This window comes from Humulus lupulus, chromosome X (genome assembly GCF_963169125.1).
Source record: "Humulus lupulus chromosome X, drHumLupu1.1, whole genome shotgun sequence".
NCBI lineage: Eukaryota > Viridiplantae > Streptophyta > Magnoliopsida > Rosales > Cannabaceae > Humulus > Humulus lupulus.
The window spans coordinates 207,052,370-207,124,458 of record NC_084802.1 but is presented as its reverse complement, the minus strand read 5'-3'; the positions used below and the strand labels follow the sequence as shown (position 1 = coordinate 207,124,458).

Sequence of the window (72,089 nt, the reverse complement as noted above, 5' to 3'; positions counted from 1 at the left end):
TTGAAAATATTGAGTATTTTAGCCCATATTTACTCAAAAAAATCAAATAAAAAATTCTAATGTTACCAAACCAGTGCGCTGTCACTACTTGTTAATTTTTGTTAAGTAACACATGTTATGTCTTGATTGCTCCACTCATAATTTTTTATATAAAAATAATATAATTTGATTTTAAAAGTGTTGACCCTGATTTTGGCCAACTGACACGGAGTCAAATTTGCTTGATGTGGACAAACACGTTGGAAAGAATGTGATGACGAAATAATAAAGAACACAAGAGTTTATAGTGGTTCGGCCCCAGAATCTGGTAATAACCTACGTCCACTTAAATTGATATTGATATAGGATTCAAAGGAGTGATCAAAGAACTAGGGTTCAATGAGTTTCACCAACCTCTGAAGAACAATACAATATATCAAATAAGATAACTCTAATCTCTCGTGATCAGAAAGCAAAAAAGAAGAAGAAGATCCCCTTCCCTTGAGCCCTCCTTCTCTATTTATAGGCTCAAGGAGGATTTACATTAATTTGCTACAGATATTATTTCCTAAATAATCGGATCCTCAGGAAATCATGGGAGATAATTTCGGATACTATCATAACTGCATAGGATATTTTCCGCGTATAGCATGCATACGACCAGGCTGGTCGTATGAAGAGATTGAACGTCGTGACACTAGATGTCTTCCTGGTCGATAGTCGAGCACGAATTTTGCCGGATGTTAGCCACATGTACTAAATATTTGCCATGTCATCCATGCTTGTTTTTTGGATAACATTTGCCCCCCAAGTTTGTTTAGTGCGACCAGCAATAAAGAAACTTTAAGGAAACAACCGTTCATATCCCCACGATCTGTCAGAATCCCTGTGCGTTTTTTAAAACCGTGACATGATTATGTCTAATCAAACCTTTTCAGTTTTCAAGAAACAAATTGACGGCTTATACACTTCCTCATGTTTCGAGAATTAAAAAATAATGATTACTACTTTTTAGCCATACCTCGGCCCCCATAAATACCTTATTTTTCTTCTCAAAAAAGTTTTTCTTATCGTCTTTGTCAAGAACTTCAAGAACCTTGCCTTCAGAGCTTCGAAACCAGATAGTCGCCTAGCCAAGGATCTTCCCGACTCGAACTTTTTCATTCTCTTTCGAACCTCCATCTTCGCCCAAGTAATCACTCTGTCTTTCTAAATTTTTCATTATGCCATGCACGCCGTTTCTATGCTCTGTGATTTCTGCGTTCTAGAGTAGGGTTTTATGAGGATCTTTTTGTATGAACCTTCCATTGCTTGGTAAGAGGGCGTCTTTATGCCTTGTATAGGTTGGGACCTAGTTTGATAGTTAGGATCATAGGTTTAGGGCGTAAGATCGACGTAAAAATTCAATCTTTAAGCTAGGTGAAAAAACTGAGTTTTTTCCCACCCTTTAGGAGTCGAAACAGTTCTCTTTCAGAAAACGGTTTATTTCCTCTTTGATCCGTTTTTCAAACCATTAGTGCCGAATCTTAGTGTAGGAGTAGGATGCTGCTGGTTTTAACTGCTAGCTGGCGCCGTGCTGGGGCGTTGGTTTCTCGGGGACAAAACTTCGACTCCAAGCTTGCCCAGGCTAAGCAAGCTCTTGAGGATGAGAACAACAAGCTGCTTGAGGAGAACAAGGAGCTGTCCAAGCTGAATGAGCAGTTGTGCGAGGACCAAGCCACTCTCACCAAGGAGCTTCAGGACAGCCAAGGGGCCTTGAAGAAAGCCAACGAGGAGCGGCAGAAATGGAGGGAAAGTTCTGTACTTGTTACCCAAGAGTGCAAGCAGCTTAAACTCGATCTGACCGCCAGCAGGGATGAGGCGAAGAAGCTCGAGGAGCGAGTGCGGGAACTCGAGGGGCGAGTGCAGGAGGTTGAGGAGGAAGGGGCCATGAACTTGAAGAAATATAAGGAGGCCACCCTTCTCTGCTTTTACGACTTCTGGAAGCACAACCGGGAGGCCAACTTCAACTATCTTTCCGAGCGGTAAAAGAGAACTCTGATGGCGCAGTGCGCCACCCGGTTGGAGGCAGAGGAGAAGGCTAAGGCTAAGGCTCCTGCTGCTAATGCTGAAGCTGGTCCTCCTGCCGACCAGGGCACTCCCCCTAATCCTTAAGACCCTCCTGCCCAGTAAGATTTTTCTTTTATTTTGCTTTTATGGCCCACGGGTCTGTTTGTAAAGACAATTTATTTTTATTGCTGCAAGGGCAACTTTTTTACTTATAACTGAACAATTACATCCGAGCGATACTGCTCGAGGTGTAAAAGCTTTTTACTTTTAATTAAACAATTACATTCGAGCAATACTGCTCGTGGTGTAAAAGATTGCCTTATTGATATTATAATTTCTTTTATTATAATATCTGTTTGCATGACCGAACTTAGCATAGTACTTTGGTTTGATTTAACAAAACATAAATTTTGAAAAATACTCTAAGTACCGTAGCATGCTTTCACTTATTTTGTTCATGTGTTTACATACCCTTTGGTATGCTTTGCTATCGATGTACCTTATGTGCCCCCCAAGTGATCGAGGAGCTTTAGGTCCTTGGTCACTTGCCTTGACCACGACCTGTGCAAACATTACTGCTCGATAGGAAACGTAACACTTTTAATACAGCAAAACAACACACGTAATGAACAAATACTTGTAAAAATAAATTTACAAAGGTTGGCAAGAATGACTGGCTGCGCACAGTCCCTTATAATCTCGTAATAAAATGGACTAAACATGTCTGTACGAGTGATCTTTTAAAAAAATATCTTACACTTATAAGCGATTAGCCATACAACGTGGCTAACCCTTTTTCGAAACTTGTAAAAAGTAAAAATTAATACAAGCCAGTCCTTTAAGAAGGACTGTTCACTGATAATACTTGCGCAGGTGTTCTCCATTCTAATAGCGTGGAACGAGATCTCCATTTAAGCGTGCAAGTTTGTAGGTGCCCGGATGAAGGACTTCTTCAATCTGGTAAGGTCCTTCCCAGTTTGGTCCGAGCACTCCAGCAGTGGGGTCGCGCGTATTCAAGAAAACTCGTCGTAGCACTAGGTCACCAACGTTGAATTTCCTTTCTTTTACTTTTGAGTTAAAATACCGGGCAACCTTTTGCTGGTACGCAGCAACTCGGAGTTGGGCTCATTCTCGTATTTCTTCAATTGAGTCTAGGGACTCCATCATTAGTTGGCTATTCTGGCCCTGGTCGTATGTGATGCGTCGATGTGAGGGGGGATCTAATTCGACAGGCAACATAGCTTCATACCCGTATGCTAAGGAAAACGGAGTATGACCTGTTGTTGTTCGATGAGAAGTTCTATATGACCAGAGGACTTCAGGCAGCTGTTCTGGCCATGCTCCTTTAGCGTCTTCAAGTCTTTTTTTCAGGGTGTCTTTAAGCGTTTTATTCACTGCTTCGACCTGCCCGTTTTCTTGTGGATGCGCGACTGAAGAAAAGCTTTTAATAATCTCGTGCCTTTCGCAGAAGTCTGTGAATAAGTCACTATCAAATTGGGTGTCGTTGTCTGAGATAATCTTTCGAGGCAAACCATATCGGCAAACAATGTTCTTGATGACAAAGTCAAGAACTTTTTTGGTCGTTATGGTAGTGAGTGGTTCAGCTTCGGCCCATTTGGTGAAGTAGTCGACTGCTACAACTGCGTATTTTACTCCGCCTTTTCCTGTTGGCAGGGATCCAATTAAGTCTATACCCCATACTGCGAAAGGCCAAGGACTCTGCAACTGCTTTAACTCGTTTGGAGAAACGCGTGGGATTTTGGAAAATCTCTGACACTTATCGCACTTTCGCACAAACTCCATTGAATCTTCGTTCATAGTCGCCCAGAAATAGCCTTGCCTTATAATCTTTTTCGCCAAACTTTGCCCCCCAGCGTGATCCCCGCAGAAGCCTTCATGTACTTCCTTCATTAGCTCCTTAGCTTTCTCTGGTGTAATACATCTGAGCAATGGCATGGAATATCCTCTTCGGTATAGAACACCATCGACCAGTATATACCTTGCAACCTGCCTTTGAAGAGTTTTGGCCTTGATTCTATCTGCTGGTAGCACTCCATTTGTAAGATACTCTAAGTAAGGCGCCATCCATGTATCTTCTATTCGGATTTCCATGCTGGTTTCACTTGCTCGTATGCTTGGCTCGCTCAATCTTTATACTGGCACAATATTCAAAGTGTCAGCATCTTTCGCGCTCGCGAGTTTGGCTAAGGCATCTACGTTCGAATTCTAATCCCGAGGTATTTGGTGGAGGGTATACTTCTCGAACTGGGCCAATAGATCTTTTGTTTTGTTCAAGTAGGCCACCATTTTCAGGCCTCGTGCTTGATATTCCCCTAGAACTTGATTCACTACCAGCTGTGAATCACTGTAAATATCCAGCACCTTTATACTCATGTCTTTTGCCATTCTTAATCCAGCGAGGAGTGCTTCGTATTCGGCTTCATTATTTGACGCGGTGAAGTCGAACCTAATGGCGCAGTGAAATCGATGCCCTTTTGGTGTTATCAAGATCACCTCTGCTCCTGCGTGAGATTCGTTGGACGACCCATCTGTGAATAACTTCCACGAAGGAGCTTCATCTTGAGGCTCAGGCGCACTAGGTTTTTCGCACTGCTCGTTGTCTGGGAGTTCGGTGAACTCTGCAATAAGATCAGCCAAGACTTGTCCTTTTACTGCTGCTCGCGGTGAATATGTAATATCGAACTGCCCCAGTTCGACTGCCCATTTTAATAAATGCCCAGCCACCTCTGGTTTTTGGAGGACTTGCCGAAGGGGCTGGTCAGTTAAAACTGTAATAGGATGGGCTTGGAAGTAAGGACGTGGCTTCCTTGAGGCCAATATTAAACAATACGCTAACCTCTCGATGGGAGGATACCTCAGTAATGCTCCGATTAGCCTCTTGCTTACATAGTAAACCGCTTTTTGTACGCCTTCTTCCTCTCGTACTAGTACCGCACTAGCAGCAACTTCAGTTATCGCCAGGTAAATGAACAAAGTTTCTCCTTCGATAGGCTTTGATAAGATAGGAGGCTGTGCCATATGGGCTTTTAAGGCCTGAAAAGCTTGCTCGCAGCCTCCTATCCATTCGAACTTCTTGTTGCCCCTAAGTAGATTGAAGAAAGGGACGCATTTGTCCGTTGATTTGGAAATGAATCTACTTAGGGCGGCAATTCTCCCAGTTAAACTTTGTACATCCTTGATCTTCCCTGGCGATTTCATGTCGATCAGGGCTTTCATCTGGTCGGGGTTGACCTTGATTCCTCTTGAATTGCCAATAATCCCCAAGAACTTCCCTGATCCAACTCCGAAGGAACATTTGAGAGGATTTAATTTCATTTGGTATTTGTTCAATACATCGAAGCACTCTCGTAAATCCTTCACATGTCCTTCTGCTTTTTTCAACTTTACCAGCATGTCGTCCACGTACACCTCCATGTTTACGCCGATCAATTCTTTAAACATGTGGTTAACCAATTGCTGGTAAGTTGCACCTGCGTTTTTCAGTCCGAAGGGCATTACCTTATAACAGTATAATCCCGTATCGGTTCAAAAGCTGGTGTGATCCTCGTCAGGGGGATGCATGTTGATCTGATTGTAGCCTGAATATGCATCCATGAAGGAGAGGATCTCGTGTCCTGCAGTAGCATCGACCAACTGGTCGATCCTTGGGAGTGGGAAGCAATCCTTCGGGCAGGCTTTATTGAGGTCTGTAAAATCCACACAGGTTCGCCATTTCCCATTAGGCTTGGGAACCAGTACTGGATTAGGGACCCACGATGGATAAAATGCCACCCTGATGAATCCATTCTCCTTTAATCTTTCAACTTCTTCTTTTAAGGTTCTCGAGCGATCCTTATCGAGCAGCCTTTTTTTCTGTTGCATGGGTGGAAAACTCTTGTTTATGTTCAGGACATGGCTGATCACTGCAGGATCTATCCCAGCCATGTCTTTGTGCGACCAGGCAAAGACTTCCTGGTTTTTCCGCAAAAACTCCACCAGTGCATGCTTCGTGGTTGGTTCTAAGTTTTTCCCGACCTTTACGACTGTGGTCGGATCTTTCTTGTCAAGTTGGACCTCTTTTAGGTCCTCGACGGGTCCAACATTTTCTTCAAAATCCCCAAAACGAGGATCTAAATCTCTATCCTCACTTTGGGCAACACCCTATTTGGTGACTTCATCACCAGATTGGGCTTGTGTATCAATTGCCATCTGCAACCTATCTGGGGGAGTGCTCTTTGACGTTCCCTTCTTCGCCTTTGTGACTGAGGCGTTGTAGCACTCCCTGACCTCCCTCTGGTTTCCCAACATGCGTCCTACCCCTGCGTCTGTCGGGAATTTCATGGCCAAGTGCCATATGGAGGTGACGGCCCGTAGATCAACCAGTATAGGCCTCCCAATGTTGGCATTGTACGCTGAAGGACAATCGACTACTATGAAAGTAGCGAGTAATGTCTTGGTAGTAGGCGCTGTACCTGCTGTCACTGGTAGTCTGATTGACCCTGCGGGGGCGAGTCCCTCACCAGAGAAGTCGTATATTGTTTGGTTGCAGGGCTCCAGGTCCTTAACGGACAACTTCATGCGTTCCAGTGAAGACTTATACAGGATGTTCACCGAACTTCCTGTATCAACTAGCACTCTCTTCACCATCATGTTGGCCATTTGGATATCCACGACCAGCGAATCGGAATGTGGAAACCGGACATGCTGGGTGTCGCTATCAGAGAAGGTTATTTTGCCCTCTTCTGACCGAGCCTTTTTCGGCGCGCGGTCATCCACAATCATTATCTCGATGTCCTGGTCGTGGCGTAGAGTCCAAGCATATCATTCTCTGGCCTTTCCACTGTTTCCCGCGAGGTGCGGGCCTCCACAGATGGTTAACAATCCAGTTACGGGGTCAGGCTGCAAAGGTGGCGAGCGTTAGCGTGTAAGCGCTTGCTCGTTGCCACCTGGAGCTTCTCGTTGGGAATTTCCCGAGGCCCGTATATATCTTCTCAAGTGTCCTTGTCTAATAAGGAACTCGATCTCATCCTTCAACTGGTTGCATTCATTGGTATCATGTCCGTAGTCGTTATGATAACGACAGAACTTGGTAGTGTCTCTTCTCGAAATATCTTTTTGAATGGGAGCAGGTTTCTTATAAGGCACGCTGGAACTCGTGGTCTGATAAACCTCTCCCCGAGACTCAATAAGGGCAGTATAGTTAGTGAACCGAGGTTCATAACAGTTACCCTTGGATCGTTTATTGTCAGAGGTGGAAGGCTCGTTGTGTGGCCGTTTCCCCCCATTCTTGCCATTGCCGTTGCCGTTCTCGTTGCCTTTGCCGTTGCCGTTGGGCTTGGACCCATTGGTGGCTTTGGCGGGCTCGGCAGTCCCCTTATCCTTGTCTGGGGGCTTCCCTTCATTGGCAATAGCATCTTCGAGCTTGATGTATCGATCAGCTCGATCCAAGAATTCCTGGGTAGTTCTAACCCCATGTTTTCTGAGGCTGTCCCAGAGAGGCGTGCGGCGTTTAACCCCTGCGGTTATGGCCATCATCTTGCCTTCGTCTCCCACTATTTTTGCTCCAGCAATTGCTCGCATAAAGCGCTGGACGTAGTCCTTCAGTGGTTCTCCGTCTTGCTGGCGTATTTCAACCAGTTGGTTTGCCTCAGTCGGGTGCACACGACCCGCGTAGAACTGTCCGTAAAACTCCTTCACGAACATTTCCCAGGAAACTATACTTGCAGGAGGGGATTTGAAAAACCACTCCTGTGCGGCATCAGAAAGTGTTGCAGGGAAGATCCTGCACCGAGCGTCTTTGGACACTTTCTGAATGTCCATTTGTATCTCAAACTTGTTGACGTGAGATACCGGGTCACCATACCCGTCAAAGTTTGGAAGCGTAGGCATCTTAAACCTGCTAGGAGTTTCTGCCATAGCTATCCTCTGGACGAAAGGAGTGCCTTTTCTCCTATCGTGGTCGAAATAAGATGTTCTTCCCCTAACCAGCTGCTGCACTGCCTGGTTGAGGGCATCTATCTGGGCTTGCACGGCACTAGGAATCGCCGTGGCCTCTGGTGCTGGGGGGACGTACTCGTCGTGCCGCTCGCGGCGATCGTTGAGTACATCTCTCAAATCCTCGTCTCTCCTACGCTGCTCGCTAGCTCCGAGCAGGTTGAAGACGTTATTTTGTCTGGGCTGCCCCCCAGCGTCCCGTCTGTCGGGTTGGTCATCCCTAGGTGGCTGGCTTCTGCCTCCACCTCTTTCTTCATTCCTCCGACCGGCATTTCCTCTGCCTGAGTCGGCCTCGTTATAACCATGGACATCTCTGAATCTCGATTGGCTATGGTGGGATCGACTATTCCCTCTGTTGCCTTCCCAGGCTGGAACCTCTTGAGCGTTAGAGGGTGGCTTGCGTTGGTCGGTAGGTCCCCGTGCATTATCATGCCGTGGGGGGCCTCGGACCGCAGAGCCTAACTCTGAGTTCCTCCTGTTACCAGGTGGACGCTGTCCTCTGCTCGGAGGGTTTGGCTCGTCGCCCCTGTGGCGTCTAGGACTATGAGGCGGCTGCCCGGCCCTATTCTGCCTCTACTGCGGGGGATTGCCGCGTCCAGCTTGGGATAGAGGCTGTGCCTCAGGGTCCATCTGCAGGACATCGTTCTGAGGTGCTGGTGGATGTTCGGGCCTTTGTGGGCTCGAGGGTTGGATAGGCGGGCTAGGATTGGGACCCCTGTGGGGTGGCCCATTCGCAGGTTGATCAGGCAGCGAGGAAGGTGCAACCTAATTCCTAGCTAGTTGTAGGGCTGCCTCAAGGGCTGCCATGGCCTCCCTCTGGCGACGGTCCATGTCCGCCTGTCTTTCACTCAGCTCCAGGCACTGCCGTTCAATTTCTTGTTGCTGCCGCGCCATGATTTCGGCAGCACTTTCCTGGCCGGCCCTCAGATTGGCCAGTTCCTCCTGCAATACCCCTAGGGTATTCTTCAGCGTTTCGGAGTCCATTTCTTCCTCATCAAATTCCAAATGTGGCTCATCCTCTTCCACATTTGGAGGAGAAGGAGGCGGGTTAGATGGTGCAGCACTGGCCGCCTGTCCAGTTTTCTTGGTAGTTTTCGCCATTGATCTTTTAACGATAATGTATCAAGCTCTCAATGAAAGCACCAGAATGTTGACCCTGATTTTGGCCAACTGACACGGAGTCAAATTTGCTTGATGTGGAAAAACACGTTGGAAAGAATGTGATGATGAAATAATAAAGAACACAAGAGTTTATAGTGGTTCGGCCCCAGAATCTGGTAATAATCTACGTCCACTTAAATTGATATTGATATAGGATTCAAAGGAGTGATCAAAGAACTAGGGTTCAATGAGTTTCACCAACCGCTGAAGAACAATACAATATATCAAATAAGATAACTCTAATCTCTCGTGATCAGAAAGCAAAAAAGAAGAAGAAGATCCCCTTCCCTTGAGCCCTCCTTCTCTATTTATAGGCTCAAGGAGGATTTACATTAATTTGTTACAGATATTATTTCCTAAATAATCGGATACTCAAGAAATCATGGGAGATAATTTCGGATACTATCATAACTGCATAGGATATTTTCCGCGTATAGCATGCATACGACCAGGCTGGTCGTATGAAGAGATTGAACGTCGTGACACTAGATGTCTTCCTGGTCGATAGTCGAGCACAAATTCTGCCGGATGTTAGCCACGTATACTAAATATTTGCCATGTCATCCATGCTTGTTTTTTGGATAACAGAAAGAAAAATAATAATTAAAAATAGGATTTTTTTTATTAATATTTAAATTAAAAAATTTATAATTCATTTATATGTTGAATTGAAATTAAGCCCAAACTATATAAGGTAAAGAAAATTAATGCAAAAATACGGTCTCCTCCTCAAAAACCGCCAAAATACAATCGCTAAACCACATTCATACGTGCAAAAAATATGCTCATTATTATTCGAATGATTAGAAGGCTAATCTTGTCTCAGAGGACTCAATGTGTTGCATGAGTGTTTTCTTGCTGAAAGTTAAGTTTGTGACACCTAATAGTGACAAAGCTAATAATTGTAGTCAATGAGGGCTAGGATAAACATTAACTCAAAATCAATAAGTTTAAATACTAAATTGATCCTTACAAATCTTCATGTTCAATAAAATAAAACAAAATATTGTCATAAGAAAAACTTCAATTTGCCTTGATTATTTTTTATGTTTTGAAATCATTGCATGATCACTTCATTGGGAAGGCTATTGAAAATGGAAATTTGAGTTTTTATGCTTAATGAGGGGTCTTAATTTGAAAAAATGCTAAGCATTCTAATCCTTTCAAAATGATGCTAATTCATTTGACAATACCCAAAATACCCCCCTCCATAACTTTTTCCCCAAATTTTGAGTCTCACTATCTCTCTCACTTTCTCTCTCGGTAAAGCTTCCCCCGCCCAACCCCTTCCCTCTCGCCGTCGTCGCCTGGGTTTCCTTTCCCCTCCCCCAATCATTTCTTCCTCTCCCCTTGGTCGGTCTTCTCCCTGTCACTTTCACTCTCATTTTCGCAGCCTTTCCTCTCCTCGCGACAATCCCCATTGCGGCTCCAGCTTCCTTCGATGCCTACGACGCTGATGCTACCTCTCCTCCTCCGATATCTTTGAGTAAAGGTTTGTCTCCACTCCACAAGCTTGAACTATGATTTGGTTTGTTTTTTTTTTTTTTAATTTTCTTGCATTGTTTGTGGTTGATTGAATGTGTATGTGGGTAGATGGGGTTTTTAAGTTTTTGTGGTCATTTTTAAGGTAAATGTGGTTGATTGAGGAAGAAGTTGTGTTTTGTTTGTTGTTTTTGGACTGGGTAAGTCAATTTGAGAGTTGTGGTTGTGTTATGGTTTTTTTATGGTGCTTGATGGTTTGGTGGGTGGTTTGATGCTTGCTCGACGGGTAATGCTCGATGGTTCAATGCATGTCTGGTTCTTGCTCGATGGTGGTAGGGTCGTATTGCTCGATAGGGTTAGGTGACAAAGGGTTCCAGGGTTTTGTTCGATTTGTGCTTGATGCACATTCGATGGTGGGGGGGGGGGGGGGGGGGGGTTGTTCGATGGGCTAGGGTGGAGGGGTATACTTGATGGGGATCGATGATGGTTTGATGGGGTTCGATGAATGCTCAGGCGGGTTCATTAGGTTAGGCCATTATGAGTTCGATACATGCTTGTTTGGGTTTGACGGGGTAGGCCATTAGGGGTTCAAGGTTTAAGCCTGCTGGGGTTCAATACATGCTCGATAGGGGGTTCGATGCAGGCTTGATGACTGGGGTGGATGAATGGTCTGGGATATATACTCGATGGTGGTTCGATGGGGTAGGTCAGATGTTGGAAAATTTCCATATTTTAGGTTCAATGTGGGTTCGATGCATGCATGTATTCTGTTTACTGGTGGATTTTTTTATGTGATTAAAATTAACTGTAACTTTTTTTTTTTTGCAGATGTTGAAGTTCCTTTTACCCTTGTCAGATTACTTTCTCGGTCGGGTCACTTATATGGGTAATGGTTACTTTAGAACAATCAAGGATAATTTTGTGGAACTCGGTTTGATAGAAAGGGTGAAGGAATCCCTTTTCAAATAGTTTTTCTTGGTTGAGAAGTTGGAGTTCTCTGCATCTCTGTTCCGTCAGTTAATGTTGCACAAGATCCAATGTAACAAAGAGGATGAGTTGCATTTCCATTTGGGAACTAGACCATGTGGATTTGGTAGATGCGAGTTTGCTCTGATTACAAGGTTGAACTTCAGTGCTGGGTCATCTGAGATTGATTTGAAGAACCACCTCACTAGTGACCGCTTAATCAAGGAGTACTTTAATGATGAAGAAATCGTGAAGAGTGTTGTAACGACCCAAATTAACTAATAAGGTTTAGGACCTTGTTTAGGAGGTCGGGAGGGTCATACTTGATTTATTGTGCCATTAAATGATTATATGCATGATTATTGTAACGCCCCAACTCCAGGGACAGTTACGGTGTGCCTTGTAAACAGTGCTAAACTCGCTAATCAACTCATTTGGCCAAAATCGTGTTACTAAGTATGATTAGCGGTTTAGGGAAAATTTTTTGGTTAAGATATAACGTTTCATTAGAATGTTTAATATGTACATTGGGATCCCAAAAATATAATTTCAGAGTCTACTACAAGAAAATATTTACAACAAGCCGGTCTAAGCGGCAAAATAGGGTTTAACCCTAGTTCCTCTTCAAACCTCGACCGTGGTGGACGAGTAGCTGCATATGTACACATCATCACCTAAGCTCTCCAACTCAAGGATGGTCCAGCTTTCTTTTGCCTTTACCTGCACCACATAGCACCCGTGAGCCGAAGCTCAGCAAGAAAACTTAATATGCTCATGAATAGTAATAACATGTCATCAAATCATAAGGCACGCCCCTAGCAGATATAGCCCTATTCCAGTAGGCAACAGATCCACGTAATGTTGAGTATAACACATCAACAAATGACCATAATAGTCATCCAGGGCTTTTATCCCAAAATAGAAACGTAATGTTGAGTATAACACATCAACCAATGATCATAATAATCATCCAGGACTTTCAGTCCAAACAAGTAGGTGACAGTTACAAAAGTCACTGAGTTGGGTATAGCTCCCTTTAGCCTTGTGACGATAGGGTCACCGAGGCTTAACAGACAAGTGAACTTTTATTAGTTCAAACAGGATAGGTGCATGGTGACTAGTCACCAACATAACCTTCCTCATGACCATAGAGTCATAACCTTGGAACATCGTTCCCCAGCCATGTGACAAACTGTCACCTGGACCTTAGGCCCTGGCTCTAGTAACTAGTCTTAGACTAGGCAAGCACTTATAAGTTCATCGACCTTAGGGTCGGTCCAGCATTAATGCCTTAAAGCCATTCAATGTTGATATCGATTAGATCTAATCTTCATTTGACCCTGCGTTCATGACGCTATGCCATTTCTGACTCTTAGGTCAGTATCCCTGACTAGTTAGTGCCATATACAAGTAAGCAATGCCACCAAACATATATCACATATCCAATATCTGAATACAAGGCATTCAACATGCTTACTTAACAAATACTAGCACAATTAGGATCATGCATAAACACAGAGGCTCAAGCTCTGAACAATATCACACTCAGTATACAAAGCATGTCCTAATCACATGTTTCTCGTGCATCATATGCATCATATTTAACCACTTGACATGCCTCAACAATAATCATGCATGCCACATTTAATAATCCAACATGCATCAATAATAACCATGCATGTCACATATACACAGGGTGCAGTTTTCTTACCTCAGATTCGAGCTAGATTGAATAAAAGAACGACCCTTGAGAACGATCAACTTTTAGTCCTTTAGCGGCCACCTAGTCATAACCAAATACGGGACACCATCAATAAAATGATAATCAAGGGTTCCCAAACCAAGATCTAGCCTCCAGGACATCAATCCCCACTAATCCGGGTAGTAGGAACGATCCTGAGGCCTAAAACCATGTTCCCGGGGCCAAAACACTCAAATGGGCTCAACCCCGCTCAAGGGCTGCGGTCCTAGCACCTTGGGCCGCGGCCCCCAGCCATTCCAGAAGCAAGGGTTGCGGCGCCCAACATCAAGGGCTGCGGTGCCCAGCAAGCACAAAACTGCTCCACCTGCTTCTTCGAGCTAGGGCCGCGACCCCCAACCCAGAGCCATCCCCAAACATGATTTTCAACATCCCAAAGCCTCAAAAATCATGCCTAAACATTACCAAATCATCAAATCAAAGTTCCCAAGCTTCCCAATGGTCCAAAACCATCAAAACCCAAAGCTCAATCGAACCAAAAACTCAACGATTCACAAAATCCAATTCTAAGCTTAGAAACTCTAAAAACTCAAAACTTAAACTTAGTTTACCTTTGATTGGGTTGTTTTCCATCGAATCCTTTGGTTAAGAAGCTTCTAATCTTTCCTAGGATTGCTATGCCTCGATCCTCACTTGATTCCGACTCCTAGAACTCGAGATTTCTTCAAAAAGGCTTCGAACGGTAAAATGGGCTAACGAAGGAGAGAGGAAATGTTTTCTAACGTACGTTCTATCTGACAAGCTACTTCAGGCTTAAGTAACCTCAAATAAAACCTAGTGCTCGGGGTCCCGAAAACACCCCCGGGGACATTATTGTAACGCCCTGGTTACCCCAGAACAATTACGGTGAACAGTGAACTGGAATTTTGACCCGCTACCCGAGTCCTTTGGTTAAAACGTGATCTAAGTGTTATTATCAGGTTAACGTGAAAAACCAGTAAAAAGGAAATGATACATTTCACTAAGTAAATAAACTGCTCATGAGCCATTAAAAACGTATACAAGTTGTTTATAATTCAAAATGGTCGCTATTGTTTCACATTTACAGTCCCCGCCGACCTAAGCGGCAAAAATAGGGTAAACCCCTAGTCCCTTTGAGAACTCCCTGACCGTGGTGGTCAAGCGGCCAAATATGTACACAGCACCACCTAAGCTCTCCACTCAAGGTTGGGTGAGCTTCTCTTTCCCTTTACCTGCACCACATAGCACCCATGGGCCAAGGCCCAGTAAGAAAACACAATAAAGCATGATATAATATCAACAATGATCATAATAATCATTCAGGACTATCAGTCCAAAACAGGCAGGTGGTAGTAGCTAAAGTCATAAAAGTGGGTACAACTCCCTTTTGCCATGTGACGATAAGGTCACCAAGGCTTAACTGATAAGTTATCCTTTCATAAGTTTGATCAGGATAGGTGTATGGTGAATGGTCACCAACATAACCTTCCTCCCGACTCTAGAGTCGTAACTATGGAACAGCGTTCCCTAGCCATGTGACAAACAGTCACCAGGGCCCTATGCCCTGGCTCTGAGTGCTAGTCTTAGACTAGTTAAGTGCTTATAAGTTCATCGACCTTAGGGTCGATCCAGCATTAATGCCATAGAGCCATTCAATGCTGATATCGATTAGATCTAATCTTCACTTGGCCCAGCATTTAGAGTGCTTATGCCGTTTCTGACCTTTAGGTCAGTGTCCCTGACTAGTCAGTGCCAAACACAAGTAATCAACATTCACTAGCATATAATATGAAATCCGTGTCCACATATATCAACCAACATGCTTCAATAATAAACCACGCATGTCATATACATATACAGGGTGCAACTGTACTCATACATTGTTTTCTTACCTCTGGTTCGAGTGAAAGTTAATATAAGAACGACCCCTGAAAATGATCAATCTTTTAAATTCCTTGAGGGTCACCTGGTCATAACCAAAATATAGGATTCATCAGTGAAAATGATAACAAAGGGTTCCGAAACCAAAACCTAGCCTCTGAGACATCAAGCACTACTCAACCGGGTAATAGATTCGACCCCGAGGCCTAAGGCTTGAATCCCCAAGCTAAAAACACATTTCTGGCCAAAATAACACTAAGGACCGCGACCCTCCCTAGCTACGCCGCGACGCATCCCTCAAACAGAGGCGACCCTCTTTGTCAGACACCATGGGCCGCGGCGCACCACAGCCATGCCGCGGCTCAATACCCAAACCAGCCAAAAATCCAACACACACCAGCTCGACTTCCCCTGCATTTTCCCTTGGAACCAAACCTTCAAACCAGCTCCAAACCTCCTCCAAACACTCAATTCAACCTCTAAACATCACCTATATCAAACCCTCACCAAAACCCAAGTCAAACATCAACCTAACTCCCATTAATCCAACTAACCACCAAGAAACCATAAACTGAAATCTTAAACTAAAACAGAGTAAAAACCAGAAACTTATGGCTGAACTCACCTCAAATCCGTGTTTGAACCTCCTTCAATGGCTGAACCAAGTCTACAAACCCAATCCCTTGATTTCCCAGCTTGAAACCTCACTTTGAGCTCAAAAACTCCAAAGGAGAAATGGTGGAGAATGATGTACGGGAAGGAGAAGTAAAACCCTGTTTTGCTCTGTTTTTTCTACAGCCATCTAAAGTCATATAAATCCAAACCCAAATGACCTAAATACCCCTAGGTCGCTTCAGGTTCCTAAAATCATTCCAAGGGTAAAATTGGTACTTTCCACTCATCCCGTTAATCATAATTAACGCTTCCCAATTCCCACTCATCTCAATATTCTCAAACACCAATAATTCATATCCCGTTACCCTATAATTCCCGGTAACGCTCTAACCATTAAAAACACCCCGAGACTCACCCCGAGCCCCGAGCTTAAACCTGTTATGACCAAACTGATAAATTATACTTAAAGATCGTCTCATGCCGAATAACCCAAACCAATCCACATTATAATGTGGCCTCACAATATATCATTGACATGCAAACAAATATACAATTATGCCCTCAACGGGCCAAATTACCAAAACACCCCTGTAAACAAATGTAGACCCACATGCATGCATTTAACATCATATGATAATATAATTCTCATAAACGTGCATAAACACATTTAATGGCATAATTAAACAGTTATGGCCCTCCCGGCCTACTAATCCAGCCATTAAACCATATTAGGGAATCCGGGGCATTACAATTATAGTCAAAACTTCCAGAATTTCCTCCTGACCTCAAATACTCCCAATTTATCATCAAATAAACATTCTTATTACCCAATAATCGACCACGTTATGACAAAACCGCTAACTCATAATATAAGATCGTCTCATGCCGAATAGCTCGAATATATCTCCATAATAATGAAATCTCATTCACAAATTACAATATGCACCCAAATATACAAATATGCCCTTAACAGGCCAAGTTACCAAAATGCCCTTATAATTATAAATACACCCATATGCATGCATTTATCATCATATTATAATATAATTCACATTAACATGCATATAATCATTTAATATCATAATAAATCAATTATGGCCCTCTCGGCCTCCTAATCAAGGTCCTAACCCTTATTAGGAAATTCAGGGCATTACAATTATGTGGATCATATTATTATATGATGATAAATGCATGGGTAATATTTTGTTATGAGGGCATTTTGGTAATTTGGCCTGTTGATGGTGTAATTGTATATTTGTATGCATATTGGTAAACTATTGTTGAGGCCACATTATAATGTGGATTTGTTCGAGCTGTTCGAAATGAGACGATCTTTGAGTAGAAGTTAGCGGTTTGGTCATAACGGGATTAAGTGCAGGGCTCGGGGTGAGTCCTAGGGTAATTTGGTGATTAGAGCGTTGACGGAAATTAAGGGGTAACGAGATATGAATTATTGGTATTCGAGAATTTTGAGAATAATGGGAATTGGAGGGTGTTAATTATGGTTAAAGGGATAGGTGCGAAAGGATGATTTTGCCCTTGATGGCTGTTAAGGATTTCAATTAGACTTGAGGGCATTTATGTATTTTTACCTTAAGGATGTATATGAATCAAGGAAGGCTGTAGAAAATAGGAAGCAATACAGAGCACCTTACCTCTTCTCCCGTACATCATCTCCTTTCCATTTTTCTTTGGATTTTGAAGCTTTTTTTTTAGGAATCAAGTTTTGAGGATCTAGGGTATTATTCCACCATTGAAGAGGAGTTCATACTGAGCTTGAGGTAAGATTATAACCATTAGAACTCTGGTTTTCTACTCTGTTTTCTTATTATGTTCAGTTGAGATTTTGGGTTTGAAAGTTGAGAATTCAATGGGGTTTTTGGCAAAGCTTGGGTAGGTTATGATGCCTAGGACTTGTGTATATGGTATTTGGGTCCAATTGGGACTTAAAATGATGTTTGTAAGCTTTTGGTTTAGGTTGAAAATGGTGTAGTTGAAGGGGGGAAATTTCTGGGCAAAACTGGCTGAGTGTAGCGCTACAATGCTACTCAGCGATGGATTCTGCTGACTTGAGCGCTGGAGTGCTACCCTGCTCCTTCAGATTTTGGTTTTGAGCATTTTTAAGGGTTTTTGGCTCGGGGGTTTCAATTCCTAAGGCTCGAGATCGAATCTACTCACCGTATGGGTACAATTCGGGGTCCTGGGAGTAAGGTTTAGGTTAAGACCCTTTAATTGTTGTTTCACTAATTGGATTCCATATTTGGTTATGATTAGGTGATCGCTAAGGGATCAAAGGATTGATTATTCTTAAGGGTCGTTCGTAACGTATTTCTCGCTCGAACAAGAGGTAAGAAAATTGCACTCGGTTATGTGGTTAGGTTGGGACTAAGTGTTCCCTATATTTGTATGCATTGTTAGGTGATTATGATGAACCATGTGAATATAATGGGACTAAGAGCTCCCTATATTTGTATATCATGTTGTGAGATGGTATTATGCTATGGGACATGTGATAAACGGCCTAAGAGTGCTGGAATCAATATTTGCGCACAGGGCGCGGCTTAGCCACTGGTAGCTGAGGACAGCTTATTAATCACTGAGCTCGGTTAAGCCGGCCGGAGTCAGTGGGTATAACACTGGAGGCGGCCTAAGTGAGCCGAAGACAATGGGTTAAACAGAGGGTGTGGCCTAAGGGCGCCGACCCTGAATATTGTGTAATGAATGTGATTATTGTTGTTAATTTGATAAATATGAAATGATGATTATTGGGATGACAAATTGTTAATTTGTCGATTGTTATCACTGAATAGGTGAATGTTATGAATTGCTGAATACGTGGTTATGCCTTGTGGAATATTTGGTTATTGATATTGAACATGCTATGTTATTATGTTTTCTTGCTTGGCCTCGGCTCACGGGTGCTACGTTGTGCAGGTAAAGGAAAGGGTATGTAGATTCAACCATGAGTTGGAGAGCTCTAGGGGCGAGGTGTACATTGTCTGCTGCTCGGCCGCCATAGTCGAGGGTTTGTACATGGACGGAAACCTAAAATGTGTATTTTGCCATTAGAGTGGCCTGAGTTGTTTATAACTTCTGGAATTTTTGTAAATATGTCATCTAAACCCTGTTTTGAGATTCCATGTACTAAACTGTCATTTTTAATAAAATACCTAGTTTATGACCAAAATCTTTTATTCCTGACCCATTGATGATGTTAGATTCACATTTTGTTTAAATGACTTGATTAGCAAGTCTTGCACTATTTTAAACACACAGTGTAACGGTCTTGGTTAATCAGGGCGTTACAAGTGCATTTGGAGGCTGCTCTAAAAAACTGCACTGACGTTGAAGATGCATACAAGTTGGGCCTATGTTTCTTTGTTGAGGGGGTTTACTTGCACGAGAGAGCAAGTTAAATGTCTGGATAGATATCTTGAAGATGGTTGAGGACACAGAGTATTTCTTTACTTACCCATGGGGGAAGCTACATTTTAACAAGCTTATGGATGCATGTAAAAAAGACATGCATCATTAGAAGAGGAACTAAAGAAGAAAAATGAAGTTAAGGGGAAACAAAAAGAGGCAAAATACAGTTTGTATGGTTATGTCCTTGCTTTGTAGTATTGGGCATATGTGGCCATCCAATAGTTTGCATGAGAGTATGGCCTTAACCATGGAAACCGATTTCCGAGGATGCTTAGTTGGTTGAGCAATAAGGAGCATCCTATTTCGAAGGCCTGCCTTGCAACCAATGTTCAGGAAGACGAGTGTAAGTTCTTTTTTATTATGTCAACATACAATATTCTTTGGGGGTTTCAAACTAACTTAATGCTTTGTGTTGAATGCAATTGGTTGTGTAGTCTATGTTGAAGCCCCGGGCTTCGGATGTGGACTATTATACTAGTCTGACTGAGGGTGATGCACCACTGTGTCTTGGGTTGGGCCATGACGAAGAGGATAAACGACGACCAATTTTGAGATGGTAGTGGAGATAACTGCAGAGGTTTTCAAGGTAGCAAATATTTTTGGTGATGTTGGCCCTGATGATGAAGATACCCCAGTCCCCACCGGCCCCAGCCTCATCGGAAGTCGCAGCCCCAACTCCTGACCAACCCAATCTACGAGAGATGTTGAAGAGGCTGAAGCGGGTCGAGTTGTCAGGATACCGTCCTACAGAACCAGGCAGTGATCATGGATGTTGTCAAACAGATCTTGACATTTGTACAAGATCTTCGGAGAGACACGACGGAGGATGATTCAGATTTCGACTCACTTGACCTACCCGATGATTATGTCGTACATGACATATTCACTCCTCTGCCGACAATGGATGCAGCAGATCCTGAGACCCCAGGTGTTGCTATTGTAGAACCTGGGTATGTTTCCGGGGTAGAGTTTAAGAGGAAAAGACGTCGGCCTAAGAAATTTGAAGACTACACCGACCCAACCAGGAAGAAACCTCGTGTGGATGCGACCGATGATGAGCCATTAGTCCTCGACCCTCTAAAGAAGCCACTCACTAGACAGTACAGGACGACCTACAAGTGGTTGCCTACGAAGAGGGATGTCCACATCGGGATGCATGGTTCGAGTTGGTTTTTGACGCTAAAGACACCACAGTTCTGGCTTGATGATGGGGTTAGTATTTTTCTTTTAGATCTTTTATCTGTTTTTTCATTTCCAAGATTTGTTTGCGGGTTTGATGGGGTTCGATGGGGAATGATGGGGGTTTGATGAGGTTCGATGGTGGTTCAACGTGGGTTTGATGAGGGTTGAACTGTTGGGTATTTTGTTGGTTTTGATGGGAGTTTGATTGTGGTTCGATAAAGGGTTATGATGTGGGTATGTTGTCGGGTTCTATTAGGATTCGATAGGGGGTTCGATAGGGGGTTGTGATGTGGGTATAGTGTAGGGTTCAATGGCGGTTCGATGATGGTTCGATAGGGAGTTCGAAATTGGGTTTGATGTGGGTATGTTTTTGGGTTATGTTGGGGTTCGATAGGGGGTTGTGATGTGGCTATGTTGTCGGGTTTGATGGTGGTTCGATAGGGGTTCGGTAGAGACTCGATTGATTGCATTTTTGTTGTGCTTTTAACAAAATAATTCCTGCTTTTTTTGGAGCATATTGATGCGGCCCAGCATATGTTATGTAGGTGTCACCAGTTCTATCCAGAGGTGTATCGACAGGATGCCGTTGTGATGAATATTATGTTCTCACAAGTGGTACTGGCCCGTTAGGATGCATATCAGAAGGCCAAAGAAAAGGAAAAGTTTTTGTGGGATTCCGATGTGTTGTCAATGATTATGGGCATTGACAAAAAATTTCTACTGCTTGGAAGGGGATGGACATTGTATATTGGTGCCAGAACTACCTTCAAGCGCATTGGTTTGCAATTGAGGTGTCCATTTCTACTTGGACACTAAATGTTTATGATTCATACGTGACAGTGGTGAGTGACAAACAACTATAGACCTTTATGAAGCCATGGTCTATTCTGTTTCCATCTCTGATATTACAGTCAACTATTTTCAAGGACGACCCTCGATTGACGATTCCACCGAGAGCAAAAAGATGCACAAAGTTCAAGGTAAACCACCTATCGGGTGATCTGGTACCCCAGTCCAAAGTCAGGTAATCAAACTTCTTTTTTTAATGTTTGTATTTTGACTGTTTTATCTGGTTTTCCTGGGGTTCGATGGGGGCTAAATTGGGGCCAAATAGATGTCGTGGTTCGAATAGGTTCGATGGAGTTTTTTTTTTATGTTTTTATTAATGCAGTTTTTGTATATTTTATATTAATTTTGTTATTAATGCAATTTATATTTCATTTATAGTGGAGATTGTGGTGTGTACGCCATCAAGCACATTGAGCACTTATTAGGTAGGCTACCACTTGACACGATCTGCGATGACAACATTGAGTTGTTCAGAAACAAGTGGACGACTGACTTATGGTATCAGAATGTCAGGCCTTGACCATAAAGCAACCAATGAAATTCTATTTTTATTATATATCTTTGATTTTTCCCTTTCTTTCACTCACTATATATAAGAACAAACATAATGGCCCTACCTTTAGGGATCTTTATTGGGAAAAAGTAATGATTTTTTGCTTAAAATTTATGTAATGAAAATCTTAATATGTATCAGGAGTGCATCGAGCAGACGTCGAGCATGCATCGAGTAGCCAGGTGTCTAATGAAAATGTTGCCTCCATCAGGCATGCAGCGAGTCGCCAAAAAAGTAATGAAATTTATTACTAAAAATCCATGCATTGAGCATGCATCGAGCAGCCAAATTAGTAATGAAAATTATGACTTAAAATCCATGCATCGAGTAGTCATCTAGCATGCATCGAGTAGACATCGAGTTTTGTTCATTAATTAGATAGTAACAAAATTAATAGGCATTAGGAAAAACACATGAGCAATCATCGAGCATGCCTTGGTGGCCATCGAGTAGCACTCAAGCAGCCATCGAGCAGATGACCAATAACCCAGAAAAATACAATACAGGAAAAAAAAATCCCTGGCCAGTCTAGTTTAAATAAAATATACTCAGAGTCGGGCTTTGCATAAGGACTTGTTGTGGCCACGACCACCGCATCTACTGCACTTACGCTCTTTCATAGTTTTTTCCCCGCCGCTTGGCCAACAGTTTTTCCTTGGTCTTCCTAACTTTTTCTTCTTTGGATGACTAACTTGTTGTTTCTCTATAGGTACACCAACTTCTATATTGTCCAATCATCTTCGTTCCCAGTTGGGTAAATGATTTATTTGTACGAATCCCTCCATGACTCAAGGTGTAAAACAGGGAACACAAAGAGTAAATATTCACCCCACGCTCTAGAGTTGCTGCAATTGCATGGACACAAGGTATGCCTATAAGCTGGAAAACCCCACATAAGCATGATTTCGTCATCAAATTCACCTCAAAATCACCGTCTGCATCAGTTACATGAAATTCGAACTGGCCAAGGGCATAAACATTCATGAACCTTCCTTTGTCAGCAATTTGTGACAAATCTGCCTCCATCAGGGGGGGGGGGGGATAATTTGGTGGTACTCTTCTCTGACTAATAATGTTGTTCAAAAAACCAAGACTGCAGTGTGGACTGAATGAATTCCAAAACAGTTGCGACTGGAAAGGTTTTTGCATCCCTGGTCTTGTTGTTGAAGCTTTCAGCGTAGTTGCTTGTCATTTTATTGTATCGTTTCCCAGGAAAGAAAGGACGAGACCACTTATCGAAACCAATTCCCTCCAGATAGGCAGCTATGGGAGGATCCATTCACTTAATATTTTCAAAATGCTTTACAAATTGGGTCTTCTTCCATGCATAGGTTGTTGCATACATTTCATTGTGACAGTGATCAATCTTGAACTTAGCTTTTACATTCATACTGATGTGATGGTAGCATGCGTCGTGGTAGGTATCAGGAAAGACAACCTCTAGAGTATGAATAATGCTAGTGTGTCTGTCTGATACGAAAGTCAGGTCATCAACGACCCTAATGGATTCCTTCAACTTCTTCATGAAATATTTCCAAGAGTTGTGGTTTTCACTATCCATCAACCAAAACGCAATTGGATATAAATGATTATTCACATCCAACACAACGACACATAGCATGTGGCCACCGTACTTGTTCTTCAAGAACGTGCCATCCACACATATCACAGGACGACAAGATCTGAATCCCCTTCTGCAAACTCCAAGGGAAAATAAGCAATATAGGAAACGACCATCTTCAGTGACAAAATCAATAGTTGTCATGGATTCCTTTGCTGCAACATGTGCAAGTAGGATGGTAACTTAGAATAGGAATCTTCATGTGTCCCACTAACATACATAAGTGTCTTCTCTCTACATCTCCATGCCTTTTCATAACTCATATCAATATCGAAAATTTTCTTCATATCCTCATTTGTGTTGTTTGCCATGTATTTGGTCCCATCAGCTGCGTATGTGTTCTTTATGAGGTGCCTAATGACCTATTGTGCTGCTTGACGATGATTTTTCTGTCGCACTTCCAGTGAGCATGTATGTACGCTCTTGTACACTGTGATCTCAATTATGGAGGACAGTGATAGTTTTTTCCCTCTTAGTCTCCAACAACAGTCAGGATCCTTGCATGTGATATACCACACGTCAATACTAGACTTTTTCACCACAAAATAAAAGTTATTCTTCATTATTGCAAATAGTGCAACTTTGGTTTTTAAATCAATCTTGTCCTAAAAGTCTTCCCAACGTGTAGTTCTCCCAGTGGTGCACCAGATGATGAGCTATGGGTTTTAACAGATGCCTCAATATCTTCTTTTGTAAACATTGGGGCACTCCATCTGGTGTGATCCTCTCTTGATATGATTATCTCTCTCCACCTAGTGTTATCTTCTATCCTAGCATGACGACTACTGCTTTTGGTAGGTGTTCGGCGTCCTTGAGTTGGGAGGTGTGCTTGTGCAAGAGGAGGTCCTAACTCTTCTTCTACTTGTTGGGCTTAGGAAATGTCTAACCCCTCATTTGACACATTTGCACTATAATATGATTCTGAATCATCCCTGGAACCATCATCATTATCTTCAAAGCAATTACCAACTGGATCATCATTCACATATGGATTGTACTCATATGCTTCAAGCACACCCGTGGGACCTCCATGTGGTATATCAAGTTGAACAGTAGCCATCGAATCAGTAACTGGAACAAAAGAGCCCGCTTCACTAAGATGCTTGTAATTGCTACTTGTAGGAGATGGATCAACATTGGTCGTGTATTTTTTGTTCACACTAGGAGAAAGATCAGATATGACATTCTTCTTAACTGGAGTCACACATAAGGCAATCTGTTCTTTCGATGTTATTCCTAAGAATACACAAACTTGACGACCATTCCTTATTTGAACTAGTAAAAATGGTTGGTCGCTGCATACGTACGACACCTCAAGTTTCAATCTATACACCTCTCTATCATCCTAAAATGTCTCGTGCAGTATGTCAAGTAGTTGCAAGTAAGTGATATCATTCTCTATTGGTATCACTTCACATTGAGTATCCTTAAAATACCATTTCCTACCATCCATCTCCCAAACACCGTTGTAAGAAACAAATACGGAAACATTAGAACCTGAAATAAATAAAAAATAACAAATACAATGAGCTAAAATATTGAAAAAAAACCAACAAGCATACATCGAGCATGCCTTGGTGGCCATCAAGCAATAAATATCACCCATCGAGCATACATAACAAAATGAAAATGCACACTACCATCGAGCCTGCTTCGAGCAGGCATCGAGTAACCATTGAGCATGTATGAAAACCATTCAAAATCACACTACCATCAAGCCTACATCGAGCAACCATCGAGCATGCATGAAACCATGCAAATTTCTATGCCATCAAGCCCGCATCGAGCAGGCATTGAGCACCAATCGAGCAAGCATGGGATCATCAAAATTTCTTTGCCATCGAGCACAACACAAACCATAAAAATTGTAGAAAACACAGATGGAAAAAAAAAATGAAAACACACTAAAAATTTATGCAAATAATGCTCTGTTCGAAATGCCCAAAAAGTTTGAAGGAAACATCACTAATTCAAGTATTTAAGAAAAAATTACTTACCCATAAATTTTTACTCCATGAATCCTCAAATTTATGTTGCCTTGGGTATTGTCTTTATCTTTACAAATACACGAAGTTAGGGAGGATTTTCTGCTGTTGGTGGTGCCAAGGCTGCCGTGGGTGGCGGTCTTAGTGTTGCCGTGAGGTGAGGTGAGAGAGAGTGAACCAAGAGAGAGAGAAAGAAAGGGAAAAGAGGAGATAGAAGAGGAAGCGGGTGGGAAAATTGTGTCAGGGGTATTATGGGTATTGTCAAAAGAATTAACATTTTTTTGACTTAGGACACCTCATTAAGCATAATAACTCAAATTTCTCATTGAAAATGTCTTTTCCAATGTATACCAGTAAAAAAAAAAAATCGTTCATCTATTGATCTCCCATTTGATTTCGCAATTGATTCTTCAAATATTCATGTAAGAAAATACTATCTCTATCGTATTAGTAACAATAGGTAGAATCAATATCAATGTTATAAATCAATACACTAGTGGATATGCAATATTATTTATTATCATAACCATTTTTTGTGCAAGCTCACCAATACCTTGTAATTCCAAAAAAATTTTTTAGGGGATTTTACATCAATCATTAAGTATCATTAGCTCAAAAGTAGAAAATTCATCAAGACACTTAGCGAATCTAATCCTTTTTTTTTTTTTGTCAAAAGTTATAAATGAATGATTGGGCACAAGCAGGCTAAATAAAGAAGAAACCCAAATCTAAAATAAAATATTTTTTCTTCCAACTTGTTCGGGCCAAATATTTGAAGTTGGATGTCTCATTCCTCTAATGATATACCCTCATAAAAGCACTTGGTTTACAACAAAACTAAAACCTAAAACAAAACACTCCTTACCCATAATAAAAACTAGCCAAGACATCCTCGTAAGTCTCACTATCCTTGTAATCCTTATTCATGTTGTCTCAACTATATGCATCATCACAACCTAATTCTACCGTCTGTATCGTCCCATCCATCATTTATCATTCACATCATCCTAGTCGTCCTTTGTTGTTCGTGTTGTTCCCAACAGTTCATGATGTTGTCATTGTCGTCCTCAATCCTTAATCCCTAATCCAAATATCCCTAGTCCATTTAAAGACCCAAAACTTTGTAGGATGATATAAAGGTTGAAGAAAATGATTTTTTAGGAAAAAACTCAACAAAAGGCCTAAGCCCCAATATTAATTTATTTTAATTTTGTTTAGGGTAAATATGAATAATGATATTTCATTTTTATTTTGTTTTTTCTTTTTTGAAACTCATTAATAAGCCAATCGGACAAAGTCCATTACAAGAAGATAATGCTCATAGAGCAAAATCAACCAACATAGACATATCAAGCCAATTACAATAAACAAAGGAAAGAAAACCCTAACAATCACTTCAACTAAAGGTTCAATAAAGCACAAGCATTCAAGCATCCAACGAGTGTGAAGTGAACTAGATTTATTTTCCAAATAAGCATTTGAATATTCAATTCCATCAATGATTATCAGTCAATGATCTTCCAATAAGAATTAGGAAATAACAAACCCATTATTCAAGTAAGAAATAAGTGAAATTGAACAACGACCAACTAAGTTCAAGAAATTTGATCTTAGAGAGTGGGATATAATGAAACAAATGGTAAATAACGATTAGGGTCACCAAGATATCATCCACAATAGAATTGCAAAGAAATTGGCCAAGAACAACCTAAGATGATCACGCCAACCGAGATAATCTTCACCAATAACACCACTAATCCCAACAGTAGAACAATGAAACGACGAAGGGTGAATATCACCATTATTTGGAACATAAAACCAAACAAAATTAAAATAAAACAACAAAATGGCAAACTAGACAAAGCAGAAATCAACAACATAAGGCATAACGACCATAAAGCCCATGCAAACCCACATGGTCCCTCGAGCCCTTGGCCCCAGAAGAAAGCCATGAAGTCTATGACCCATCCTAAGTTGCCCAGTCCCTTTCGTGAATCGTAGACCCCACTGGAGACACAGAACCTCCACCAGAGATCCAAGCTATTCACAAGAGAACCCATAACCGGAGCAACAACCCCACCACAGGAGCCACCAGAATAAGACCAAGACACATAAAGAGTCTCCAGAGAAATGAGGAGGACCATCAGACACTAGGAAGCAGAACGAACACCCACCTGCACATCAACATTACCCCTCGGTTGAAGCCTTATCAAAGCCCGGAGGCAATTACACGAAGCCCCGACCAAGAGGAGAATCAAGCGGCAGATGTAGGGTTATTTCTTAACCCTAAGCAAGGATAGATACAACCAAGTATTTTTTTCATTTTTTATTTTGTTAAAAATTAGTTTTTTTATATGGATAATGTTAAATTTAGTTTAAAAAATTAAATTACATTTTTTCTATATAGGGATTTTATATTTAATAAAATTTTAATATTTTTATGATTTTCATTAATTAATAATTATTTTATATATTTAAAAAATTTTTGTAATTTTTTACGAAGAAAACTAATCAAAAAATGACATTGCCATGTCATCATTTAGTGTCCATGTAGTGGCAGACTTATAATTTTTTATCATCGAGAGTTAAAATTTAAATAATTGTATTAAATATAAAATAATTGAGGACATAATACTAATATATAAATAGGATCAAACTTTAAATATTATATGTAAAAGTTAAATAAAAAAGTAGTAGGGGCATAACAATAAAAAGTTATACAAAAAGGACTAAAGTGCAAAAAAAATTGAGAGGTCAGCTATAACGTCCCAAAATTCTTAATGAGGCTTAGTGCATTGATTAGCGAGCTGAGATGGCACGTGGAGTAATTATGTGTTAATTAATTGAATAAATATGTGATTATGCGGATTATATGAGTTATATTATGATATGACTATTTATGCATGTTTATGTGCATTACATATGCTTTAAGGTCCGCTTTTGTTAAAAATGAGCATTTTCATAATTTTGACACGTTGATGGTATAATTATAATTATATGTGCTATATGGTTGAGACCACATTATTATGTGAATGTATTTGAGATATTCGGCAGGATTCGGTCCTTTTGAGGAAGTTAGCGGAAAAGTCACAACGGAGATTAATACCTTGCTCGGGGTGAGCCTAGGGGTATTTTGGTAATTTGGTGAATTATCGGGGATTATAAGAATATGGGATATACTTGGGGAAAGATATTGGTATATGGAGAATTAGTGGATTTAATTGGAAATTTTAAGTGCAATTTGAGTTTTGGTGGGAATTTAAGCTAATTGGCCTTAACTATTTTAAATGGCAAAAGACCATTTCACCCCTGCCTTATCTAAACCTCAAAGTAAACTCAAGGGGTGTTTTTGACTCAACTCAGGCAAACAGAACCTCACGATTATTTCTCTCCATCTCTCTTCTCTTTGCTCACTTTGAGGAGAAACTCTAGAAGTCCAACCTAAAGGGTGAATTGAGTTGAGAGTTAAGGCTTGTGTTGAGGATTGGGAACTGCCAAGGGCTAGGAATCTAGCTGGGCTCAAGCTTCTAAGAGGTAATCTAGATTTTTTAAGCTTTTGAATTGTTTATTGGAGTGCTCTTGTCAATTTCTGGTTTTGGGATTTTTAGGGGGTTTTAGTGTGTTTTGATGTTGTTGATAAGTTGATTTTGGGTGTTATTACGGATATGTGGTTGGGTTTAGGCTCGAAACTGGTTAGAATTCTGTTTTTGGGGTGAATTGGGTCAGTTTGCAATTTTTGAAATCGTATTTTTTTAGTTTCGTCAAGGTAGCGTTGCAACCTGTTTGAGTTTCTTTGAGGGTGGGTTTGCCTTCGGACTTCTGTGGTGCCGTGACCGAGCGTCGCGGCTCAAAATGCCAACAATGACAAAATGTAATTATGCTCTAAAATTAAATAAAAATAATAATTTTGGTATTTAAGTGAATCTTTAATCACAATTGTAAAATCATTTATTGACATATTTGACAATAATGACAAAATTAATTAAAAGAGTATTTTCGAAATTGGTAATTTCCTGTTTTGTAATATTTTGTGGTAAATTTCGAAAATGGGTAGTTTCCTATTTTGTTGTGATATGTTTTCTATAATCAGATTATTCTATATATGATTATAAAATAAATATATAATTTCCTATAAAAGAATATATTTTCTTTAAATTAGTTTATATGGAAATTATTAGTATTTATTTTTATTTGTTGATCTGATATTGGTTGCCCAGAAATCGTGTACAGCTTGCAGTGATAATGTATACATTGTTTCCTTATTTATTTAAGGAAACTGGGTTGAAAAACTGTCCAGGTTCAATGAATCTGTTTGAACGGATTGCCAGTCTGTTTGAACAGATTCTGACTTTCCTGTTTTGGAAGATTTTCTATTTATTGGCTGTTTGATTTTTGATTTGTTTTCCACGACCTAAATGGATTCTAAAAAGTATATAATCATCCTTAGGTCGCTGGTTTTTGATCATCTCTCTTGGTGTATTATTTTCCAAATATTTTTCAAGTTTTAGAGAGACTTTTTATTATGTGAAGAACTTGGGTCCAGCAAGTTCTTAGTGGTTTATTACAGTGTACTTCTGTATTGTTTTCTTTGTGTTAATTGTGCAGGTTGAACACGCTTGGACATTGGTCATCAAGCTTCGGGAGAAGTCTTGTTCGTGAGTCACTTTTCGAGAGGAAAAGTGCAAGTGTTATGATTTGAAGGGAGTTCAAGATCTTAGCACTTCAGAAATTTGATTAGGAGTTTAGATTACAACAGTTGCGACAAATTCAAGAGGGAGTCTTTATTTGTGTAAGTCAATTTGGTTTTGTAATCGTTTAGATATTCTTCTAATAAATTTCATTCTCTGGGCGTGGCCTCGTGGACTAGTAGCAATCTGCAAAGATTGCTGATACCACGTAAAAATTCGTGTGTTCTTTACTTTATGTTCGTTTTTATCTTCTGGTCACAAACTGTTTAAACATATCTGGTTTATGTTCAAACAGCATTTGTGTCTGTTTAAACATTTCTGTAACAGTTCAACAATTAATTATTTAATTTGAATAATTAAGTTGGTAATCATAAAAAAAAAACAGAATTTCAACAATTTACAAATTTTCACTACAAATATTTTTTTAGCTAATAATACAATGATTTTTTTTCTTTACAAAACAGAAGGTTCGAGATTAATAACCAAAACATAGAAAGTCAATATTATATTAGTCCATTTATATAATAATATAGTGGTATTATAAGTCGTCATGTATCACATACTTTATAAACACAATATTACAATATTTTGTACATAAAAAAAAGTGTCACAACATCATTAATATTACAATAGAGATATTTGTGGTATGAATATTCAAATTATTGTGTTTTTACTAATTTAATACCTAATTTTTTCGGGGCTTAAACCATTTTGCCTCCATCTATTTTATTTTTATACTACTTTGGATCTTTTATTTTAAATAATTACAAATAGAATCTTTTTTTAGTAAAATAGTTAAAAATAGGACTTTGGACTAAATTTTGGTAAACTTATTTTTAATATACCTTAAATACCCCTGGTTTTATTTTAGTTTATAATTTTTTTAATCATTTTGAAATAATTTACAAAATCTAATTTCAATAATAAAAAAAAAAACTAATTTAACATATTAATGGAACAATGTTATAAGAACCCCAAAAAAAATATAAAAATAATAATAATAAAAAAAAATAGAACTCAAATCTTCTTGCGTGTCAAGTCGCATTCTTCTCCCAACTCCTATTCTCCTACTCATCTCTCTAACACGAGTCATGACTCCTCGCTCATATTCTTCTTACAAACTTGCTCTCCTTGCCTCACATCTCACGACTATTCTTCTTCTTGGTCTTACGGTTTATGCGCATATCCTCGACTCACAACAATATCCTCTTCTTCTTTCTAACCCTCGTTGTAACACTTTCTTTAATCTCTAATTTGTTACCCTTTTCCAATTCTACTTTTCTACAGGTGTTTGCAATTGTTTTTTATGAGTTTTCAAATTGATGCAGAGCTCATAAATTTTGTTTTTTTTATTTTTATTTTTAATTTTGGTTATATTTTGCTATTTTAGAGTTGAGATAATTTTCTGTTGAAAAGATAAGCCCAAGCAGTGACATATCCGAGATTAAGATATAGAGGGGCCAACATTTTAAAAATAAAAAATAAAGAGCATACTAATATATTTACAAAATATATAAATGTATAATATTTTATTTTATTTTAGTGGGGTCCAATATAAATTTATACATACATTTATAACAATTTTTTAAAATATATTGTATAAAAATGTAGAAAAAAAATTAAACGGTCATTCTGTTCCCGCTATTGAACCTATGAAAATGAAGATTATATAGTAAACAAGCTCAGGAATTAAATTTCATCCTTTAAAAGTGACAATGGTAATAGGAACATTGTTACATATTATATTTCTAATGAGAAGTTGGTAATAGGTAATGAGGCAACACTTTCTAATGTCACACATGTTCATAAGTATGCTTGAGAATTTCTTTTAGTTTACTTTTAATATCATTTCACATGCTTGGGTGTTAAATAAAGTATTGAGGCAAATTACTTAGGTGTAATCTTATAAAACCAGCAAGGGGTGCACCACTCAAGTCCACTTGATGTGGGATAAAAGAGATAGTTTTGGGATGCTATCTTAGATCCTAAAGCTGGAACTATGATAGTTGTTGAAATCATGTATTGACAATGTCCTTTATACTAGCTTTGTTTCTAATATTTATGCTAATAAGTTGCTTCAATGTTGTTTGAGATCATTGGAAATTGTGTTTTTGGCCAAGCAATTAATATGAATAGAGCTTGTTTGTCATGACATATGTGTATCTTTTTTCTAAAAATAAAAAAGAGAATTTATTTATTTGGTATTTTGTACTTTTGTAAAGTATTGTTTTGGTATCCTATATTTTCAACAATACTTATATGATACTTTGTATTTTAAAATCATACATATTTGATACTTTAGACTCAGATTTGATAGATAAAATTTTGTCAATATGACCAAACTGTCATCAGTTATATGTAATTAAGTAATAAAATTTAAATTTGGAACTCATATAATTAAGAACAGTGTTGATTAAATTGGTAAAATTTTGTAAATTAAATTTGAGTTTAGGGTATAAAAAATGTACGATTTTAAAATATAGGGTACTAAATATGTACAATTTCAAAATACAGACTACCAAATGAGCATTATTGTAAACACATGGTATCAAAATGGTTACTTACCCAATAAAAAATAACCTTATTCAATAATCTATATAAATTAATTTTGGATTCATATACATCAAAAAAATGTATAAGTTAATTTTGGATACATATATACATTAATTATATTAGTTAGTTTTGAATTCCTAATATTTTAGTTCATAATTCTCAATTTTATTTTCACAATATTTCTTTTAAGTTTTTTTATTTCATTTACGAATTGTTGAAGAAATCCATATCTAGGATGCATTAATTAAACTAATCACATGTTTTTCTAAATTATTAGCAATGGATGTAATTAAATGGCAGTTTGTTGCAAATCTGACAGTTATTTTCAATCAAGAAAGATAAATAACCATTGCCAAAACTATTGGTTGATTATTTTCTTTTATTAAGTAGATATTAAAATTTCACAATTAACTATTTAATTTATTGAATAGATATTCAATCAAAACATACTTAGTATTTGATTTGAGATTACTCACATAAAAAATTATGTTTATTTTAATTTTTTTGTGGGGCATATGAATTTATAAATTATAATTATTGTTCTCTTTCAATTATTAAGTTATATGTTGATTCCTAGTAGTTGTATTGTTTCAATGTTGGAGTTATTTGTTATTGTAAGTCAGTAAAATTTTGACAACTTCGTAGGATCGTTGCAATTCTTAGATAATTTTTTTTCTGATCAATATATTGATATTTTATAATTTCAATATAATTTATTTAGTTTACAATTTTAAGGGCCGGTTGCTGAGGATTTTGATTTTGTTTATTGTAATGACCCAATTAATTCTAGACTTTTGGACCATTAAAACTACTTATACATAGACACTATTCTTAAGAAAACATATATATGAAACATTCATAACTTTATTAAATACTATAAAAAAAATGTCGAAATACATAAAATTCAGAGTATGGTATGAGATCTCATTTTAAAAAAAATAAAACATGACTTAAATCTTAAATAAATTTGTTACAAAATCAAGTGTGGAAAATACATAGAAAACATAATTAAAATGACTAAAAACAACGTCGTCCTTGAATCGTTCACGCAGTCCACCGAATCCATTCTTCCTCAATACATAATCCCAAGCTACCATGAATCTTTCTACCGCCATAACTATTTTCCTGCACATATTGAAAAATAAAGGAATGAGCTTAATGCCCAATAAGGAAAATCTACTAAAAGCATATAAGCATAAACATATAACATATAACATATAACTATAAAGATGTATACCATATAGGACTACACTATTAATGATCATTAAGACATGTGATAACCCATCTAGGTCCCCTGTCTAATATCTGAGGTAGGGTAAATCATAACTATAAACATAAAAATGATAAACACTAGGGCACTAAGCAACTATGAGCCCTAGATAAAACATAACATAACGTATAGCATAAACATATTATACATAAACATACACATAAGCATATAGAAACTATCATATTTTCCTTACCAATACCGGGATGTGAGAATAAGGACGAGATTTTGGAACACTTCGAAAAGAAACCTCAAGTTCAGAGAACTTAAATGCCTTTAAATGCTCTATAACCGAACTACAACTCGATATCGAAAAACACACTATTAACCTTACTTCCCAAGTGTTTAATAAGCTTAGGATGATAAAGCTTATAACCCCAACCCAAGTGTTTAACACTCTAAAGTAAACCTAGCAGCTTGAAGACTCTGAACTCAGCTTGAAGAATGAAAGAAATGGCTGAGTACTAGGTCCTATTTATAGAGTTCAAGAATGAAAAGATCTTTTTTTAGCTTGAATAAAATAATGAATATTTAATTGAAAATCATTTGAATATTCGTTCAGCAGAGGCTTAAGACTCGGTCAAAAAGATTCAGAGGCTTGCTAAGAGGTTAAGGATTAAAATGAGCTCTGTTTCAAAACCATTCAAAAATCTTGCCCTAGGGCCGATATATCGCCCATAGTAGGTGATATATTGCCTGGGCTTATATTCCCGAGGCTCGTCGAAACGTTCGTGTGAAGTTACGTGTTTTTCGTATTCCCCGCGTGGCGATGTATCGCCCCTAGAGCTGCGATATATCGACACACGCTGAAATATTATACACGTAATTGCACTTTTTAAGCCTAATTTGAATTGAGTAAACAACTTTGACTGAGTCCTATAACGATTTTAAAGCTGCTAGCAGATTCTGGGGTTTTCAAATATTACTCTTATAAAACTATTCCTCAAAAATACTTTAATTTCTCAATAAACATGCACATGACAAGTGTCATGATCTTTATTAGTTCTATCTAAACCTTATAGTATAATAAATATCATCTTCATAATTAGCTATATTAATCAAACCTTGTGTTATAATTACTATTCTTAAACTATAGGTTAAACTTATAAAATCTATAAGTATTACTACGAGTGTTCAACTAAGTCCCGGCTTAAACCAAAATCCATAGTGATAAACATACTGTAACTACTATTAGTGATAAACATACTGTAACTACTACTACTACTACTACTACTAAGTGACTCTACATTTATTAATTTTCTTTCAAACCAAGCAAAACACATGTTTATAATTTATAATTTTTATTACTACTACTACTACTACTACTAATCTAACTAACTAAGTGACTCTACATTTATTAATTTTACAATTAGTATATTTTTTTTATAAAAAACATGTTTATATTATTGTTATTTCTTTCTTAAAAGTTCAACATTGACATCAACTTTATTTTTTTGTGTTTTTTTGTTTCTCAGTTATCCAAGCAAAAGGTGTAGCTTTAATGTTGATTTTGAATAGTCTTCTATTTCACATTGAATATGACATATTGACTTTAGTCCCTGCATTCTCTTAGAGTTCCTTGTATTTTACTGAGTTAGGTTCTTCGTAAGAGAATGTTACAGCGTTGTTGTCCAATTTTCCTAGGGTGTCCATAATCTATGTTTGTTTTACACATGTATTATTTATGCATGCTCTTAGGGTGGATAGAAACTTGTATACCTAGAACATTTTTCTTTTTTTTGTTCTCTAGTTGTATTATACTCTTATTTTTTTTACAAAATATTCCTCACTAAAAAAAGAAAATAGCTTGATGAGGTAGCCAGATCTTGGGGAGCAATGAAAGTTTTTTTTTTGTTCTTCAAGCTTTTGGTTTTTTCATTTAAGTTTGGAATTTGAATTTGGATTCACGTTTAGAATGGGGAAGAGTAAGAGCTATTAAAGAATATCTTCACTAACTGGATGGATATCCCTTTGATTAGTGCTACACTTATAAAAATAAAAGTTTTCTCCAATGCTTATACCTCTAAGGCTTATCAACTTTCTTTGTATCATATAGAGTCTCCTTAGAACTCCTCTATATGTAAATGAGACCAATATAAATAAAAAGAGCTCTCAAACGAGCTCCTAGAGTCTGCTAGGGTTTGTGGATTATGCCGCAAGGATAGTGTGAGAGTTAGTCTCAGTTTTACTAAAATTCCGAAGGGCGTGAAGATTATAGAACTCAACAGGAAGCAAAGCAAAAACAACATGGTGTGGGAACAACAATCGATTGGGTTCTCTATGGAAAACTTGGTTAGGGAGTTACCGATGATTGGATACTAGCAGGGACACACCTTTCCAAGATTTCTCCCTGGAAAGGTGTTCTAAAAAAAAGAGTTTCCAAGAAGAATATCCAAGCCTCTCTCTCCTAAGCTTGCTTGTGCCTCGATGTCGAGTTGGAAATGGAAGGAGCTCCAAGATGGTCTGATGGAGTTTGAGTTTAAAAAGAAGGAAGATGCGGATTTTGTTTGTAGTGTCCCAGATTTTACTTAGCTAGATAGTAGTAGTAGTTAGTATTAGTTTGTAGTATGTTAGTTTTCGTGGATTTTGGTTCAAGCCAGGACTTAGTTGGAAACTCATAGCAACAGTTATGGATTTTATAAGTTTAACCTATAGTTTAGAAATATTAATTATAACCTAAGGATTAGATAGAATTAATAAGAGCATGACACTTGTCATAATCATGTTTATTAAGGATTTAAGTATTTTTGATGAATAGTTTAATTAAAAGAAAGATCTAGAAGCTCTAGAACCATCCATAAACTATTAGGATCACGTTTAGACTTAGTCAAAGCTGCTTTATCAATTCAAAATATGTTGAAAATGTGCAAATACGTGTTTGATATATCAACGTATGCCGATATATCGCATCTATAGGGCCGATATATCGCCTATGGAAGATATGGAAAACACGTCGACTCCGCACGAATGATCGAACGGGGCTCGGGAAATTGGTCTAGGCGATATATCGCCCAGGGTAGGCAATATATCGCCCCTAGTGCATCATTTTTGAATCTTGAGGATTTTTAAATTTAAAAACAGCCTTAACCACTTGGACCTGCCTTTGAACGATTTTGACCGAGTTCTGGGCATCTGTTGAACTAAAATTCAAATATTTTTCATTTTATATTAATTTATTTATTCAAATTAAAAGGGGTTAGTTTCACTCCTTGAACTCTATAAATAGGACATAGTACTCAGTCATTTTCTTCATTCTTCAAGCAGTCTTCAGAGCCTCCAAGTTGCTAAGGTTACTATAGAGAGAAACACTTGAGTTTTTGGGCTAAAAGCTTTATCATTCTAAGCTTTTCTAAACACTTGGGAAGTGAGATATAGTGAGATTTTAGTATCGAGGTTTAGATCATACAATGTATTCTTATCCTTAAGTTCAGATTTTCATAGTTCTTTAGTTTTCTTTTATTTTCTTTCAAATCCTAACTCTTGTTTATGATTCTTGATTAGGTATTTAAGTTTCTTGAAACTTAAGATTCTTTTGGGTAAGTTTCTTCTTGGATGATTTAGTTTTCTTTTCATTTCTTTTCTTTAGAAACTCAGCATTCTTACTATTGGTTTTAGGAGTGTTCCAAATCTCATTCTTGTCTCCATATCCTGGTTTTTGGTAAGGAAAATATGATAGATTATATGTGTTTATATGTTTATGTTATGATATGTTTTATGCTATTATATGTATATGTATGTTTCGTAGTCGCTTGGGCATATGACTTGCTTAGATAGCAAGCCCCAAGAATTTTTATCATTTTCATGGTTTAGAGTTATGATTTACCCTACCTCGATTAGTAGACAGAGGACCTAGATGGGTTATCATATACTACCGTGTGATCTAACCTACCTCGATTAGTAGACATAGGACCTAGATGGTTTATCACATGCCATGATAATGAGTTAATGACCATTAATATTGTAGTCCTATATGTTATATGATTTTTTTATATAGTCATATGTTTTATAGTATATGCTTTATGATATAGTCTTATGTTTTGTGTATATGTTTTAGTAGATTTTCCTTGCTGGGCATTAGGCTCATTTTTTTATTTTTAGCTTGATGCAGGAAAATGATTATGGAAGGCGGAAAGTTCATGGCAGCTTGACTTGTGTGTTAAGGATGAATGGATTGAACTGACTGCGTGACGATCGACGATGACGTTGTTTTTAAGTCTTTTTATTTATGTTTTTATGAATCTCCGCACTTAGTTTTTAAACAATTGATTTAAGTTATGTTTTATGTTTTTATGTATTAAACAATGGGTACCCATACCGTATTTTATATTTCATATTTTACTCTGTATTTTGCACAATATTTATTTTGGGGTTTTAAATAAAGTTATGTTATTTCTTATGTATGTTTCCCAAAATAGTAGCTATGTCTAGTAGTTTTAATGGTCCAAGGTCTTAGAAATAGTTGGTTCGTTACATCGTTATGGAAATGAGACCTTGGATAGTTGGAGCAGTGTTGTTGGCTATTGAACCTTGGCCAGTGGATAGTTTTGGGCATCCCACCTGGGTTCTGGTCGAAACCAAATATACACTTTGCTGCTTCCTTGGCAGCAAAGGAGTATGAGATTCCTGAAGTTGCATTCCAATTTGGCATAGGGACGTTGCGGTTTAAGGCAGTGATAGAGAGTCAGAAGTCGCTCTTTGCCAATTTCCCACTGAAGTGTGAGAACTTGGATCCTCTATGGCTACAATTTAAGTATTTTAGACTACCAAAAGTTTTCTTCAAATATGGTAGTATTGAACATGAGCAAATGTTTTAGGCCACCCACAGTCATTAAAGATAGCAGTGGAGAAGTTTATCCTATGTATGGAGCATGGATACATGTTGAAGCTTGGGAGCGATCTTGCTTCCATGTGAGGAGGCCAAGAGAGCAAGGGCGCTCATCAAAATCAGGTTACTGAATGCCTAATAGGGGCTGAACTAGGATCTTTTTCAGTTAAGAGGCGTACCGGAGAGGAGGCTCCGGAGTGGGCTCATGGTTCCTCCGACAGACAAACGAGTATTATCCGGAAGGACGCTAACGACTCAAGGAGTATATAGGCTATCTCATTAAACGACGAAAATGTTCATACAAGAGTGTGCAATTAGTCTCCTGGCCCCATGCAGATTAACGTAAAGAGGGTTGACATTCTGAAGGAAAAGAAAGCAAAGTCTGGTGTTACCATTTTGGGTGGAAAAAGCTACCCTGTGGAATCAAATCAAATCGTGGGACCTATTTGCAATTTATGGTCCTCCTCATCATGCTGAAAAGGAAGATTTGTGGCATAAGGTTGATAACAAGATTCTGGCTTATGTTAGTCCTACGGTTCTGTTGGGGGACCTAAATGGTGTTGGAGTTTTATTCCCTAAGTAAAACCCAATTTTTTTGTAATATCATTTTATTATCAATAAAAGAATGGAAGTCAATTTTTGACTTGGTCAATCACTTTGCTCACATGTTTTATTTTCATGATTATTTGTTTAATATAAACTTCTATTAAATCCCGAGCATATAGCTAATCGTATCTATAGTGACGTAATCACAGTGGAATATAAATATGATTATATGTTCAAACATAAGTTAGTCCTAAGATTAGTCATTGCACAAGATTTACACTGACTTGCCAATTTACGATATAATCTATTTACATATTGTAGTGTTATGTTCTTTCAAGAACATTAACAAAGTAGATAAGATTAGATGTATTTGTTACATCGGACTGGATAGATATTGACAGTAGATAGGATAAGCAAACATACCGTTATTATATATTCTAGTCATATCATATAGTTGACCATAAGTCAATTCAATCTCAATTCTAAGTGGTTAGTATTCTAACTGATTGTATTATTTGAGTTCTTTGACTTGTTCATTACCAGCTTATCCTACGGACTAGCCCATACTTACATCTTGGGAACTCGATAGTATAATTGAGTGGGAGTGTTAGATATGAACATCTATAGCTTCTGATGAAGAAGTAAAATGATGGTTTCTTTTAGTTTGGTTCAATGTGCTAAATGATAGAGATCTCGTTTCAGTAATTAATATTAGTTTACTAAAATATCATTTACAAAAAACTAAGTGTTTTAAGGATAAGATACAACGAGGGGTAAAACAATATTTTAGTCCCATCTCTTTGTAGACCGTCTATAGAGGAATGAGTGATAATTATGGTTGTAACAATGGATAATTAATAACATATATATATATTGCTTATAGAGCATTCTATGAATTCAAGAGTGCAATTCTGAGCCTTTAGTGGAGTCACTAGAAATTAGTAAGTTAGTAAATTTATGATAACTTATTGGAGCTTGATTTCATAGGCCCATGGTCCCCACTGTGCCTTAGATAAAATCATCTAGATAGTCTCAATTAATTGATGTAATTGTCAAAGTTGACTAGGTCAATTTTGGATAGTTTCAAAGAGTTATGCAATTTAGAGAAGAAAAGAGATTTTATGACAGATTTATTAATTAAGACAAATTGGTGTTTAAGTTAATAAATAAGTTTAAATCAAAGTTCAAATTATAAATTGTGGATGCCGAAAATCCACCAAATAAGAAAAACACACAAAAGAAGTTTCTAGTCCCTTAAAGAAGTAAATAGCTAAGGGGCACCAAGGGCGCCAAGTACGCAATGAAGGCAGAAGGTAATTATAGGCCATCGAAGTGTTAGACACTCGCAGAGCTCTAGGCCTCATGAGGTCATTCCAGGCCTCCAAGCTGCATCACCTTGTTAGACGTGTTTGTCATGCACACATGGCCCTTATCCGTGCCCCTCGAAGTTAAGGCCCCAGCCTCGCGAACACCACTCCAGCAGCACCCCGCGCATGCCAACACCTCATGCGCCTAGCCTTGCCCCGAGGTGTCCCACACCAAGGACCTCACACCAAGAAGACATTTCGCACCTAGGACGTATCCCATGTCTCATCAAGGCATGCGCCTCGCGCCCCGCGCGCACCAGGGGCCTCGCGCCCATGCGCCTCGCGCCCCGCGCGCACCAGGGGCCTTGCGCCCGCGCGCATCAGGGGCCTCGCGCCCGCGCGCCCATGCGCCTCGCGCCCCGCGCGCACCAGGGACCTCGCGCCCCGCGCGCACCAAGGGCCTCGCGCCCGCGCGCCCATGCGCCTCGCGCCCCGCGCGCACCAGGGGTCTCGCGCCCGCGCATGCGCCTCGCGCCCCGCGCGCACCAGGGGCCTCGCGCCCTGCGCGCCCATGCGCCTCGCGCCCCACGCGCACCAGGGGCCTCGCGCCCTGCGCGCCCATGCGCCTCGCGACCGCGCGCATCAGGGGCCTCGCGCCCGCGCGCCCATGCGCCTCGCGCCCCGCGCGCACCAGGGGCCTCGCGCCCCGCGCGCACCAGGGGCCTCGCGCCCCGCGCGCACCAGGGGCCTCGCGCCCCGCGCGCCCATGCGCCTCGCGCCCCGCGCGCACCAGGGGCCTCGCGCCCCGCGCGCCCCAGGGGCTCGCAATGAGGTATGGCCTCGTCCATGGCTTCGCCCATGGCCTCGCCCATGGCCTCGCCCATGGCCTCCCCCATGGCCTCGCCCATGGCCTCTCCCATGGCCTCGCCCATGGCCTCGCCCATGGCCTCTCCCATGGCCTCGCCCATGGCCTTGGAGGTGAGAATACTCACAAAGGGCAAGGTACATGCATGAATATGGAATGTGCCTACAAACCTAAAAAGTCAGAGTACGGATATAGTACCCTTACCAGACAAGTAGTGGGAATGCCAGGAGTGGTTATGCAAGAATAGGAGTTATGGTCCGTACGTCTACGGCCATGGGTCAGAGTCGACACCACTACCTCCTGCGCCACTACGCCTGCCACCACGCATTAGACATGGGTACCGACAAGTAGTGGAGACATCCTCCTGACACCTGCTTCTGTACGGGGTGTACGACCACAACCTCTGAAGCCACTCCCCTGACACAGTACGTATGTACCACTTGGTCCCCTGGACCACTATGTATCTAAGGCCATTAGAGCCTACTATAAAAGGAACCCTAAGACCACCTGAAAGGGGGTTGGAAAATTCATTGTAAGGAGAGGCTATTGAGAAATACACCAGGATTTGCTCCATCATTTATCTGTGTCTACTTTTTCTTAAAGTTTATTCTTAGTTCTTACAAAAACCTCACTCGACTTACCTTTGAGTTTTCCGATCTAATTTCGTTGACGAGATTTCACCGTCAACATAAATAATTAATTTGATAAAGGATTTAAATAATTCTTTAATTAATTAATCAATAGAAAATAATACAGGCATTGAATTTAAGTCCAATGAGCTTATAATTAAATGAGAAATTTGACGGGGCTAAAGCCCATGATAATTTCGATCTAATGGATGATATTATCTATTATTTTATTTATTTTTTTAATTAAATAAATGACATAATTAAGCCTATAAAATGAATGCTAAGTGAGAGTTGAAAATATATGATTTGAGAAGATCTGACAGAAGATCTATTCTTGATGCTTTAGGGTTTTAGACTCTCTCTAGCAAAAGTCATTTTCTAAGCCTCTATATTCTTTTCTCTTATTCTCTTTGTGTCTATCTTATGTGTTGAGAATTTCCCACTCTAGTCTAGGTGATTCTAATGATACTTTGGAAGACTGTGACGAAATTTGAAGATCGATTCAGTTTCTTGGCGATACCCTGTGACAAAAAGGATACAAGGGTTAGAAAAACTGAAGGAAAGACTTATACATTCCGCTGCGTATAATGTAAGTGTTCTTATCATTATCTTTGTTTAAATTCAATTATAGAAACATATTATAGGTTGTCTTATATTAATTTGTTTAATATATGATTTACATGAAAATAAACAAGATCCTTTATAAGTTTTCTCAATAAATGTGACCGTAAAAGATTGTGAAACTATAAACTATAGAAAGCAGGGAAACACCTCAACCTACAATCTCAGGACCATGGTTGCTAGGATGGGTCTTATTGATCTGGGGGCAATGGGAACTCCCTTCACTTGGAGGTAGAGAACGTTGGCTTCGGGCTCCAATGGGATCATTAAAAAGGCTAGGCTTGACAAGGCTAGGCTTGACAGGGCTCTGACTTCAGTGGAATGGCGATTGAAATTCCCTAAAGCAACTGTGAGGAACATCCTCTCTATGTGTTCTGACCATAACCCTATTGTTCTCAACACTATTGGGGCAACTAAAGGAGGGAGAAAATTCAAGAATTTTAATATGTGGGCCATAGATGCCCGAAGCTTTTGGGTGGTTAAAAAAGCTTGTGGTGGTACCAGGTCTATAGACCCGATGCTAAATTTCCACAGAAAATTGGGCCGAGTTCGACGAGAGCTTTCTCTGTGGTACAAATCCCAATTCTGTGATGTGAGGCAGCAGGTAGAAGTCGCTAAAAGCAAGCTGGAGGAAGTTGAGAAATAGGAAGATGGATGCCCAGGCCTGGTTGCTATCCAAAGAATGAAGCTTAATGAGGCTTTCACTAGAGAATAGTTATTTTGGTGACAACAGTCTAGAGTGCAGTGGCTAAAGGAAGGGGATACGAGTTCTAAATTCTTCCATGCCACTACTCTGGTCAGAAGGAAAATAAATTCAATTGAGGCAATCAGAGAGCAAAGCAGAAATTGGACCGATGACGAAGGAAAAAATCAGATTGTTGTTCAAAAGAAAAATGGAGGAGACGTTCTCAATTAATGAGGCTAAGTATCTCGAGCTCCCTCTATTTTGGTCTAAGAGAAAAAATGAGGATTATTAGTATGTAGTGGATTGAGTATTGAATCGTATCCAAGGCTGGAAAGGGCAACTGCTATTAAATGTTGAAAAATCCTCCCCAATCCAATTGGTTGGCTCTTCCATCGCCTCCTATGTGGCAACAGGAGATGTAATCCCCTTCTCAGATGCGGCTAAATTTGACAATTCTTTGAGAAATTTTTGGTGGGGAGATGTTGAGGGTTCAAAAAACTGCATCTCACAAGATGGGATGATATTTGTCGCCCAAAGCTCTCGGGGGGATTGGGATTTCAGCCAATATGAGTTCTAAACAAAGCCTTCTTCTATAAGATAGGCTGGTCTATTATGAAAAATGATAAGAGCATATGGAATGTAGTTATTGAATCTAAATATCTAAGAGGAAGATTTTTCCTGGACATAGAAAGCAAACCTTCTGACTCTATGTTTTGGAAAACCACTCTTAACTCTAGGAAATTTGTTGTGGAAGAAGCTTGCTGCAAAATCGATAATGGAGCTGCTATATCCATTTGGTACGATAAGTGGGTTCTAGGACCACAGCCTCAACCCATTCCAACACAACCGACGACAGAAGGAATAGCGTGGGTTGTGCAGTTCTTCGTGAATGGACAATGGAATACAACCTTACTCAACAGATGGTTTACCCCTCTAGATGTGAGTAGAATTTTAAAGATTCCAATCCTGCAAGGTGGTATGCAGGACACATGGCTGTGGCATGGAGAAAGTTATGGAAAATTCTCCATCAAATCTGTTACGAGAATAATTCAGAGAACCCCTCCCCCGCATATTACTCGACTTAAAGGTTGGAAATTGGTATGAGGAACAAAGATCCACAACAGGTTTAGGTACTTGTGGTGGAAGATCATTTCTAATAACTTGAAGACTCGGGATGCTATCTACTTTCTAAAAGGGTTTGAGGCATCTCATTGCCCAATGAGCAATATGGTCCTTGAAACATCTCTTCATCAGCTATGGGAATGTGAGTTTGCTAGAATAATATGGTTCTCGGCTTTATGGGGCTTAAGACAAGACACTCTCAAGATTTCATCGTGGGATGATTGGCTTTTGCACTTCAACAACCCACAGAATAGACCTTCTAATCTAGGTTTCTGGGAGTTTTTCATAGGAGCTTCTATTATAGAAGATACTATTTGGAAGGTCAGGAATGAAGTCGTTCACAGAGGGGGTCAGGCTGATATTCCTCGCATTGCCAACACAATCAGATTGAGATTCAATGAACATACCAATGCTGCATTTGGAGAAGACGAGTAGTTAGACTCAATGGGATGGCAACCACTGCCAGAGGGATGGATCTTGGTCAATACTAATATCGCAGTCAGGCAAAATGGGGTTATGATGGCGGTTATTGCTAGGAACCACTTAGCACACGTGTTTTTACTTTCAACAAAGATGATAGATAAATAAGACCCTACTAATGCAGAGGCTACTGCTCTAGCAAAAGCTGCAGAGTTGGCTACTAAGCATGGGTGGGAGAATGTGCATTTCCATAATGACTCGATTGTGGTAGCTACCTCGCTCCAGGATCGGGTTTTGTCACCAATTTCGGAGGACCTGACTCCTATTAGAAAAAGGTTCGCTGATCAAGTAAGAAATTTGCAGTGCTGGGGTGTCTCCAAGTTGGCTAGGGAGTGTAATTTTGCGGCTCATAATTTGGCTAAGTGGGTTATATGAATAGGCATCTCGAGGTAGATCTCTACTGACCAACTGCGTGAAAGGGTGTTGAATGACAACGTAGAGTTTCTTGTCTGTGTTTTGTTGTAGTTCTTGTTGATTTTTTATCATGTGATTGACAGTGCAGTGGAAGCATGAGATAATATTTCAATATAATAAATAGCAATTATTAAAGCATAAGAACGAATCACTCTAGAAACCATAACTATAATGAGATATTTCTCATGTGACATGAATCTGAATAAAATGAAAATTACAAATACATTTTATAGATATAGAACACGTGTAGATCAAATAGCGTCTTAGCCTCCTAACCCACCATCTTCCATACTATGGCTCACACAAAGAGAAGAAGGCAGGTGGATGTCTATGCTATTTGGTAGGATACACAATAACACACTTTTGAATCTCAACACATGAGAGAGTGTTATTCTCACAATTCAGAGAGAACAAAGTTCTCTATTTTTCTCTCTTGGCAAATATATTGTGAAATTGCATATGATGTATTTTTTTCATGATGTTATATTCTATTAATATAACAATCAAAAGAAGACCTAGCCTTAATCTATTTGGGTCTCTGCGTGGGCCACAATCCATTTGGACTATGATTGGCGCCAACTACAGGGCTTTGGGCCATGTTGTATTTTATCTCTATAAAGTGCTATTTGTTGGGCCTTTATCATATTATTTTATGCAGTATACAATTATACCACAAAATTAAATATGATTAAATTAATTTTCAATAAAAAATTAATTTCACAAAAGTATCAATATAATTTTATTTGCCATTAAATATTATTTCATAAATAATATTTTAAATATTATTTTATAAATACTATTAATGTGTGAGATTAAAATAATACTTTATTATTTTTATTTATTTATTTTTATTACCAAAATTCTACCTTTGTATTATCGAGCTAGTACAGGGACAGTATGGACCCGTAGTTCTAAGCTCCAATAATTTAATTAATTTCACTAACTCTTAGTTCCATTAATTAATTTATTAACTACGAGTTATACTACTAGAAATTCATAGTTGAATTCTCAAAACTATAGTCTTATATTATTAGAAGCTATAACTATAAAGTCGTCCATTGATTTAATCATTGCATGAGTTATGACCCTTTGCTAATTGTTCATAATTAAAGCTAGGTCTTAATGTCCGTTAACCTATCTAATTATGTCTTTATCAATTAGTTCCATTGGTTCTCTAATGAACATTATTCTATAAATTCAATTATAGAATGAAATTTTTGTTAAAGAATAGAAATTGAGCGCTCTATGTTCAAGCTTTCATTTAAGTAAGGAGCAGATTCCATATATGTGAAGTATGTTTCCAGCCACTTGTAGTTCTATAACTCAAAGATATTAGGAATTCGGTCATATGAATATTGAACCTTGCCCGATAAGTAAAAAATCATAACAAATATGAGTTCATTACTTACTTCAGGATTGAGGTTAAGTCTTAAATGACCATCGATGGATGAATGTTGAACTTCTATATTGTAAACGACTTGATAAACTTATATTAATTGATTTTGCTCTATGAGCGTTATCTTCTTGCAATGGATTATATCCAATTGACTTATTATTACTTGATATTTCCTTTACCTTTAAAATAAAAATAAAAAACTAGTATTATACCGTAAATATCTTATAATTATTTAAGTATTTATACATAAATATTATTTATATAATAAGAAGAATTACATTTTTTTTCAGCAGGAGAATTACATTTTAAACTTTTAAATATTTATAAAATTTTAAGTTGCTTAAAGGTTGGTCCTGGACTAAGACAGACCAGACCTAAGTTTAGAGCCCTATATGTGTAAGATCTCAAATTATAAAAAATAATTAATTATTAAATTTTATTTATAAAATAAAAGATCTCAAAATTAAAATTTTACTACAGTCCAATTTTAGTTAGGGTCGACCTGGCTAGTTAGTCCACTTAATTCTAATAAAATTAAAACTCTATTTTTTATATTTAAATTGAGTTTTTCTAATATATTACAACATTAAAAGAAATATTACAAAAATTATATAATATCTATAATATAAAAGTAAGTATATTATATTTTTATAAATTTATATTCGAGATTGTATTGAATTTATATATATTTTATTTATTTAAAAATAGTTAACATTTATAATTTAAAAAATACCTTTTAATTTTTGACAAATGATTTAATTTTATTATAAAAAATTATACCATTCAAATCTAATATAAAAAAATATGTGAAATGTACTTATAAATAAGTATATATTTAGGGTAATTCTATAATAGGGTGTTACTTTAGCTCTAGTAGGATTTTTTTTGTTTTTATTTTTGACATTTAGAAAAATTATAATATTAATTTTTTTATTTGATGGTGTAAAATTTTCTGAATGGGTAGCTCTGTTGAGGGGATAAATATTATGGTCATTACGCTGATCCTTAAAGTGAGGGACTCGGTAAAACCTAGTGATTTTTAGCCTATTAGCATTTGTAATGTTTTCTATAAGATTGTTGCTAAGACTATCACTAATAGGTCAAAGGAGGTGCTTGAGATATCATTTCAGAAGAACAAAAACAAAGTGTGTTTATATCGGGGAGACTCATTATTGATAATGCCATGATTGGGTTTGAGTGCTTGAATGCTATTTAACATCATAAGAAGGGCAAAGCAGGAATTTGTGTGCTTAAGGCGGATATGGCTAAAGTGACAATTTTTGTGTGGGATGATGAAATGTCTTGGCTTCCATAATCGCTGGATAGAGGTTATATATCAATGTTTCTCTTCTGTGCAGTACACCATCAATCTATTGGAGTTTGATGCATATTGTTGTGCCAATGTAATCCACAGTTGAACCACATATTGCTGAAACGGTGACTCTATTTTACAAGGATTGGGTATTTGTCTATGGTTGAAACTGACTGCTTGCGTGTGTGCCAGACGCTTAATTCTAATACTCTGGTGTTGAGTGAGTATGGTCGTGTGCTTCAGGACAGACAACGACTGTCAATGAAGTTTGCTGCTATTTCTTTCAGCTATTGTAATAGAACCAACAATACCATTACTCATTCTCTTGTCAAACTGGCTTTGTCTTTATCACAAGTGTAAGCTTCTACTTTTGTTTTTTTTGCTATGTATCTACTTTTGTTGGCTTTGTTTCCCTTTATTGAATATAATTCAATTTCTTTAAAAAAAAATAGACATTTAATGAGATTTATGGTGCTAAAATGGGAGTATATATATAAAAAACACATTCGTACAACTAATTATTTAAATTGGTAGGATATATTTATATTATCATATAAAAAATAAAGAAAACTCTATTCTATTGTAAATGAGTTAAAAAATTTCTACGTGTGCAGAATACAAAGGAAACCCAACTCGGAAGGATTAAAGTTATTTGTCGGGTCGAAGATACGTGGCCTGATAGGACGGCCCTTTGAGTTTAAAGAAAACCCTGTTGTCAGAGATTAAAACAACAACAGTGTATTTATGTGTAAATATAAACTCATATGATTATATAGTAATAATAATAATAATAATAATAATAATAATTGCCGGGTCGGATCGAAGATACGTGGCCCGATACGACGGCCCTTTGAGTTTAAATCGGAGCACACGGTGATGATATTTAGTATTTCCAGAACAGAAGAGTTCGAAAACACGTGTCAAAGCAAACAGACCACTCAACCTCGCTCGCTCCCTCACTCACTCACCCTTGTATCCCTTCACGTGGCAGACATCGACATGAAAAAGCATCAACACCTGAGCCTGACCTTCTATCCCGCTCTCGAAACCAGAAAACAAACTTCCCAATCCCAATCCCATTCCCATTCTCTCCATTTTTCACTTCCTTTCTTCTTCTTCTTTGACTCTTTCTCTCCTCAACTTTGCGCCATATTTATGTGTTTCATCTCCTTCGCCACAACCAGACATGCTCCGCTCTCCGCAGTTTCTCCAAACCAATCCTTCTCTCTACTACGCACCGCTTTTCTCTGCTCCTTCATGTCCCGCTTCAACTCATCCCCTCGGCCCAGGGTAACACCATTCTCCATTCTCCGAATATTTGTTTTCCTTTTCTCTGATTTTCAATTTGCATCTGATCAATACTCTTCTTTTTTTTTTTTTGGTAATCAAGAGATGATGAATATGTATGGTGAAGAATTGTGTCTAAAATCTTGTTTTGAAGTTTTGACTCTGGCTTTATATTGGTGATTTTCTTAGATTGAAGAGTAAACAAGCATTGTTTCCTTTTGAGCTACAACGGTTCAGTAAGGCAGGTCTAAATTTAGTTATAATGCGATTAATTACAGATTTATATTCAAATTTTGCACTATTATGAAAGATAAATATTTGCCTGGAATTTGGATAGTTAGGAGATCGACTCAAGTGTAGGATGTCGCCCAATGCCCCTCGCGTTCAGGAAGGTGTAATCGAGGTACTCGCGTTTGCAATAATATGTACTTATTTGTTCTTTTCATTATTTTTTATGAAAAAATTATTGAGATAATTGTCAGTGAATTTTTTAGTGGAATTTCTCTTTATGTTGTTTTGCTTATAATTAAGCGAAATTTTACTCGGTAGATTTTATATTTTGCATAGTATTGATTCAAAATGCGTGCCAATATGATAACGGTTTGCAATTCCAGTTAGATGCCCTTCAAGTGTCTGAGACCGGCAGCCCATCATGGAGAACTTTCCCAGGTCAAGATTTTCCGCTGGGTGTGTCAGAAGTTGATAGTGGAATCAATTTTGCTATATTTTCTCAGCATGCTACTGCAGTCACACTTTGCTTATCACTTCCCCAGAGGTGACATTGCTTAATATCTCTGATTCATGGTTTGAAACCTGATTGTCGAGTTTTGCTCTTGTTTTTGTTTTTAGGGAAGAACCAAGGAATTCGTTGATGTTGATGTAGATTATAAATTGTTCCTGATTTGCTAATCATCTCATAAGATATCATCGCTGAACTTGCCGTACTTTCCTTTTCTATTGCTTTTTTCTTTGAATCTTCTTGCTGTGGAGTTTAAATAGTCGAAACTACTTATTCTTTATATTTATTACATCTTTTCGTATTTATTGAGAGAAATCTCTTTTTGTAAGGTTCATTTCATCCTGATACTCTTGGGAAAATTGCTTGTAATTCATATTATATTAAGATTTCAAAGTTTTCCTGACACAAGCCTTTGATGTTTTCTTAGGGAAGCACATGGAATGGAGAATGGTGGAATGGTGGAGCTGCCGTTGGATCCTCACCAGAATAGAACTGGAGACATCTGGCATATGTGTGTAAAGGTATTCTCATTACCTTTTCAATGAAACTTTGTATTAATAACGAGAGAATAATACAAAGTAGAGGGATCTTGGCTGTAGTAAAAAAGTACAGACCAAGAACCCAGCTAAAAGAACATCACATGAAAAAGCCTATACCGACAATCAATCACACTCTAAAGTTTTCACAGAAAACTGTTCCATTCACTTACTAGATCCAAGAAAGAGACTCCTTATAAACCCTTAACCTTGAAAGCCCAGTTTTCCACCCAAAATTTTATTTTTTCACACAGAATTTCTGCTGTTGATTATTCTCCTTCAAACATTCTGCTATTTCTTTCCAGCCATACAGTCCAGAATGTTGTCATTATTGCTGATCTCCACAAAATGAGAGCACGTCATTTGCCCAACATGTTACTGGCCAGCAGTTGATGACAATGTTGGGGAATACACCAATATACCTCGAATTCCTTTTAACAATTTTTCCCACAGATTTAAAACAAGCTGACATTCCAAAAAAACATGTTGAACAGATTCTCCATGTAATTTACAAAGCACACACCATCCTGCCGATAACACATGATGAGGGTGTCTTTTTCATAAAACTTCATGCACATTTACTCTTCCCAGAGCTAATAAACAGCCAAAGACCTTTACTTTTGAAGGAATGAAACTCTTCCATTAAGATTCTTGGCCAATCGATTTCTTCTTCCATTCCTCCAGAAGTTAAAATCTCAAAGGCTGACTTACAAGAGAAACCTTCATAACTATCTGTTAACAAATATTGAATAAGAAATTGATGATAAACATCAGTTCGTCCACCTTCTCCAAGTGCGGCTGAAACCTTTTTTCTCCACCACAAAGTCTAAAAGTTCCCAATCTACGTAATCATAGGCTTTTTCAAAGTATTTTGAAAACCATACCTCTTTTTCCACCATTTTTGTAATCTTCCACCACATTATTTGCCACCAAAGCCACATTTAAAATCTGCACTTCCCTCGACAAAAGTCCTCCAAGATTGTATCTCCTAGTAGTAATACTACATTTAATTTAAGGGAAGTACTTTAGAGATAATCTTGTATAGGCTTGTAGTTAGACTTATTGGTCTATAATCCTTCACCTTGCTACAGTTTCTCTCTCTGGGAATCAAGCATATATTGTATATGCTTCGTTAGTGATTCATGAATAATACCATACTTACCGTTTGTCTTTTTTTGGAGTCAAATGTATAAATGTTTCATTAGTGATTTCATGAATGATACCATCCTTGGTAAAATTCCTTAAAGACCTCCGAAAAATCTTCCTTTATCCCATTGAACTTTCCTTCGCTTGGTATGATGAAGCAAAAAAGTTCACAATCTCTTCTATAATGTCTTCCTCCTCCAAGATTGTTTCATCTTCCTTCTCGACTCTAGAGATAAATTTTTTAGCCTTTCTTGCACTCATTAGTTGGGATACACACGCCCCAGACCCCATGTTTCTCCTTTTGTCCCCACCTAATCCCCTACGAAGGCAGGGCAAGGCAGGGAATCCTCGTGGAGGTTGGGGGGCCCCGATGGGGATTCGGTAATAAAAAAATTCACTACTAGACAAAAAAGCTTTAATACATAGAAATGAAAAGAAAAGGAGAGAGAAAAGAGAAGGGAAGTTCATATTGTATACATATATATGTTATATATAGTGTATATAAATATATATAATTAAATCGGGAAAGGGACTGGGTGGGGAGTGCTACCCCTAGTCTTGCCCTGACACTGCTTCGGGGACGAGAATTTGTCCCCACCCTGGCCCCTGCCTAGGCGAGGAATTCCCACCCCATTAGAGGCCGGGCCTGTGGGGTTTGTGCTATGCTACTCGTCAGACTGTGAAAAAGTTGAATTTGCATCTCTATCTTCTGCCCATTTCAATTTTGAACACATTCTCACTGCTTTTCTTCCTCAAAAAGTATATACTGCCATTCACATTTTAGCTTAACTTTTTCTTATTTGAACTTTTGACTCTGTCTAGCACTATATTCAATGTCTAAATCTTATAATTATTTTTATAGTGCCTTTTTCCTTTTTGAGAAAAGCCCTCCCACTGAAAACCTCTTTGTTCCATTTTTTTACTTCGCCTTTGATATGTTTTAGTTTGTTCATGAATTTATACCCTGCCCATCCCCTAATTCTATCTTCTTTCCACCATCTACCAAACTCTTTCTTAAAGAATTTATTTTCCAGCCATATATTGTCAAACCGAAGAGGACCAGGCCCCCAACGAGAAGGGTTGAATCTATTATACATTTTTATGATCACTTTGTTTGACACAGGTATTTATTCATCTAGCTTTAACATGCACTACTCGTGAGTGGCAAGTTATGTTTATGAATAAATATGCTCAATTTTCTTTGAGTCCTATTTTTTGTATATTGAACTTTTGTTTTTCCTTCTCATATAATACATCTCAAAAATAAAAATGATGGTATGTTTTTACAGGATTTGCCTCGAAGCAATGTTTGCTATGGGTATCGCATTGACGGTCCACAAGATTGGCATCGGGGCCATCGTTTTGACAGTAGCATTGTCCTTGTAGATCCTTATGCAAAGCTAGTTGATGGTCGCAGATACTTTGGGGATGTCATCAAAAAGTTCTCTAAATTTCTTGGAACTTATGATTTTGATAGCTTACCTTTTGACTGGGGAGACAACTACAAGTTTCCAGATATTCCTGAGGTACCATGTCACCCTATTGGTTGTTTTGATTTTTTAAAAGAAAAGATTAGATATTTTGGAAATTTGATAACCTTTCTTTTTGTCTATCTCACCACTTATGTCTTACAAACAGAATTTACATACATACATCTTTCATGCATACCAAGATGATAGTGATTATTTGTCAATGTCATCATTATTGATTTTTTCGGGGCCATTGCAATTTGATATTTTCTCTTCTCTTATATGTTCTGTTGTTTTTCAGAAAGATCTTGTTGTCTATGAAATGAATGTTCGTGCATTTACGGCCGGTGAATCCAGTGGGTTGGACTCAGACATACGCGGCAGCTACCTTGGTGTGATTGAGAAGGTAACTCTTTATTGTATTCAAGTTAGTGACACATCAGTTTAGTGAAACAATTAAAAGAATGCACCTGTTTTATTTACTAGAAACTTTCTACGGGGAAGGCTTCTTCATACATGTCACTGGAAACTTTTTACGAGATGTGCTGGAGGTGGAATCTAATATTTACTTATGAAGGCTTCTTGATGTTATTGTCTGTAGTTTTATTTTCTCCCATTACAAGTTCATCAAATTGAGAACTGTTACTGCTCTAAGTTCGAGATATTATCTTGACAGATATTTATTTTCTAATTGTGGTTGTCTTATTAATTTCATGTTTAATTTTTCTGACCTTTTCCTTGCTTTCTTCATTTGTAATTTTAGATTCCGCATCTTCTAGAGCTTGGTGTCAATGCGGTAGAGTTGCTGCCTATTTTTGAATTTGATGAGCTAGAGCTTCAGAGGCGACCAAACCCTAGAGATCACATGGTAAATAAAATTAATTTGTAAAATGGATAAATGAATTTGTATCATTGTGTTATGCATACCTTTAAACATTTGTGTGTTCATTCTGTTAATTTTAAGTTTCTTACGTATTTCCTGATCTTTCAATTTAACTATACGAGCTTTAATTTGGATGTCTACAATAGCCTCTTCTTTTTTCGGTAAAATCACTATTGATTAATGAAGGTACGCAATTAATGGTAACAGTAGATCATATTTTATTGTGTTTAGTTAAACACAAAATGGTTGCATGTGTCCAGGTTAGTTTGTGTTGATTGTGATACGCAGCTGATTATCATTTTTTTCTCTCCGGGGACTATCATCTTAATAAAGTACAATGTATTTAACAAATATATTGGTTGGAGAATTTATACCAGATTTATTTTGAATTCTGAAGGAAAGAACAATTAATTTGTACATTAATGTCATACAGAGATGTAGACAGGATAGCATTGGCATGCACCATTTAGTTTATAATTCTTCATGGAGCCTGCCATCCTCCACATGCTTTTGTTGCTTTTTCTCATTTCATACCTTTCTTTTCTTTTTCATTTATTTTTTATCTCATTTTCATTTCCCTAATATTGTCTTCTTGTCTCAGTGGCTTTGCTTGTTGAACTTATTTGTGTTTTGGATTTCTTATTTCAAGATAAATACGTGGGGGTACTCAACATTGAACTTCTTTGCTCCTATGAGCCGCTATGCTAGTTCTGGTGGTGGTCCACTTAAAGCTGCTCAAGAACTCAAACAAATGGTTAAAGCCCTGCATGGTGCTGGAATAGAGGTAATTTTCTTTCTGTCTTCATGCACAATTCTTTCATTGTTTTTTTTTTTCTCGGAGTCAAATTCTTGTATTTGTAATGTGTGCTTCCATAGGTTATTTTAGATGTTGTCTACAATCATACCAATGAGGCTGATGATGCCAATCCTTATACTACCTCATTCCGTGGCATAGATAATAAGGTAATACCATAAGTGTGCTCTAGAATAACTGTAGAGAATCTTGTTCCTTGTTTCTTAAAAGTCAAATATCGCAGTTTTTAATGTCTGTTCAATTGCACTTGTCAATCTACTTATTTTATTGATTTAAATTGACATTTTCATTTGTCTATACAATCGTCTGAGAGAAAATTAAGCCCAAAACTCAGAGCAGTTGCACACACCATAATAAGGATAAGAATGAGTCCTTTAAGAAATTAGTGCAGTCTCTCTCTCAGAATTCATGTTTTTGAATTATAAAAGATTCCCCTGTGACCACTGGTTGTAATGTTTTTAAGGACAGAGAATGAGAAATTCTCTCTTTATTCATTAATATTTGTTGTAAGAGGTTATTACTATCTTCAATCCAAATTTACAATATCAGGCATATGATTAAAACTAGTTCGTATTTTACATTTTCTTTTAATTAGCGTAGAATGTTATGAAAAATTACAAGCAAAAGTGATTTATCCAACTCTTTTTAGTTATTCTATTTGATAGTTAAGTGGATTTTGATTAACTGTTTCAACTGTAGTAGACACCAGGATTGCTCTAATCTTTAGTTAAACTTTTTAGTTCCATGTATCTTCTTGGGGTCTATATGCTTGTGTTCATTTCTAAGGCTAGCTCTTTACATGGCATATGGATCTCTATATCATATACATTTAGTGTTCTTGTTAGATGTGTATGTTTGCATGTGTTCTTCTCCTATTTCTAATGCATATTTTCATATAGGTTTATTACATGCTGGATGTAAAGAACAATGGCCAGTTGCTTAACTTTTCTGGCTGTGGTAATTTCATCCTCTTTCCTGCTTGCTTTTCTTTTTCCTTTCATTAAACAAACCTTGCAACTCTTTCTATATGAAAACACATTACGTTTATACCTCTTAAGAATTCACTTTTAAAAGAAGTTCGATGATGCCTCATTTTATAGTCGGTATGCGTTTTTGCAATTATCCTACACAAGGTAGGATTTCAAAATGTCACTTGAGTTATTAATATGGAGATAGTAAACAGTGTGACAACTTGTATGGCTACTGGGTTCTTGTGTGAAAAATGGAATTCGAACTTTTAAACACTAGAGATACTTATTTTATTCTGTTGGTGGTATGAAACCTATGAAAATAAATCTCTCTTGCTCTCACCTGATAGGCTAGAGGTTTTCTTTATAAATAGTCTTAAAACACTTTTCATAAAGCAGGTCTAACATTAATAGAATAATTTATTGTATTTAATTACTATGTTCTGTCTATGCTAGAAGACGTTAGAGTAGAGCTGAGAAGGGGTAGTTTGGAAAACTGAGAAAGTAGTTATAACGGCAAGTATTATGTAAGGGGGGGTGTAGTTTTATTCAGTGGGTACCTAAGTATATAAGGGGCCCAAAAAGTCAGAATGAGGTGTGGAATTTGTAAACAGTAATTGGAGAGACTAGGCTCTCGAATCCTAGAGTTTATGGAAGGAGAATTCTGACTATTTTCTGTTTCTGTTTGGCTGTGCATTTTTTTTTTCTGGTTTCCTGGCTTGTTGTTGCTGTGTTATTTGAAATTGACAGGTTGATTCTTACCAGTTCTGTTTTAAATTTGCAGAGTGTTCTTTTATTTGTGGGATCCTTAATTACAATCACATATTATGATTCTTTTGTATCAAAGTGTTTAATAGTCGTTATATGTTTCATTGGTAATAGTTCTCAATTCATGTTATAATCATCTGAAATTCTTTATTTTGTCCAGGGAACACATTAAATTGTAATCATCCCGTGGTCATGGAACTCATATTGGATAGCTTAAGACACTGGTATGGACCTCAATCTATAAGCATCCGTGAAATGCATTGTATGAGGGGAGTTAATAATTTGCTTAGTGTATTATTCATATTCTTCTATTTACAGTCTCCCCTTGGTCTATGAGGCTTTGTATTTAGACTTTGTTACGTGAGCTTATTTTCTTTTGGCATCAACCATTAGTAAGATTGATCATTTGGATTCAGTTTGATCAAACCTCTCTAATTATTTTTGCTGACCTGAGTATACCTTTTCCAAAGAGCATAGGATCCAAAACAACGTGCTCTATGCTTGTTATATAATTTGAAAAGGATCGTTTTGAATATGTTATATTGAAATATATGCCTACAGATCATGTAAGGGGGAAAAATAGTGAAAGTTGACAAAACCAACTCCATAGTTGTTTTAAGTATTTAGTTTTGAAAGTTGACAAAACCAACTCCATAGTTGTTTTAAGTATTTAGTTTTCTTTTATTTCATGAATTTCTATTGACACCCATTTTTGTTTTTGCTCATATGGCAGGGTGTTGGAGTATCACGTGGATGGATTCCGATTTGACCTTGCTAGTATTCTTTGTCGAGGAGCAGATGGTACTCCGCTTAGAGCACCCCCCCTTGTTAAGGTACATTATCTCTGCTCTAGTATCGTAATAGGTTTGATTGTATTTGCCAGGTGTTGGGGCATTTTCCCTGGCAAGCATGCATGCATATTTTTATCACGTTTCTTCTATATATTTACACGAGTGTGGAGCCTTTGGGTTGTTACCTGTTATTGCTCTATGATAGTGTTAACTTATCTTTCTTGAATCAGGCTATTGCTAAAGATGCTGTTCTATCAAGGTGTAAAATTATTGCAGAACCTTGGGATTGCGGAGGCCTTTATCTTGTTGGAAGCTTTCCAAACTGGGACAGGTACCAATATTCAAGTTGCCCTAAAAGAAATTACACAATCTACACCATTCTAATCAATGCAGAGGGATATGTTTCTGTTTGGAAGAAATTATTAGTTGCTGAAAATAGAGATGAAATTGTTATGTGCATTTGCTGCTATTATTGCGAGGCCCTTTTTTTTTTTTAGTTGATTGACAATTTCGCCATTGATTTCTTCTCTTGAAATGATTTACATAGTACCTATCTAGTCTTATTTTAATTTTGCTTACCAGTAATAGAAATATTAAAAACACAATGATTTCAGTGGGAAGGGTTTATTTTCTATGGGAAATTTAACCTTATTTGCATCCTAATACCCACTATTTTTAAAATATGCCTTTCCTACAATTTTAGACAAAATTGCCCCTCATTCAAACATCCTCTTCTCTCTTAAAGTGTCTCCCGCTTTCTCCTTTCTCCTCTCTCAAACCGTCTTTTTTCATTGAAGCACCCATAGAAGCATCCATAATTTTTTTTTAATGTTTTAATGATTGAAAATCCAATCCAAAACTTAATCTCAAGAGTTACTAATTTATGGATTTTGATTCTTTTTTTTTTTTTTTTAATTTGTAGAAATTTGAACAAAATGATGCTCCTGCGATGATTCCATGAAAACTTAGATGGTCTGCGATGGTGCTGTTCTCCCCAAAACTTGTTTTTTGTCAAAAAACAATGCTAAAATTAAGCTTTTGTGGGATTTATTGCAGGAGCATTATTTTTTTTTTTCCTAAAAAATTAAATTCTCATGGAACTATCGTTGGAGCATCGCAGGAGTATTGTTTTGTTTAAAAGTCTGTATATTTTCGAATATGAAAAGAAACGCAAACAAAACTAAATTTTTTTTTGTACGTGTTTGAAATTTATAAATTAGTGTGTTTTAAATGAATATTGTTTTTGATTGGATTTTCAATCATATTAAAACATAAATATAAAATGGCGGTTGTTTCAATGATGATGAGAGAGGGTGGCGTCAATAGCGAGGATGATGTTAATAGCGGTGGCAACGTTGAGGTTGTGCTTAGCCATTGTGGTAGACAGAAAAAGGGGGGCTGATAATTGAAAGGGCAATTTTATCCAATTTTTTGAGAAAGGCTTACTTTTCCAATAATTATTAAGGTTGACATATTTCTTTTAAATTAGGAGTACTAGAAAGTATAGAGCCTCAAATTTCCCTTTCCTATTTGGCTTGTAAATGAGGAAAGTTGATAGATGTGACAAACTTGTATGCATGTTGTCTTTGGTGTGACAATATTTTTATTTTTTATTAATATTTCCTTTTTTAATTTATTTTTAGAACTAGGCTCCCGCTTAACCATATAATATTTGGGGCTAGGGAACTATAGCAATCCTTATGTAGTTATCTAAGGACTCTAAAATTTTAGACTTTGTGGGAGCAAAACACATGTCTGGCCATTTGAGCTACCACTCTTGAGTTGTGGCAATATTTTTATTTATTTGTAATGATTCCTTCAATACTCCCAATTCCTTTTCATTTACATCATAATTCTCTTGGCACATTACATCTCACCTCCCTCAAAAATTCCTTCAATACAGGTGGGCTGAATGGAATGGAAAATATCGTGATGACATGAGAAGATTTATAAAGGTAATTTGTGGCTTCCCACCTCTTTTTTTTTGGAATGTGATAGGGCTTAAAGACCTCTATAATTATGCACATTGTTTGCGAAGTTGCTTCAGAGCTAGAATGAACTATTGAAACAACTCCTGAATGATTAATGATAAAACAATTAACCAATTTGTCCCTTGATTTTTGCATGTAGTATGATTAATTATGCACTTGGCAAAATCTTTTTTTTTACACGTGTTCTCTTGGTAAGAATTTATGACCATTTTCTTTTTCTCATCGAATGCTATAATATGGTAAATTTTTATTTTTTATTTTTACACAACTTTTACTTTTGCATGAATTTGATCTTTCAATGTTTTTTTTTTTTTACCCCCAACGCGTATGTCAATGTCTATTGTTAATATATGGTTGTGCAAAATAATTTAAGAGCATGAAATTTTCTAAATCAATCATAATTTATTAGTACTTGTAAATATAAATGATTGGCATTAGACGTCAGCTTGTCAATATTTTTTTCTTATAAAATATCAAGTTTATGAGGTCGTTAATATTTTTTTTCGTAATCTAGTACTTCTATTTTATGCCTTGTTTTTTCTTTTTTCTTTTCCTGTTATAAAATAGATTTTAAATAGATCCTCACAAAATTACATGGATAAATAAGTACTTAGCAATTCAATTTCATTAATTAAAAATAACACTTTTTTTTTAAATAAAGAAGATTTTTGGAAGTTTTTTAGTTTCTCCAAATCTTAAGGTTTTGCGATTCTAATTTTCATCGGTCATTTACACGAAGATGTTAATTACATTTTTTTTTTGATAATTTTAGAAACAGTGTAGAAATTAATTTGAACTATCCAAAATATTTAAATATGTAGCCCGACAAAATATTACATAATCAATTTTTATTATTTTTTGGGTAAAAGATGAATACTTTTTTAATTTATATAACGATTGAAAAACAAAACAAGAGTAAAAGAAAACGTCAGGTGTAAAAAAGAAATAATTTTTATCATTTAGATATTTTATGAAAGATGAAAAAGTAGGTGAAGAGGTAAATTCACTAATTGTTCTTAATAACAACATAAATGAGTTCCAACTAGATTAAAATTCATTTGTTGCTTTAAGTTATGTTACAATGTCTGCAAAGTAAACGGTTTTGCCAACGTTTTTCTAAAACTTAAATGTTAATAGGTGGTTTGTTCATTCTTTCCTTCTTAAATAATATTTTTGTAGTTATATTGCTTTGATGTCCATGTCTTGGTTTTTAAATATCAGTAATTATTATAATATTGGAACAGCTTTCATTCTCCCATTTATCCTTGAAAACGTTAAGTGTTCCTTTTGCTTTTTAAATTTCAGAATCATTTATTTGAATATTATATTTCTTCTTTTATGAAAAAGAAATATGTTTATTATCAGTTAGCTGTCACTTTTCTGTTTCTTAATCTTTTGTTTAAACATTCTTTATATAGGGTGACTGTGGCATGAAGGGAAGTTTTGCAACTCGTGTTTCTGGATCTGCTGACCTTTACAAAGTAAGTATTAATCAGCTTTGAGATTTCACAAGTATGAAAGTGGTATTGCAAGCATAGTATTAACTTGGTGAATTGAAACAATTAATTTAATTGACAAAAGGAATGCGCCACTTTAGCATTTATCTTTACTTACCATTGTGTTGGGTAGCTTGACGGCCGTTTGTAATATCTCAGTGCAACTAATGAATTAATTATGAGTTCATAAAACAGGTGGATGTCCAAGTTTTTTGTAGAAAGACAACTAGATTCCGTTATGCTCTCTATTGTGGAAATTAAACTCTTACAACATAATACATCAATGTGTCATACCGTCATTGATGGGAAATTATTACAAGTTGTAACTATTTACATTTTTTTCATTTTTCAGGTTAACAAGCGCAAACCTTGCAACAGCGTTAATTTTGTGATTGCGCACGATGGTTTCACCCTATATGATCTTGTCTCGTACAATTTCAAGGTACTTAAGAAATTCTTTAGTCAATTTATTCATCTAAATTTAGTCTGTTCTCTAATTTTTTTGTTTTGTAGCACAATGATGCTAATGGAGAAGGTGGTAACGACGGAAGCAATGATAACTTGAGCTGGAATTGTGGTTATGAAGGTAGACCCAAATTTTTGTGCCACTTCTTAATCCTTATATTTATATTAAAAATAGGTTTAAATTATAATGCCAGCATTCCTGAACAGTTAGTGATTCATTTATCATGTATTGCTTTGAACAGGAGAGACCAATGATAATTCCATTAAAGCTTTACGGTCCCGGCAAATGAAAAATTTTCACCTGGCATTAATAATATCTCTGGTAAATCAAATCATAGCCAAAATTAAACTATTGTTTGAGAGAACGTTGTATGTAACTTTTTTTTTTTTTTCATATCCTTTAGTTCATTTCTTATCATTGATGTTATTGTTTGAATCCATATGACTAGGGAACGCCAATGATGCTTATGGGGGATGAATATGCCCACACTCGTTATGGAAATAATAACAGTTATGGACATGATGCTGCTCTGAATCATTTCCAGTGGGGCCTGGTATAATTTTGATTTCCATCCTGTTCTTTTTGATAGCTGACGTAGTTGTAACTTGTAATCCCAAAGGTACCTAATTCTGATAATCTTTTCTGTCAAGCCAGTTAGAAGCACGAAGGAATAATCACTTCAGATTTTTTAAAGAGGTGATAAAATTTCGACACACGCGACGTGTATTCAGACGTGATACTTTTCTCAACAAAGTAATCTATTCTTGACTTCTATTTCTTTATGTTATTTGTCACAAATATTAATGTGAGTATTTATTTCCGAAGAGACTCATACAGCATTTCATCTGTGCAGAATGATGTCACATGGCATGAAGACAACTGGGACAATTATGAAAGCAAATTTCTTGCATTTACGTAAGTAAATATACTGAACAGATGAATATAGTATGTGATTCCTCTACTACACTATAGTATGACAATGTTATTGGAATAGAGATTTTGTCATCCCCGTCAAAATAGCATGTATCAATATTTACTTATCGTTTTTTTCATTTTCTATGAAACCATGTAGGATTGAAATGCCTTGCTTGTTAGTTTATGATGATCTCTTAGCATCAGACTTTGATTTTCTATGCATTTATTATATTCTATGAATGATTGTTGTTTAGGTGGGAAACCATGGTTATACTTTTGAAAATTATACGCAATGTTATCCTTAGCACTGCAAGGATGTAAAATACGGAGTATGGTGAAAAAGTTACTAGGAGCAGATAAAATAAGACCGGGCTCAACAGAGTAGTAAAAAATTGATGCTAGAGTTAGTGTTACTGTTTTATGTTTGCCACTTTCAGTTTAATATAATGTGGTTAGCCATAGCCTTTTTGGACCAGCTAGTTTTAACTTTGTCCCATGCTAAGTTTATGATCATGCAAGTAGTTGATTTTAATTGGAGGGATCTCCAAGTAGTGTTCTGAAGAATACTAAACAAATGAAGTTAAAGCATAACATGGAGCCCAAGAATTTCAAAATTGAATAATGCATTGAAGAAATTAGAAGCACTTTACCGAATAATTTCTTTCGCAGGTTCCATGACAGTGATGGAGAAGACATCTATATGGCATTCAATGCGCATGACTATTTTATCAAGGTCTCTATACCTTCACCACCACCAAACAAGCGATGGTTTCGAGTGGTTAGTTCTTCCTCACTTATTCATGTTCTTTTAGTATATTATCCTCTTTTTTTTTTTTTCACGTTGTAACTAAGACAAATCTTCAAGTCGTTTGATGCTGTTGGCATGGACTGATTAATATTATTTTGGGGATTTTAATTAGGACGATAGTTTTTTGTCATGGACTTGACTTAATTCTTGTGTGGTGCCCATTCGTAGACTAACTGCACATGCTTAAAACGTTGTCCAAATGCTGCAGGTGGACACTAATCTTAAATCACCAGATGACTTTGTCATGGAAGGAGTACCCGGCATTGGAAGCACTTACAACGCTGCTCCTTACTCCTCAATTCTGCTAGAAGCTAAAACATGACACGACGAGATCTAATAAGCTGCTTTCAGATGAACAAGTGAATAAATGGTACCATGTATTTTAGTTTTAAGGTATGGGATTGTGGTTTTAAGTTTCTGATATTTATATCACCAGGAGGGAGGCAGTAAAATAAACTTTCTTACGTGGGTTCAGTTCAGAGACTGGAAGGTAAAAATGGTTAAATGCCTCCAACAACTATATTTATGTATGCTGGGTGTGAATCTCGTTATGTATATGTATGTACCTTCTAATAAGTTAATGTATAATAATCCCTATGAATGAAAGTGAGTGAGTGCAGATGACACAATTATTGGTTCTTGATCTAACTAAGATATATCATTTATTGTGTATGTAGTTCATGCAAGGTTTGAAACCCCTTTTAATTGGTGAGATATTTTGCGATCGACACGTGACCAGCCAAATCTAGTGCAATGCATCCAAAAATTCAAACAATGAATAATATGTGCTCAAGTACTCGACTTTCCTCAAAGAAAAACCACAAAGTTATACAACTATTTAGTTTGTTGGCAGCATTTCCTTTTTCGTAAATCATATTTTTTGGGGGGTTTTGACCACACAATCGATTGGAAAATATAATAGAGTTGATAATGCATTGCATTCAGCCTTGTCACTCGTGGCTAAAGCCTAAACCCTCCGAACATTTGACTTGAAAAATCCGTAAACTCAATCAAATCCGATCCGACCAACTTGAATTTTTGCAAAACTCGTCAAATTCAGGTAAAATTCGATTCGAACCCGATATGGTTTGGGTTGGGTTTGGATTTTGAAATTAAGGGTACACGTTCAGGTGTAACCCTAACCCAAAAATAATTAAAAAAAAAAATTCGAAAAAATTAATGAAAAACATGTGAAAAGTAAAAAAAATAAAAAAGTGTTACAAAAATGGTATTTTTGAATTTTTTTTTTTTTTACCAAAGCCCATTTTTGGACCAATCCCACCCGCCCGAAACTCGATCAAACCCGACCCGACCAAACTTGAAATCCGAAATCACTCCAAAACCCAAAAATTTCAGACTGGATTCGGTACCACTTTCATGTGCCCGAAACCCGCAAAACCCAAACTTGATGCACAAGAAACCCAAAAACCCAACCCATGTGTACCCCTGTCCCAAGCCCCATTTTCTTTGTGGACACGTAGTATTCTTCTAAAAATAAATCAAGCTGTTTGTTTGATTGTGGAGGAGGCCCACCAATCCAACTGTAGAGCACATAAACAGGTCTTAATTTGTCTTGCTTCTTTTCAGAAGAAGCTACTTTTTTTAACATGTAGACATGCCAGCCAGCTTATAGTTATATCTTAAAATCTCTTTGCGGTGGTGATGAGACCAGAAAAGCGACCGTTCACTCCATCTGGACAGTAGTAATATCGATAAAATAGTCAAACATATTTTGCGTTGGCTATGTGTGTGTGTGTGTTAAATATCATTAAAATGGTAAAAACTGGGATATTTCAGATTGCAAGACTCTTTTGGTTCTTTAAAACCATGTTTTGGTTAAAGGAAGAAAAGGGGAGATGAAAGAAAAGTTTGGAGAAAAAAGTGGAGTGAATATGAACAATATTTATTTGGTTGGTAAGAAAAAATTAAGTAGAAAAATAATTAATGTAATGGGTTCTACTAAATATCAAATCTTCCTAAATTTTAGAGGAAAGTGGATATATATATATATTTATAATATACATGTAAATTAAAATTACCTATTTATTCTTGTATTTAATTCAAAAGAAATCATATAAAATTGAATTGTTCTCTATACCAACAATATAAGGGAAATATTTTTTTTTCTTGTCACTACTATTTTTTATCTCTTATTATTTTTCTTTTCTTCTATTTTCTTTGTGATAAATTAGCTGGTATTGTCACATCGTGAGACTTAATATTTATTAATAGTTTGTTTTTGTCGCAAGTTTTAATTTGAGTTCTCTCATATAATTGCATACAAACTTGATATATTCTATAAACACTGCCTAAGTTTCTATTACCGCTTCCACCTATAATTTATCCCAAAGATGAACTATACGAGCACATTCTTGTATGGGACAAAGATAGTTTGTCAAGTACCAATTTGAAATTAAGATAGGACTAATGTTCTAAAATAATTTTATTTAAGTGGAATTATTATTCTAATTAAAAATGTGAGACGATTTATTCAACACTCAAAAGTGGTCTATTCTACTTACTAATTCTAATGCAACTTAAAGATAAATTTAAATATTTTTAATTAATTTATATAAATTATATTGTATTACTACGGGACACCAATGATGTTTAATACCACTTAACACAACATATTATAATTTATACAATTTAATATCAAATCCCACGTATTTTAATTTTAAATAAAATATAATATTAAATTATACTAATTACACCAAAGTAGTGTAACAATGCTCAAATTATAATGTAGAATAATATTAAATGTATCTAATACATTTTAATTCAATAGAATAATACTATTCAATTATGCGCACAAACCAAGCATCCAAGTATTCAATTTATAATTAGAGTTGGTGAGGTTACATAGAAAATATTATATAGTTTTTTACTTAACAAGTGAAGAAGAAAAATATAATTTAGTATAATAAATGCATTTGACATAATTTTTTTTACTTTTTACTCATGAAAAACAAAAAGAAAAAAAAAGTAAAAGCATAGTTTTGTTTTAGAAAAGCTGGCGTGGAAGTGGAAGTGGAAGTGGAAGTGGAAGGTTGGTGCAAATAGAAGAGAAGATAGTTAATAATAGTGGTATATTTTTATCTATATCTGGAAAGGGCATGAGTTTGGGCAGACAGGTGTAATCACACACAGTTGTAGACTTGTAATCCTCAAAGAAGGCAATCAAATTTGGATACAACACTACACATGCACACATGTGGGTGTGGGTAGCCACAAACCATTCTTTTCTTTGCTTGCTGGCAATGCCACCCACATCACACCACACCACATCCCACTCATTGTTCCTTCTTAAATTTTAAAGAATTGCTATAGGGCATCAGTGGTGCCCAACACCACAAAAAGGTGGTGTATCGCTATTGGTATAATTCAATATTGAGTCTTACTACATATTTAAATTTAATAAGTATTATGAGATATCGCTAACTAATTATGAGGTGTCATCTCGTGTGGTATTAAGCACCTTAAGATAACAAATAGCAACACTCTAAATTTTACTATCAAACAAAACCTCAACGTACTTGCTCTACTTCTACTCTTATCATTCTTCTTTTTTTCTATTACAACCTCTTCCCATTTCACCTCCTACACTCACATACCCAACCGCCACTTTAAGTGGCAGCCTATAATTGTTATTGGCCACATCATATGCATATCACTACCTCACTTGCCAAATTTACAAAAATAAAAGAAAAAGGGCATGACCGGAATCTGATTTTCTTTATCTATTAGTGGTATATTTACAACAATAATATTAAATTTTTGCTAATAATTACACTTAAATACCAAATTAGTTTTTTACAATAATAATACTGATCATTGCTAATTGTTAAGAGCAACATTGGTTCAACTAAAAAAAAGGCTAATGTATATTTATAATTATACACACATGAATAATGCTACACACATTCTAATTATATACTATAATGTGTATTTAATTTTTTTCATACATATTTTTAGTTGGAACCACATCACTTTTTAATTATGTGGATGAGATTAAATATATATTATAGAATGCAAATTGAAAGTGTCTCCGTCATTTTTTTTTTTGGTTGAAAAAAACAGCCTCATTAAAGTCCCATAAAAGCAAAACCCAAATGAAAAAAGCTAAGGGAGAAAAAAAGTGTTTCAATTATTACTCATACACATATTACTAAAATAGTAATACACTAAACTAAAAACAAATGGGTAGTTAGAATTTTTTCACAAATAAAGTAAAAGAGCATTGCCATGCTAGTCCCTCCAAGCAATAAAATGTTAAAAGTAATTTGAAGGTAATTCTAATTCAATTCTCTTTTTTCTAAATAAACTCATAAAATTTCTTTTTCTAAAAAAATTTATTAAAACATTACTCATCAGCAATTAAAAAATAAATTCTACCTCTATAAATATTTATTATTTTAAAAATAATTAAAACAATTTTCGAACTCTTAATAAAAAAATTAAGAATAAAATCTAAATCACAACATTTAAGGTTATTTTTTCAACTCAAAATATAATATATATAGATAATTTAAAATTATAAAAAAATTATTTTATTAAAATCAAAATCATTAATAAAATTACAACATTAAATTTTTGTACTTTTTAATTAAAATATTTCTTGAAAATGATAAATTAATTAATTTAAAAAATGATAAATTAATTTCTAAATAAATAATATATTATATGTTTTAGAGGTAGACATAAAACTTAATTTTTATTTTTTAATATTTAATGAGAATATTTATATAACTACTAAAATAATATATTTGGTAACACTTATATAATTAGAAAGAATAAGAAGAGAAAAAATAATAGGGAGTGTCAAATTAGCAAATACCCCACCTTCCATTAATTCATGAAAGCCCTATGTTGCAAATTGTCAATTGCTATAATGAAATATGTAAATAAATAACTTTTTCTCTCTTAATCATGCTTTCTATTTTTTTTTCACATTCTAACACAAAAACCTATAAATTGTGGTAGGTAAGAAATTGTTTTTCATTTGTCTCATATTTTATTGTTTATTTATTTCATTTTAAAATAATAGTTTTATTTTTAGGTAGTTTTGCCGTAAAAATTTTTTTAGTTATTTAAGTGTAACAAAATATGAAATTTTAGTAATTTATCCATAATTAACCCAGTAAAAATTTAACACCGTCAATGGTGGATAGTAATGACGCAGTGTTTGAATGTTTAGGTAATTTTGTTACTAAAAAAAATTGGGTATTTAAATATAACAAACCACTAAGTTTGAGTAATTTAGCATAATTAATCATCTATTCTTTATTGGAAAGGGCATTTATGGTATTTTCTTCTTTGTCTCGTTTATAAGTTGAAGAAAGACGAGTACCAATCCAATACTTTAATGCCTCTGAAGTAGTAATGTATTTATCATTTCTTGTTTTTTGTCTTTATTACGTTTGCCATGACTTAATCAGTTATTTTTGGTGCTTCAACATTAAGTGTCTGTGTCATACTACAAACTTAAATTACTAGTCAACTTCCAGTTCAACAAGGACAGTTTTTTTTAAAAAAACACAAGGTTAAAAACTTGTAATGATGTTGGTTTAGAGGGGAAAAAACTTGTAATCAATGGAAAATTACTTACTTTTGGGAAATTCTTGGTAGCAACCCCCAAAATAAGTATATTGGTGCATTCCCTCGTGTTTTCCAATCCATAAATAGTTTTTTGTATTATTTTTTTTATGACCGTGTATATTGTAGTTATTTAGAATAGTTTTTAAATTTTAAAAAATTTCAAATAATTTATAGTGCCAAAAATAATATTCGAATAATTTGTTGCACGCATGACTTTTTTTTATGTGCGCGAAAAAATCTTGTTTTAACCTTATTTTCGATATTTTAAATTATTCAAAAAATTTATAAAAATTTACAAAATACTCAAAATAATTACAATATATACGATCATAAAAAATATTATATCAAAGACACAAGAGTTGCCCCGTTGAATTTACCTATACTTTTTACAAAGTAACACATTAAAATTACTAAATTGTAGATTTATTTTTCTTTGAACAACATAACGGAACAATATAGTATTGTTTTTCACTAAACATAACATCAAAAATATCATTCAATAATAATGACGAAAAACACAAACTTGCAAACAGTGTTACCGTTAGATATAAAATATAATATTATTTTAATTCAAATGATGCTATGGGAGAATGATTGCTACCATCCACACTCCACAGCTCATCTTCCCTAATAAATAAGATTTGTAGATTTTTTTTTCTTTAAAAAAATAAACAATATATAATAAAAGAATTGAAATCTATGATATTTATAAAAGGTTTCTTATTATTTTTGTTATTATTTTTTTTGCCTGTATCATTACCAATCTAAATTGTGCACCATAAATTTTTCAACCTCTGAAAAATGTCTCCTGAATTATTCATATTACCGAAATGTGAGACTTTCGTCAAATTTCATTAATGAGATGATGATGTGGCAGTTTGGGCGCCGATGTAGTATTGTCACGTCAATGCATCGTTTATAATTTAAATGAGAGTAAATGACAGCTAAAATACATAATATTTTCAAACTGTTGCACTTTTATATTCAATCTTTTTTTAGCAATAAATATACTCAATGTTTTCAAAATGTTACATTTTCCCAAACTTTTTTTTTTGCAGTAAATATACCTAATGTTTTTTTGCGGTAAATATACCTAATATTTTAATTATATTGATTGATTTTACTAATCTTGTTTTTTTTTATTATTTTGAAAGTGAAAATAATTTAAAATTTTAAAAATAATTAAAATCATATATTTTTCCTTCACTTTTTTATTATTTATCAAAATAAGAAAAAATAGGCATAAAAGTGCAACATTGAGTATATTTAACGCAAAAAAAAATTGGGTATAAAAGTACAACATTTTGAAGACATTAAGTATATTTATCGCAAAAAAAAAAAAAAGATTAGGTATAAAAGTACGACATTTTGAAAACATTGAGTATTTTAGCCACTATTTACTCTTTAAAGAATAAGTATGATTTTTTCCCCTCGAATTATTGCCATTACCAAATCGTGCCCACTGAGTTTTAAAAATTTAAATGTAAACAATCTTTTGAATATTAAAAAAATGAAAAAAAAAAAACACTTAAACTAAAAATCAATTGAAATTAAAAAAATTGGATGGTGACAAAAAATTGGCTTAGGTGTTAGGCATGCGTCTGAGTGAGCTTGAAGTTGGCTGGGTAGCGACATCAATGACAGGCTGGGCTCATGCAAGTTCCCTCGCGACATTCAGCTTTAGTGTCACCTATGTTTTCCTTCTGCATCTCTCCATTTCCTTTCCCATCTCATATTGTAATGCCCCGGATTCTCTATTATGGTTAATGGCTGGATTAGTAGGCCGGGAGAGCCATAACTGTTTAATTATGCCATTAAATGTGTTTATGCATGGTTATGAGAATTATATTATGATATGATGTTAAATGCATGCATGTGAGTCCACATTTGCCTATAGGGGTATTTTGGTAATTTGGCCCGTTGAGGGTATACTTGAATATTTGTTTGTGTGATAATGATATATTGTGAGACCACATTATAATGTGGATTGGTTCGAGTATTTCGACATGAGACGATCTTTAAACATGATTTATCGGTTTGGTCATAACAGGTTTGAGCTCGGGGCTCGGGGTGAGTCTCGGGGTGATATTGGTGGTTATAGCGTTACCGGGGATTTTAGGATAACGGGATATGAACTATTGGTGTTTGAGGATATTGAGAGTAGCGGGAATTGGGAAGCGTTAATTATAATTAACGGGTTGAGCGGGAAGTACCAATTTTGCCCTTGGGGTGGCTTTAGAGGCTTAAGATGACACAAGGGGTATTTTGGTCTTTTTGGAAGGATATATATGACTTAAGTGGCTTAGAAAGCTGTGGAATAAACAGAGTAAAACAGGAGTTTGCTTCTTCTGTTACCGTACCTTCTCCTAGCTTCATCTTCTCCATTGCCTTCTTTGAGAGTTTTGAGTTCTAGGTGGGATATCAAGCTAAGGAACTTCAAGGCTGAGTTGGTAGACTTGGTTCTGCTTGTGTGGGAAGTTCAAAACAGGTTTTGAGGTAAGTTTTGATCACTGAACTTAAGCTATGCTCTGTTTTCGTTTTAGCTTTTCAGTCATGAGTTTTGATGTGGAAAGTGTGAATCAAAGGGGGTTTTAATGTTAGTTTGATTGGGGTTTGATGTGAGTGAGCTAAGGGAGTTGTTTGGGGGTTTAATTGTGTGTTAGGAAGACGTTCTATGAGGGTTTGAAGGACTGGTTTGAGAGAAAATTACACAGGGAGAAAAACTGGTTCATGTGGCCGACTTAGCCATTCTGGGCTGAGCGCCGCGGTGCAGCAGGGGAGCGCCGCGGCCCTTGGCGTTTGGCAGGCAGGGAGCCTCTCTGTTTGGAGGCGCGCCGCGGCGCAGCAGAGGGGGGGCCGCGGCCCTTAAGGCCAATTTTGCCAAAATGTGGTTTTTAGCTTGGGGATTCAAGCCATAGGCCTCGGGGTTGAACCTAGTACCCGGTTGGGTAGTATTTGATGTCTCGGGGGCTGGGATTTGGTTTGGGAACCCTCGGTTATCATTTTTATTGATAAATTCTATAATTTGGTTATGACCAGGTGACCGTCAAGGATTTTAAAGGTTGATCGTTCTCAGGGGTCGTTCATATTATAATCCTCACTCGAACCAGAGGTAAGAAAACAGTGTATGAATATAGTTGCACCCTGTACAGGTATATGGCATGTATGATTTGATATTTGAGGCATGCTGGTTGATATATGTGGACATGGATTGCATATTAAATGTTAGTGAATGTTGATT

At 36.7% G+C, this 72,089-nt stretch overlaps 1 protein-coding gene across 1 annotated transcript; it reads left to right on the top strand.

Moving 5' to 3' along the window:
- Positions 1–49,102: 49,102 nt before the first annotated feature.
- On the top strand, positions 49,103–63,888 carry LOC133807340 (isoamylase 3, chloroplastic). The gene is made up of 24 exons (XM_062245599.1): positions 49,103–49,463; positions 49,650–49,701; positions 49,798–49,863; positions 50,075–50,235; positions 50,627–50,720; positions 53,171–53,407; positions 53,652–53,756; positions 54,114–54,218; positions 54,883–55,017; positions 55,110–55,196; positions 55,947–56,004; positions 56,944–57,007; positions 57,517–57,616; positions 57,805–57,905; positions 59,478–59,529; positions 60,984–61,046; positions 61,414–61,503; positions 61,575–61,647; positions 61,769–61,848; positions 61,976–62,080; positions 62,182–62,280; positions 62,381–62,442; positions 63,112–63,220; positions 63,459–63,888. Exons 1-24 carry the CDS (start codon positions 49,360–49,362, stop codon positions 63,570–63,572), a joined length of 2,316 nt encoding a protein of 771 aa, XP_062101583.1. The 5' UTR covers positions 49,103–49,359; the 3' UTR covers positions 63,573–63,888.
- The last annotated feature ends 8,201 nt before the right edge of the window (positions 63,889–72,089 follow it).

Excerpts from the sequence above, each read along its gene's own strand:
- LOC133807340 (XM_062245599.1), top strand. The coding sequence starts at position 49,360 with ATGCTCCGCTCTCCGCAGTTTCTCCAAACCAATCCTTCTCTCTACTAC. Across the intron at positions 50,236-50,626 it reads TGCTTATCACTTCCCCAGAG|GGAAGCACATGGAATGGAGA; the intron begins GTGACATTGCTT and ends ATGTTTTCTTAG. Across the intron at positions 62,281-62,380 it reads GTGATACTTTTCTCAACAAA|AATGATGTCACATGGCATGA; the intron begins GTAATCTATTCT and ends TCATCTGTGCAG.